Source organism: Crinia signifera, chromosome 9 (genome assembly GCF_055691185.1).
Source record: "Crinia signifera chromosome 9, ASM5569118v1, whole genome shotgun sequence".
Taxonomy (NCBI): domain Eukaryota; kingdom Metazoa; phylum Chordata; class Amphibia; order Anura; family Myobatrachidae; genus Crinia; species Crinia signifera.
In genome coordinates, this window is record NC_139225.1 from 17,290,114 (window position 1) to 17,362,202 (window position 72,089).

General features: G+C 40.9%; 1 protein-coding gene and 1 pseudogene across 5 annotated transcripts; one reads left to right on the plus strand and one right to left on the minus strand.

The window, feature by feature from the left end:
• Positions 1 to 8,186: 8,186 nt before the first annotated feature.
• On the minus strand, positions 8,187 to 37,876 carry LOC146037222 (olfactory receptor 5A2-like). Of its 5 annotated transcripts, none has more exons than XM_083161224.1 (2): positions 37,719 to 37,876; positions 8,187 to 10,438 (listed from the first exon to the last, which is right to left on the minus strand). In XM_083161224.1, exon 2 carries the CDS (start codon positions 10,422 to 10,424, stop codon positions 9,477 to 9,479), a length of 948 nt encoding a protein of 315 aa, XP_083017350.1. In that variant the 5' UTR covers positions 10,425 to 10,438; positions 37,719 to 37,876; the 3' UTR covers positions 8,187 to 9,476. The 5 variants fall into 5 exon arrangements, 3 of the variants coding, with proteins under 3 accessions (XP_083017350.1, XP_083017352.1, XP_083017351.1); XM_083161226.1 differs by lacking the exon at positions 8,187 to 10,438 and adding an exon at positions 20,720 to 22,138 and having other exon boundaries at positions 37,723 to 37,876; XM_083161225.1 differs by lacking the exon at positions 8,187 to 10,438 and adding an exon at positions 20,720 to 22,138.
• LOC146036492 (N-alpha-acetyltransferase 15, NatA auxiliary subunit pseudogene) lies at positions 34,030 to 35,809 on the plus strand (annotated as a pseudogene).
• Positions 37,877 to 72,089: the final 34,213 nt, after the last annotated feature.

The following is a 72,089-nucleotide window of genomic DNA, read 5'->3' on the forward strand; positions in this document are numbered from 1 at the left end:
GTGCTTGATGTTATCGCCCTTTCGACATGGCGGAGTATGCTCGGTTCCACTCACGCCCTCTAACGAGAGATCCTCATCAAGTGGTCAGGGTCTTATACCAATCTTCCGTCCCACCTGATTGCCTTATCATTGGCAGTATGGATCTCCCTGTCCTGTGACTTCTGGACCAGAACCTCACAGAGGGGAGACCATTTTGGGTTCACCAGTGGACTCTCCTCACCACGGATGCCAGTCTCTGTGGTTGGGGAATGATGATGTGCCAAAGATCTTTCCAGGGATTGCGGAATGCACAGGAATCCCAGCTGTTGCTCAATGTCCTCGAACTGAGGGCAGTCCAGCGGGCTCACATTGGCCCAGACGTATCTGGTTCTCTGATCCGCAGGCCATCAGTGGCCCCTCTGATCAATCTACCTCTACGGCCAGACCTGCTCATTCAAGGTCTGTGTATACATCCGAACCTGCAGCGTCTGGTTTTGATGGGGTGGCTGTTGAGACCTCTTTAAGAGCTAAAGGCTTTAACTCAATGGTCATAACAACTATGCTCAAGGCCCACAAGCCTTCCTCGTCTGGTGCTTACCATTGCATCTGGCGGGCTTACTTTTCCTGGTGTCACACTCGCCATTTCAATCCCAGGATTTACCGTTTGGCCAGGATTCTGTTGTTCTTGCAGAAGGGTTTAGAGGCTGGATTGCGCTTGTCTTCTTTAAAAGTAAAAGTTTTGGTTCTATCCATCCTTTTTCCGCAGGAGGTTGGCATTATTGCAGGTTGTCCTGCGTATCCAACCTCTCTTTGCTCCCCCCTGGTTGCTCCATGGAATCTTTCACTGGTCCTTGGGTCTCTTCAGGGTGCCCCACTTGAACTGTTAAGGTCAGTGGACGTTTGATCGCTTACCTGGAAAACCGTTTTCCTGTTGGCAATTGCTTCAGGCCGGAGAGCGTCTGACCTGTTGGCCCTGTCCTGTCAGTCACCTTTCCTGATCTTCCATCCTGACGGGCATTTCTTCGAACCGTTCCTTCAAGCCTTTCGGCGACCGATGCCTCTCCTGAGCATTCTTCCCTAGATCTGGTCCGTGCTTTCCACATCTATGTGCATCCGCACTAAGGCTCTTTGGAAATCGGACTCTCTCTTTGTCCTATATAGATTTTAGAAGAGGGGTTGGCCTGCTACTAAGCAGACTATTGCCTGCTGGCTGACATCTGTCATCAAACAGGCTCCCATCCCAGTTCCTGCGGGGGTCCGGGCTCATTCCATGAGGTCTGTGGGTCCGTCTTGGGGTGTTAGGAGCTGTGCAACAGCAGAGCAACTTTGCAAGGTGCCAATTGGGCGTCTCCTCATACTTTCTTACACTTCTACACGTTTGATACATTTGCCTGCCTCCCAGGACTCGGCTTTTGGCCAGAGTGTATTGGCTGCGGCACAGGTGTGTCCCCACCCTTAGATGGCTGCTTTAGGACATCACAGCGTTAGTCCTGTTGCTTCTGACGTGTCCCAAAAAATAAAACAAGACTTATGTCTTACCTGTTAAATCTCTTTCTTCGAGGACGTTAGGGGCCATGGAGATCCTTCCCTGCCGAGCTTACTTTAGTTGTGTTAAAGTTAATAGTTCCTCCGTTGAGTAAACGTACACATATTAGTTATTGGTTACTCTGTTGAGTACATTTATTTATTTATTTGCAGTTTCTTATATAGCGCAGCAGATTCCGTTGCGCTTTACAATAGTAGACAGTGATAAAACAAACTGGGTAACAGACAGACTTGGAGGTTAGAGGGCCCTGCTGCAAGCTTACAATCTATTAGGTATATAGGAGGGAAACACAAGGACAGGCATCAGTAAAAGCATAGCAGTCCCACCAAGTTACAAGTCCAGAAGAGAAGCTATATAATACATAAGTGCCTCAGAGGGTTATGCGTGTAGATCTTAAATATGATAGGCTTGCCTGAAGAGGTGAGTTTTCAGGGAACGCTTGAAAGTTTGGAGGCTAGCAGAGAGTCTAATTGTGCATGGAAGGGCATTCCATAGGATGGGAGTAGCCCGATGAAAGTCCTGTAATAGTGAATGGGAGCTAGTGATCCGCTCAGATGAGAGACGCAAATCTTGTGCAGAGCGGAGTGGTCGAGATGGGAGATATTTTGTGATAAGTGCAGAGATATATGCTGGTGCAGTATGGTTAATAGCTTTATATGCAAGTAGAAGTGTTTTATATTGAATACGGTAATATACAGGCAACCAATGGAGGGACTGGCAGAGCGGATCAGCAGACGATGAGCATCTTGCAAGGAAGATCAGCCCAGCAGCAGCATGTGTTCAGAATGTGTTGGTGTGGTGTTTCTCTTCCTCCTCTCTTATCTCCTGCCCTGGCTTCTTAAAATACTGAGTTGCCTGGCCTCGAGGTGGGGTAGAGGAGGGGAGGAGCCTAGCTGACTCAGAGTAGCAAGATGTTTAACCTTTCTGGTGCTGGGATGGTCACTCTCCCCAGCGTTAGCCCTCTAGCCCCTGACGTCCTCGAAAGCGATTTAACAGGTATGACATAAATCTCGCTATTTATTTAGTACCTTCTAGAAGAAAATAGATTAAATCTGATTGGTTACCCATAGCAACATCCCATATTGGTAAATAAACCCCTGTGCCATGTTCAGGCGCATTCAAGCAATAAAATATTAACACATTCCACACTATTATGCAACTTCCACCACCCTGCACAATGCCTTGTTGATGACTGGTCTTGATGACCTCCTGGGGTCTGTGCCACTCCTATTCCCTACCATCAGCCCAACACAACTAGAACTGAGACCCCTTGGACCATGCCGCACATTGCCAGTCACCCAGGTGAGGTACTGGGTCTGGTGTGGTAGGGTAAACAGGTGTCTTTTGCTCTCAATGCCCATAGAAGCTGAAGAAGGCTGCACTGACCTACTGGATATGTGCGTGCTACCCCCTGCAGTAATTGTGATATGATGTGAGCCAGTGTCCCTTTGCCATATACATGGGAAATTCTGACCTGATGGTACATCAAGGAATGTCTAATGTCCCTGCACATTTTTAATTGGCATGTGCCATCTGTTTCACTATCGAGCCTCGTTCAATTTCCGATGCCATGAGCTAACAGGTTTTGAGACTGACAAAAGATGTTCGATTACAACTGATTCCGGTCTAGGCAGTTCCAAGATGCCACAACATAAACCCCTCTGCGGCATATGCGGTGTCAGCAAGGCTTCAGAGTGACCTGTTTGTACTGTAGATGCGGTGATAAATTTCATATAGGTAGACATATAATGTTCCAAATGATGTAGAACTCAGGCACTACTTTCAATCAATACATGAAAAAAGATCAAATATAAGTGGTTGTGTTCATACGATTGTTTAAGTACACATCCAGAAACAAAGTCAAGAACTACGACACTTAGCCCTGGGCTTGAGAGGTGGTAGCCTTATTATCTGTTGACCGATTTAGTGGGTCAATGTACAGTTGGAGCCCCTCTCAACTTTGTTCCTTTGGGTCATGGCTCACCATGGTTAGCCATGGCTATCCTGTTGTTCTCAGCAGCAATACAATACATAGAACAATAGAGTAGGGGATTGCGATGCGATTTTTCATTGTAAAGACCCAATTTTTAATTGTATAGTCACCCATGGGTGATTTCATACCCCCACTATCCAACTACGCATGGAGTTGATTTTATATAGTGTGGCGAGCCCGAAGAGTGGAGAGTGGACGCAGAATACATGTAAAGTAATCCGCGTCCCCTCGCGGGGCTCGCCACGCATCGGGCTCGGCGGCTCACTGCGCTAGCCACACTATATAAAATGAACTCCATGCGTAGTTGGATAGTGGGGGTATGAAATCACCCATGGGTGACTATACAATTAAAAATCTGGTCTTTACAATGAAGCATCGCATGCCTTAAGTAGTGGCATGCAATGATAAAATCGGGCGCCCAGATAATACACAAGCACCCTTTATTTTTACACTGCAATATAGATCTCACTTTGAAGTAAAACCCCACCCAAATCTAATTCTCTCTGCATAAGTAACATCTGCCCCACCTGCAGTGCACATGGTTTTGTCCATCTAAGAAGGAATTTGCCAGAAGGAGTGAACTAGAATAAGGCCCTAAATGAGGAGGGCTCCGTCTGTTATATTATAGGATGGGATCTTAACTGCGCAAAGTGCTGCCTACAGAGGTTTGGAAGGTAAATAGAATGCACCACTTCTCCAAATGTGAGAAAAATAAAGGAACCTTTCACCTTCATAAAGCGCTCGAAAATGAACAAAAATACTTCCCTGAGGGGTACCGGAATCAACACAGTTCCTCCTGGTGGTGCTTTTCGTTTGTTATGTAACTAAACAAAAGAGACACCAATGGTCCTAGTGTAATATGGTTAGGTGACACTATTAAATTTCATTTCAAATTAGAACCAATTATCATAGGTTTAGTTAATGGGGATGAGCCCTTTCCCAGCTACTCACACAATATACTTTTATATCAGGCGCATCAAAGTGGTATCTTAAGAGGAATTTCCCCCCTGGTCCAGATAAAACAGATGACCGCTGAAGTGAAATAAAATCCACTTTATTGACATGTAAGTTTGTATATTCTCCCCGTACTCTGGTTTCCTCCCACAATCCAAAAATATACTGGTAGGTTAATTGGCTCCCAACAAATTAACCCTAGAATGCAAGGGCGTAACTACCATAGGTGCAAGGGGTGCAACTGCTATGGGGCCCAGAGCTGAAGGGGGCCCATCTTTGCTGTCTAAGTAATATGATTTACATACATTTGTCACAATCAGTTGCTAAATAGGGGGCCCTTACAAACTTTTGCTATGGGGCCTACGGATGTCTAGTTACGCCACTGCTAGAATGTCTTTGTGTGCGTGTACATCTGGTAGGGAATATAGATTGTAAGCTCCACATTGGCAGGGACTGATGTGAATGTTCAAATATCCTCTGTAAAGCACTGCGGAATATGTATGCGCTATATAAGAAACTGTAGTACACAATAAAAATAAAGGAGCTGGGGTACTCCTCTTAGATGTTCCAGGAGTTCTGAGTGGGTCGATGTTCTATCCCAAAGAGACGGGGCCCATCGCTCTCAGGTACTCCTTGATTCCAGTGATGAGATCCCACACTCCAGTAGTAAGTCAGCTCCAACGCGTTTCGATCTATACCTAGATCTTTTTCAAGGTGTCACCTGAAAAAGATCTAGGTATGGAAGATATAGATCTTTGTTTTAACAAGGTGCAGGTGGGAGACACTCTTCACAGGAAGAGGAGCAACAGAACACGAGGACATGCACTGACACTAGAGGGAGGAAGATTCAGGGGAAATCTGAGGAAGGATTACTTCACAGAAAGAGTAGTAGATAAGTGGAATAGCCTCCCATCAGAGGTGGTAGAGGCAAATACAGTAGTACAATTTAAACATGCTTGGGATAGGCATATTGATATCCTTACAAAAAAATAAGGATTAAATATGGTTTGAGGTAACATGTTTAAAAAGGGGCAGACTAGATGGGCCAAGTGGTTCTTATCTGCCGTCAAATTCTAGGTTTCTATATCAAGATCTTGCTCAGACAAGTTCAAAATGTTCCTTAAGACCTGAATTATTCATGATTGTTACTTGTATTATTTTTGTCATTAAGCCCTGCACAACCTAAGATCAGAGTGCACAAAGATTATTAAGGGACTATTACAGGGATACCTTGAAATGAATTCCCCCCCCCCCCCCCCCCCCCACCCCATGAGCTGCGCCCACGTAGTCCATACTTACTCAGCGCTGCAATGATCCTGGTGAGTTCGGACCTGGAGCTGAACGGGATCCATCTGCATATTTCTCGACACTCCCAGAAACTGCCAGGTGCCACCCCCAAATTCAGTCTGGCTGTCAATCATCTTGTGAACGGCAAGCGATGAAAAGCTGTTGCTGGCTTTGTTCGCAGGATGGCCTTGCACATGCGTACTACTACATTTTGTGAGGGAGAGTTTTCATAATAGCAGGAGCTGAGCCAGTAGAAGCACCGGGACCGGTCATCGCAGAGAAGTAGATGTGCGTGTCCCGGTTAGAGGCGGCGGCGGCAAGCGGCACCTGTGATAAGGCTGGAGCAGAACAATAGCCCCGCAGACCCCCGGCACCCACACTTTACTCAGCGCCTCTCCGCCGCTGCAGGGTCTGCGGGGCTATTGTTACGCCACTGCATCTGAAGTAGTCCATATATAATCAAATGGCACTTCGCAAGCAGATAGCTGAGACAGCAGGGTCTAAGTTTTCAATGGTGCAGGTGCTGGTCCGGAACAAAGATGAGAGTGCTGGAGTGCTTATGAGCCAGAGACTTCATTGGACAGGATGCTGTAGAACCTGCTCAGGCCTGGCGGAGGTTGGGTCACTCATTATACACTTACTGGAAATCGCCTTGTTCCTGGATATCCTTCTAAGGGCAGGATGTACCACTCATGGCACCACAGAAACGACATTCCTCGCATTCATCCGGTCCATGTCAGCGTTAATACCGCCAGCATGCAACCGACAAGAGCTGTCTATTGAGGTCCTTGTTCTTTTGGGTTCAATACTCAGAAGTCCCTCTGAGCATATTGGAAAGGGGGTGCTTAGAGGGATCTGATTGGATCGTAAAGAAGTCCATAGGCTTCTATTGGGTAGACCAAACTCCGCAAAGTATGATATTACGGATATTTGGTCCATATGGAAATGGGGGCAAAACTTTTTTTTGGGGTTGAAACAATATTGCAGATCTCCCTGCAGCAGTGAATCTATGGCGATGATCGGTGTATGTTGCTTTTCAGCCTTAGAACAGCAGATGAACCTGTTACGATGTTTACAAATCTAACAATCAATTGGGAATTTAAATGATTTTTGTGTGTTTTGCCTGCACTCCGCCTATTGTAATAGAATCTAAATTATTAGGGTGATTCTGATTGACTCACTAAGCAGCGTAAATTTACTGTTTAGCGAGCCTTCTAACATTGCCCGTGTGAATACCCCCCCCCCCCGCACTCCACCGTCTGCAAATCCCCGCTGCTTTGTGAATGAATGATTTGCTTATACATCCATTGAATGATTTTTACCCTGTTCGCAAATCTAAGGCTGGACTGATGTAGACTTGTGGCGTCCTAGGATGGGAAGGGGGCAGCTGACATCCAGTGACATCAGCCATCCACTCCTGCAAGGCAGGTGTCCGTCTGCACACGTATGGGGATGCACAGCGTTTTCCAGAGCGCACCCACCGATTTTTGTGGGTACACAGAGGAAGCGCCCCTGGGCCGCCTCCAATCCCCCCCCCCCATGTGCGAATGCAACGGCAACTATGCAAGTGGCCGGAGGCGCCCGCACAGAAGCCCTGCAGTGCGTAAACTTCGGTCCCCATTACGAATCCGCTTTGGAGTAAAGCAACCAGAATGAGGGTCTATGTTCTGATGTAGTAATTTTATTTCTCAGCACATTTAAGTGTCAAATCGACCCACTGGTATACACTGAACGATAACATTCAGTGACGTCACCAGGCTCCCAGCCAAACATGCAGTCACAATATCGCCAGGCTGGACTGCATGTTCAGATGATCGGGCTTATCCTTAATGAAGCCCATTCCCTCGATATAGTGGGTTCACACTGAACGATATGCACGATGACGTCATTATTATGCATATCGTTCATACAAATCGTATAGTGTGTACCAGTTTATCTTTACTTGCAACATGGCACCGCGCACCGGCATTGCATGCTGTATAAACCAAGCACTAATATGCACTAGCTTTTCTTACAATTTTGACTATATAGTCCAATTCTAAATCACAAATCGCACCGTGTGTATGCACCATAATTCCATGCAGGGCTGTCTCCATGGGAGATTTAATAAAGAGACCCGGTGGTACGTTAGTTAGCTGCTGTCAAACTTAACCCTAATTAATCCCTGTGCGTTTTTTTTCTTAAATGTTTAAATATATCATTAATAATACTTTCAAAAGTTTATTACAATTTTTTTTTAAACACAATTTCTAGCAGTTATTTTGTAAAAAAAAAAAAAAAAATCAGGTAAGTGGTTAAAGATAGGTATCAAGCTTCCAAATATATAAAGTGGAGAGTGATAAAGAGCCAGCCAATCAGCCATGTCACTGAATGGATTTGAAAAATGACAGTTCGTAGCTGATTGGCTGGTTATCTATAACTCTCCACTTTATCACCTTTTGAAGCTTGACACGTCTGACCTAAAACCAGCTGTGTTAACAACCAAAATTGTGGGCGCCACATTGTTTTATAGCAGCGCAACAAATGCTCTTGTGCTACACCTGAAGTGTCCTGACGAAGCTCTTGCGAAGCATGCACCGACCGCACTCCAGTGTGTCCCCTGATACCCCCCTCCCCACTTACAATTGCATTTTGATTAATGTACAAGTTGCGCTAAATGGGTCTCCGCTGTACACAGAACCCCACAGCAGGTTCAGGGTCTGATGGCCGTCACCCAACCCCAACATCAGCCTTTTCTCCCTGAGGCCGTGCTTGGCACATACCTCAGGCGTTCTCTGTTTGTACGGGACCAGGCAGCAATCTTAGGCACGGCAGCAGTGACCACGATACGGGCAGGTGACGGAGGCACTTTTCCGCACCCAGTGCCACGGGTTACACACTGCATGCTAAAACCAGCCTTGAGCCTCCCTACACTACAGATTATATTATAATCTTAATCTCTAACCCGGTCTCATGGTAGATCCAACGTATGGGTTATATACAGTACAAGCCGCAACCTATCTATCTTACAATAGTAGATAGCAATCACTAAGTGGGTTCCTTCTAGGTCTACAGACACACCAGGAGATTTACATGATATTCAACCAATATTAAGCAAATATATTTCGGGGGCACACTGCATAAGGATTAATTCCTTTTTTAAATCACCAGTCGTGTGTATATGTATGTTTGTGTGTTTTTATTTTCGCAACCTTTTTAGACATTCTCAATAAAAGTTATATTTTATTGTACATTTACTCTCTAGGTGCACCAACCCAGACATTCTGTGCTTTCTCTATCCTTTTTGTTCTCAAGTTTAATGTCTTATGGTAGCACACCCTTACTGGTTTAAATGTGAATCCCACACAATAACCAAAGATACAAGGGTCCACCGAAACACTATTGATACTGTACTTTCCTGTGTGACTGGTACAAACCCTTGCTCCGTCTACACCTGAAGTGACAGAAGTCAGTGCTCTTCAGCCAAGACTTTGTAAGGGATCTACATAAATACACTCTGCATAAATGAGTTGAAGACTGACACAATGCACATGAATATATGCTCGGATACTGATGCATAATGGAGAGTCAAATATTTACATGTCAACTTCAAAGTCGACACAACAATTGGGGGGTGGGGGAACAAAAGGTCCACCGATGTGTTCATTGGAAGCTTATACAGATTTACTGCTCTTCAATACCTTCAATGCATTCGCAATATAGTCGTGCTGATAAACATTAATTTAATCCCTTGATCCCCAAAGTCTTCTTTAATGCCTGTTTTACGTCCCTGTTTCTCAGGCTGTAAATGATGGGGTTCAACATGGGGGTCATGATAGTGTACAGTACAGCCACCACTTTTACATCTTTGTCCATGGTGTACGTGGAGGATGGCCAGATGTAGCTGAAGATCCCACTGCCGTAATAGAGGGCCACTACCGTGAAATGAGACGCGCACGTAGAGAAGGTCTTGGAACGCCCTTGACTGGAGCTAATCTTGGTTACAGCAGCAATTATCCGACCGTAGGTTACTAGGATAAATGTCAGCGGGCCCATCCCAGCATCAACTACCACTAGAATAAACACGGCCTCCGCAACCCGGGTGTCTGAACAAGACAACTTGAAGAGAGGAGTGACGTCGCAGAAGAAATGGTCCACTCTGTTGGGACCACAGAAGTCAAGGTTGGAGATAGAAATAGCTTGGACTACTGAGTTCACTAGACCACAAGCCCAGCAAGCTATGACCATCCTCAACCTGATTCCTCTACTCATAACAAGTGTATAGTTGAGTGGGAAGCAGATAGCCACATATCTATCATAAGCCATCACTGCCAGAAGGTAGCATTCGGCCACCACAAAGAACTGGAAAAATGAGAGTTGGGTGACACATTCGGAGTAGAGGACTGTCTTCTGGGCAGTGAGTAGGATGAAGAGAAGCTTGGGGACAGTTACAGAAGAAAATATAATATCGATGATGGAGAGGTTGGCCAAGAAGAAGTACATGGGTGTGTGTAGCCGCCGGTCCAATGAAATCACTGTTAGAATCACTATGTTACCAATCACGGTGGTCAGGTAAATACAGAGGAAGAGGAAGAAGAGGAGAATCTGAGGTTGTTCAGATTCAGATAATCCAACGACCAGGAATACAGACACTGAGGACTTGTTTTCCCGGCCATCTACTGCCATTGGAATACTGTTGTCTGAAAGACAGAAAGAAGTGTTATAAGAATATTATGGGGCCCATTTATCTTTGCATATTTATGTCTATTAAACAACAAATAGGAAGTATCCCCCAAATGTATGAAGGAGGGATCGCAGCAGGTATCAGAGGGTGCGATCCCTCCATTCCTGCCCGCAGCTGCCTTTTTTAGGCGGCTGTGGATAAAACAGAGCAAAGTAAGAATGCATTAAAAAAATATCAGTTAACAAAATGCAAAGTGAATGAACAGAGGAGAAATCTAAAACAAATATTTGTTGAGTCCACCCTTTGCCTTCTGCATCAGTCTTTCTTGGTACACTTGCACAAAGTCAGGGAGTTATAGGATTATAGTCAGGCGAATGATTAATAAATCATACCAAACAGGTGATAATGATCATCAATTTTAAACGTGAGCTGAAATACAGTCATTAACTGAAACAGATACAGCTGTGCAGGAGTCTTAAAACTGGGCGAGGAACAGCTGAACTGCTACAAAAAGGGAGGTTGTGGAAGAAAATCTTATGGCACAGGTTGTACACCATGGCGAGACATAAGTTAGTTATGCTGCCTCAGCAAGGTCCCCTCGCATGACTTTCTGCGCTCACCATGCTTCGGATCTCCCAATGCTGCACTCGGCACACCGGCACACTTTACCATTCCCAATACTAGTCCATGTGGATAGTAAAGTATGACAAATTAAAAAAATAAAAATTGTAGACCATGGGGATTTTGACCTTTTTCTTGTGTTGACCTATTGTCCATGATGATCTAATGCGTGTCTACCAATAGTGGTCGACCTATTCACTATTGACCTAATGCATGTCTGAATCACATCAATACACAAACGCACAAACCAATAACACACAGTTCATACTTACCTACTTTTCAATTCATTCTTCTCTGCGGGTGAAGCGGATGTCATCAAGTCCCGCCCTTACCTTGGGAAAATGCTGTAATTTGCTGGACTGTTGGAAGGGGTGGGGCTAGGGGTGGTGGGGTGATACCACAAAATTCTGGAACTTCCGGGAAAGTAGGCAAGTATGATACAGTTTTATCTACTGCAGTTACTGCAATCCATCATCTTCAACTGCACATTTATTAAAAGTATTGCATAAAGTTTTCTTCAGGCTTAGACTCCAGGCAGTTGGGACCCTGGCCCATTTTCAGGCCGCTTGCCAATTTATCAGCAGGCGGGATTCAATGTCCCGTCTGCTGTTCGGCGAAATGGGGGCGTGTCTGCGAAAACGGCTGTGGATGGCCGAGATCCGGATGTGATCTCGACAGTCCACGGCTGTTTTTGTCAGAATGGGCCAGACAGCTTTTGAAGTCGGGCCTGTTCTGTCGATCGAAGCACTTGCTTGCTGGATACACAGGAGGACACATGCACCATTACCTGGAATTTGGAATAGATTTTCATTCAATCTCATATATACTCTGAAGAGGGTGGATAATAGATGACCTGGACATTGTCGCCGACGAAGCATCCGGCCACCTACGCCCCACTTCCGCCTGTCTTCCTGCACTTGCTTCCACTACTAATCTATCTCAGCTGCACTAACAATAAGTCTACTTGCTTTCTGCTTGCAATAAAAAGCTCACTGACCTGACAAACTGCTAATAGAACAACCAGTTAACCCCTATCCTGCCAGACCAGAGCCAAAAGGACAGTTACACCAGGTTGACTCTGCTTTATCTTTTCAATGCAAATTGATATCTATTAAATACATCATAGAATATAAAGCTGGGATACCAGCCCATTAACCCTGCAATTGCCATTTAGGGATATATATATATATATATTCATAAATGTGGACGGCTCTCCTTCACCGGTTACACATTTGGCACATTCCTATGTGCCAAAGACATTACTGCTTTATTGATAAAAAAAAAAAATGTATATGTTTTTTTTTATATATATATATATATATTATTACTATTTTGTATTGTTTTTGTATTACTTGATAAAAGCTAATTTATGTAAACTATTTCATGTGTCCTGTGTCTTTGTGAGAGGCGTGATAGACAATTAAGTATATTATCTCCATTTTTCAATTCGCCAACGCAATATATTCCAGTTGTCTGTCATTTCCGTCGATCTGCCTTTTCAATGCTGTCAGGAACGAGAGCAGTGAATAGGCACCTGACACTATTTCCCCCGTCGGTAATAGTGGCTGGAATATAGACTTGAGTTCCATCCTCATGATATTTCATTACTTCATTACAGAAAAGCCAACATACTTCTGGTCCCAGGCATTTTGGGTATGGGAGATGACTTTCCTTCATACAAATTTTTAGGTTTAATAAACCAAATATTTCATAAATGAGACTGAAATAATATTCTAAACTAAGACTAAAATAATTAAATATTTTATTTGTTAAAATTATAAAAATGAACAAGAAATTGTAAAGTAAATATTTAAATAGTAAACGAATAAATAAATGCTTCCTGGCTGACACATTTCATTTATATTTCTTGTAAAAGGGAGATAATGCTGTTATAATAATAATAATAATAATGATTATTATTAATAATCGCTTTTAAAAGATGTCAAGTGGATGATCTGTGCTTTGAAAAAAGTATATAAAAAGCTTATGAATTTAGATGAATTATAAAGGAATTTAAAAAATGCCAAAAACTTCCAAAAATGACAGCCATTTTAAAAGCAATTCTTTTTGGATTAAATAAATGCTTTCACTAAATTTATAATCTGTCGAAAAAGCTGAGTTGGGCATAATTTGATGACATTCATTTTTTTACTACATCCGAAAATGACAATGTACTTATATGCCAAATAACTTATAAATGCCTAATTATTTATTAGGGTGGTCACAAGGAGTATATAGAAAGAAAAATATACGTAACCTCCAATATGACTGAGAGTTAGATTTGGGTGCATTATATTCAGTACTATTATTCTGGAAAAATAGGTCCAGGAACTCCGGGTCTGGGGAAATTGTTACACTGCAATTTAGATATCAGTTTGAACACCCCCCCCCCCCCCAAACCTAACTCTCTTTGCACATGTTACATCTGCCCCACCTGCAGTTCAGCATGATTGTGCCCTTTTGAGAAAAAAATGTGCTTTATGATCAAGTCTGGGCAGAAGGATGTCACAATGTGCTGCGGAGCCTGACATTTCATTTACTCACACAGATTTTTTTAAACATACTATTTGCCTGTGCAGCGCTCACCTTAGTGTTTTTACTTTCTTGAAACAATATTCCCGTACTCTGTGAAGCCTAACCCATAAAGTGCATTTTTATTTTCACATTTTTTCCCCATAAGCCAACAAAGAAGCGAGTAGTGACATTAGCAAATCATCTCTATGGACAACAGAATACAAACCCTGTTCATGCATCTCCTTAAACAGAAACTGTTATCTATCTATCTATCTATCTATATACACTGTATATATATGTCTCCGAAACACTGCCATCTGTTGGCAGCGAGTGAAACTACATCTCTCACACATATGCACAAACACAGAGGCAATCACAAGGTAGCAGACTAGCTTTCGGAGCATTTCCTTCGAGTGGGCTTAATAGTGGTAATATAAAATGAATACAAATTATCCATTGATCACAGAACATAATTATTTGTTAACACATTTACTGACACCAGTGTTTATGAAAAAATCCGGTACTTGTTTCGTTCCACGGCGGCAGATGCGATTGCATGCAATGGGATCGGATGCGATTTGATGCGATTTTGTACCTGTTCCTAACCCCACTATCCACTACGCACGGAGTTGATTTTATATAGTCCCCGAAGCGTGGCGAGCAGACGCGGATTACTTTACATGTATTCCGCGTCCCCTTGCGGGCCTCGCTGCGCTCGGCACGGAATACATGTAAAGTAATCCGCGTCCCCTCTGCCGCCGTGAAACTAAACAAGTACCAAAAATCCTCCAAGATACTGAAACATTACAGACATAGCTCAGAATCGGATGCAGGAACTGGGAATTTTTGGGGGCATTTCTGGGAGATTACAGGGACGGTAAAGTTGATGTGGGTGTGATGTGTAAAAGAGTTGCGTTCAATGATGGATAGCTGGTATTGGATGGATACGATTTATGTACAAAACACAGACGGGGATTTTAAAAATATTCTGCATGAAATGAACTGTTAAAAAGTCAGAGACTGGAATATTTGGAGCAGCTCAGAGCTGTAGATGTAATAGTAGATTCCTGACCCCCATGTGATGTACCTGTGTCATACTCACAGTCTCTCCTGATATCTCCGTCGCTCGTTCTGCACCCTGCTCTTCTATGTACATTCATAAAGCCCTCAAGAGCGGATCCCACGGGGCACCGTGCCCTCTGGTGCCCGTCTGGTAAAATACAACCTCCTAACAATCAGCAAAACGTTTCCACCCAGAGACTTTTCCCATGTAGTATTGGATGTAATTTCCCAGCAAAAACTTTGTGTCGAGTGCGTCCATGTAAAATGGGCAATTTTAGCAAATTTAACAGTTGCAACTTTTTGCAATTTTTATTGTGATTCAAACTTATTGGGTGAAATTTAATAGGATGAGAGATTCAGAAAGTGAGAGATTTGGTGAGAAATCTCCAGGTTTTTTTTTTTAAGCGGCAATCATTTACACCGCAAAACCAGTTTGATTTTGCAGTGTAAATGATTGCCGCTTTAAAAAAAAAACCTGGAGATTTCTTACCAAATCTCTCACTTTCTGAATCTCTCATCCTTTTGATTGTCACGTAGAATTTAGCATATGCCACAGTTTTATTATTATTGTTTTATTTTATATGGCGGGACAAGGATTCCGCAGCGCCTAACAAAGTACATAAACATATAAGAAAAACATGAAAACAGCGACAATGTAGGACAAGCACATGGTGTATAAATGTTGCAGCATCAGCGACACTTAACTAAGCACCAGGGTGACCGACCCCGAGGGTTAGGTGCCAGTGTAGGGAGTATGGAGAAGATGAGGTTAGAGGGCCCTGTTCCTGGTAGCTTACGTTCAAAAAGAGAGGGGCAGACAGATGGGCTGGCACCATCGGGTAGACAGTGAGCATGGAACAGATGGTTAAGATGAGAGGTGGATGGGGTTGAAGTGGGTCTTCAGAACCTGTTTAAAGTTTTGTAGAGCAGTGGAGAGTCTGATGGGGGGGAGAGAATTCCAGAGATAGGGAGGAGCACAGGAAAAATCTTGGAGGCAAGAATGGAAGGAGGTAATCAGATGGCAGGTGCGGAGTGAACAGAGTGGGTGTGGAGGACAAGGATGCAGTGTTGATAGCTTCGTTACCAGGGCCGGCGCCACCACTAGGCAGCTCTAGGCATTTGCCTAGGGCGCCGGCCACTGGAGGGCGGCACTTGGGACGGAGCAGGTCACAGTGCACCCCCCCTTCCCACCCTGGACCCAGGTGAGGTGAGCTGCAGCAGCGCCCGCACCCGCACCACTACCCCACCCCTACCGTACAGCAGGTGAGCGGTGGTTATGACCGGCGGCTTTGTGCAGGAACTCTCCGGGCGGTAATTGACAGCGGAGGCTCAGGAAGCGCTGCTGTGCTATGATGGTGCCATTGGACACACAGCGGGTGGGGACACTGAACTTGCGCTGTCTCACCATCATAGCACAGCAGCGCTTCCTGAGCCCCCACTGTCAATTGCCGCCCAGGAGAATCTCCCCCCCCCCCCCTGGAGTGACCCGGCAGCGGCGGTGGACTCATCACCCCCCCAGCCGGTGAGTGGCGGGTGAGCGGCGGGTGGGGGGCGGGTTAGCGTCGGAGCGCTCCCCCCCGCCTGGGGCGTTGTGGTCACTAGCACCGTCCCTGAATGTTACCCTTAGTGATGATAGCCTTAAGAGAAAGAGGTGGAGAAGCAGAGAGGGACAAATTAAAAGAGAGCAGGTGATGGTCTGAGAGGGGGAATGTTGAGTTGGTAACCAGAAATATCACAACTGTGAGTGAAGACCAGATCAAATGAGTGTCCACTCACATGGGAGGGAAAGGAGGTCCACTGGGCAGGATCAAGCAATGATGTGAGGCTAAGAAGTTTAGAGGAAGAGGATTCGGTGAGGATATCTATTGAGATGTTAAAGTCACCTAAGTTAATGGAGGGAAAGTCTGAAGAGTGGATGTGACGAAGCAAGTTGACAAGGAATTTATTGGAATACCAGGTGGATAGCTACTTGATGTAAACAGTTCGGAAGAGTGGACTAGCATGGACCCTCAAATGTAGAGAATGTAAGGTATTGTTCTGGGTAATATCTTTTCATGCTGACTGTCGAAGAGAACTAGATAGAAAGTTTGTAAGGGAATCATGGTAAAAGTAGTGGTAAGAGGGGGCACACACTGGAGGATTTTGGTTAAGTGAAGGGAACAGTTAAGTGAGGGACAAGGAGAGTTTCTTTGAAAAACGTAGATGCTGAGAGGTTCAGTTAACTACTTTCATAAAATAGCCAATGGGGCTCAAGCCTGGTCCAATGTACAGTATTTGTACATACTTCTTTCCATGCCAGTTGTTTGACATATCAATGAAAGATAGTCTCTGTAGGTTATAAGAGCATAATGGAGACAAAAAGAATGGAAGAACAAAACACTTGTCTTCATCATTGGATCCCTTTCCTCTCTGACTTGGATATATTCAATATCAGTCATTAAGTGATTTCACAGTCCCCAAATAGCTCATAAATGTACTTCAACATTCGTTATTATGGTATTTGTCTCCCAGTTCTGCTAAGTACCTAGAAACTCTGCTCAACTAGCTTGGGTGAAAGTCCAGGCTTCATCCTTGGTGTCAAAGACAAATTTGAAGAAAACCTTTGCGCTTATCGCAGCCTATGAAATTGTACAGTGGTATGAAAACACCAATCATACGAGGACAATATACAAAGAAGAGATACTGACAATTTCCGGGCGCTGACAGAGTTCACTCTTTTCCTTAAACTCTGTACAGAAGGGGCTTATATAAATGTCAGGTTGTCACTAGGCTGTAGCTGGAGTGGATGGAGGCAGAGGTGAATATACATAGGCAGGACTGAGGTCACCCCCTGTACTGGAAGACCGTGGCCACTGACAAGAGGTAGAGGCATTGGTAATACCCCAATAAGACACAGGCAATAAAAGAACCAATAGTTTGAGACTAGAGATAGTGCAGGGGTTAACCATTGTTTCCAGTTCAAGGGTAAATTCTAAGGACAGGTAGTAGTCATGAAGAGACACCAAGGATGAAATACAAAGAAGAGATACTGACAATTTCCGGGCGCTGACAGAGTTCACTCTTTTCATTAAACTCTTGGTTTTACCCAAAAAAAAAAAGGGAAAGAAAAACACACACAATGGTGCAGAACAGTATAAAACACTGGGGTGGTTTATCTGATTCTATCCAGGGTAGATGGAGGCTGGACTCGTACCAGTTAAGATGGTCTACTTTTTTAGGGTAGACAGATCACACATTCTTAAGGGGCGGTGACGTCACCGATGGAATTCCAGTGCTTTCATCCAGATGGTATATGAAAACAAAACCGGAAGTGACGTTTTTGCGTGTCACGGATCCGGACTTCCTGTTTTTGCGTTCCAAAGGTACAACTTGTTTGCGTTTCAGGCGGTAAACCTTTTGCTCATTGGTTGGGAGATCATTGTCAATGGCTCCATTCATTTTATACATAGAATAGGGAATAGATATAAACGGTGTTAAGACATCTTCTTTTAAAAAACTTTAAAAATTGTCTTTTTAATCTCTCTTTTTTTTAAACCCATTATTTTTAATAAGAATATTTTAGATATTGGGTATCAGCGTTTAATTAATTAAAGTATTTTTTTAAAAGAAATGTTTTTTAAAACAAGTTGTACCTTTGGAACGCAAAAACAGGAAGTCCGGATCCGTGACACGCAAAAACGTCACTTCCGGTTCCGGCGGGAACAAAGAAATCATGCAGAACTACAAAGAGAAACAACTACAGACGTCTAAAGAGACGGACCGCGGGGAAGGAAGACGCGCTACTTCCGTTTCCGGCGGGAGCCGGTAAACGGAGTTAATAGAGAACAGCTGTCTACCTTTGGGAGTTTTTAAATACGCGGACTGGATTACATATATGTTATGTTGTGTTTAGCCGGTTAGGTGAACCCATGTCTGGAATTAGGACCACCCCTATTAGGGGTATAAATATAGGGACTATTTGCTTTACCTCCTCATGCCTTGAAAAAGAGACCTATTGGTCTTGAAACGCGTTGGCGAGGAGGAATTTCGAGTGGACCACTTCAGACCTGCATCGAGTGAGCTTTCGGGGACGCCTGGACTTTGTAATATCTGCTCTGTTGTCTGCACTTGTGTTGTGGACCAACATACTCGGTGAGAGTCTGCTGTGCTATACTCTGAATGTTATGTTTTATGTACAATAAAAAACGGTATTATACTATACCAGTTTTTTTTCTTCTATATATTGATTGGATGCGTTTTGAGCTTCTACGGTGTCATTGCCGCCCAATAAGGATGCTTGATATGTCTACCCTGAGAAAGTAGACCACCTTAAAGGGTACGAGTCTAGTCAATATTATCCTGGAAAAAGTGTATCTGGTGTCAAATACTGTGCTGCACTATTTTGTGTATCTTTTGTTTTCATATACCATCTGGATGAAAGCACTGGAATTCCATCGGTGACGTCACCGCCCCTTAAGAATGTGTGATCTGTCTACCCTAAAAAAGTAGACCATCTTAACTGGTACGAGTCCAGCCTCCATCTACCCTGGATAGAATCAGATAAACCACCCCAGTGTTTTATACTGTTCTGCACCATTGTGTGTGTTTTTCTTTCCCTTTTTTTTTTTGGGTAAAACCAAGAGTTTAATGAAAAGAGTGAACTCTGTCAGCGCCCGGAAATTGTCAGTATCTCTTCTTTGTATTTCATCCTTGGTGTCTCTTCATGACTACTACCTGTCCTTAGAATTTACCCTTGAACTGGAAACAATGGTTAACCCCTGCACTATCTCTAGTCTCAAACTATTGGTTCTTTTATTGCCTGTGTCTTATTGGGGTATTACCAATGCCTCTACCTCTTGTCAGTGGCCACGGTCTTCCAGTACAGGGGGTGACCTCAGTCCTGCCTATGTATATTCACCTCTGCCTCCATCCACTCCAGCTACAGCCTAGTGACAACCTGACATTTATATAAGCCCCTTCTGTACAGAGTTTAAGACCTGGTGGCATCCTAAGTACAGCTAAGGGAACAAGGGGTGACTGCTACAGAAGTCTTATGTCATTGTTTGGGTGTTGCTTCTCTTTCATGCACTTCAAATTGTTTGTTCACTGCAGAATGAATGTGCATCCTCCTCACTATGCATGTGTCTTGCCTTTTATAATTGAATTGAGTAAGCTTATGATTTGTTTTTTATTAGAACAATTATTCTGTTACTCCCAGTTAATTGAATCTACCCCTGTATGTTTGCTATTACATTTTTCATGTAAAGTAACTTACATCTTAGGTATTAGGGTCTAATGTGTATGCAATAACATTTAAGCTTATCTGCCTACTTTCTATATCTAGGGGTACCACAATGGGGTCTTCTTATCTCCCTTGGCAAAACAGCAATGGTATTTTATTGTGGATGGATGCCTCTAATGAATCCATGCCCCTAACTTTCTAACCTAGATTATAGCAATGCATAATTATAAAGCCAATTTTAATGAAGCCAATCAATATACTCGTAGGATATAAAAATGTGAATCTTTATAATATTCTGCTGTAAATATAACCTTATCAGTAAAAAATATATTTTTCCAACTAACCAAAGATGTCATATTCTCTTGCAAAGAATATATGGGTCTCAATTCAATTACCACACAAACTATTCAGCTACATGCTGCCCTAAGGGTAACTCTGGGCTCACAGATTTTTTTTGAGCCACATAGGGCCTCTGTAGGAGTGCATTCCGCTGCTGTTGCTGATGTATCTATGCTGTTGCAATGGCAACTCACCAAATACGCTCCTAATTGAATTGAGCCCATGGAATAAATTTAAGGAGAATGCAAAGCACTTGCCTTTTTATACTTTCCTTTCAAGGTAGTGCCATATCCCAAGCCCATGACCTAGGCCCTTATTCTGATTGGTGCGGCCGGATCCGAATATGCGGCCAGGACCGTGCGTGCGAAACCCCGCCTTCCATACGGATCGCCAACTCCGTCCGTATGCGGTAAGAAGCTGGCCGAACGGACCGCACGTGTATTTTTCACAGAATATGCCTCCTCCATCTCAGGGAACCTCCCCCATCATTCGATGGTCGCAGACCATCGAATGCAGGACCGAGTGGTCCACCAGCTCCCGCAACCTCAGACCACACGGACATTTTTCCGTGCAAAAGCAGGGATCTGGGCGGGCAGCTGACATCCGGCGATGTCATATGCCCGCCCCCTACACGTGCGTCACGGCCGCATTACCTTACGTACGCCCAGCGTTTGCATGGGAACGCCCATGAAACGCGGGGCGTATGCATATGGTAATGAGCCCAAATAGCCCTTCACGCCCCTCTCCACCCCCTGTTCAGAGTGTTCACATATCATGCGGGATTTGGCCGTACGCCCCGCTCGCACATGCGCAGAGACGCCTCTGCACATGCGCAGACACAAAACATCGGCGGCACGAACGCACGCGGATATTACCGCACCAACCAGAATAAGGGCCCAAGTACCAACACACAGACACACATTAAAGGTTGGCAAACAGACATTTAATGACTAACATACTGTATATTGCAATTTGTAACTTCCTATAAGATATATTATGTACAAATATTGTAATCACTTTATTCCCAGCACCTTCCTTAATGCCTGTACAACTTCTCTGTTTCTCATGCTATAAATAATGGGGTTTAACATGGGGGTCATGATAGTATACAGTACAGCCACCACTTTGACATCTTTGTCCATGGCATAAGTGGATAACGGCCAGATGTAGCTGAAGAGCCCACTGCCGTAATATAAGGCCACAACTGAGAAATGAGAGGCGCAGGTGGAAAAGGTCTTAAAGCGTCCTCGGTTGGAGGTAATCTTTGTAATCTCAGTGATGATCCGGCCATAACTCACCAGGATAAATGTCAGTGGCCCCATACCAGTAATAAGTACAACTATGAAAAAAATTGTTTCAGGAAACTGTTTGTCAGAACAAGACAACTTAAAGAGGGGAGTTACATCACAGAAGAAATGGTCCACTGTATTGGGACCACAGAAATTGAGAAGGGAGATGGAAAAAGCTTGGACAAATAAGTTCCCAAGACCACAAGCCCAGCAAGCTATGACCATCCTTGATCTGACTGCTCTACTCATGATTAGTGTGTAGTTGAGTGGGAAGCAGATAGCCACATATCTATCATAAGCCATCGCTGCCAGAAGGTAGCACTCGGTCACCACAACGAATTGGAAGAACAAGAGTTGGGTGATGCATTCAGAGTAGAGGATGGACTTCTGGGCAGTAAGCAGGATGAACAGGAGCTTGGGGACAGTAATAGAGGAGAGGATGATGTCAATGGTGGAGAGGTTGACCAAGAAGAAGTACATTGGGGTGTGTAGCCGCCGGTCTGAGGAAAACAGAGCTATAATGATTATGTTCCCAACCACAGTGGTCAGGTAGATGCAGAGGAAGAGGAGGAAGAGGAGAAGTTGAGGGTCTTCAGATTCAGATAATCCAACAACCAGGAATACGGACACAGATGATTTGTTTTCCCGACCAACTACTGCCATTGGATCCCTGTTGATTTGAGAAAAGGGAAAGAAGTGTTATAAGAGTATTTTCTCTTTACTAAAAGTAAATGATTCAATTATATAAAGCCTGCAAGTTCCATAACAATAAGTTCTGCTTTTATTATATCTTTATTTACAGTTTCTTATATAGCGAAGCATATTCCGTTGCGCGGTACAATTGGAAACAACTGTGATTAAAGAAACTGGGTAGATACAAACCAACATGGAGGTAGGAGGACCCTGCTCGCAAGCTTACAATCTATAGGGATAATAGGAGGGATACATGAGGATAGAATTCCATAGCATGGCAGTCCCATCAGGTTACAAGACAGTCTTTATGGGATGCAATTATATATGAATGCTACTGGAGGTTGGGTGGGGTTCCTGAATATGATAAACTTGCCTGAAGAGGTGTGTTTTCAGGGAACACTTGAAAGTTTGGAGGCTAGAGAAGAGTCTTAGTGTGCGTGGAAGGGCATTCCATAAGGTGGGTGCTGCCCGACAAAAATCCAGCAAGTGTAAGTGGGTAATGGGTGTGGATGGGAGACGCAGATCTTGTGCAGAGCGAAGCGGTCGTTTTGGGATATATTTTGAGATAAATGAAGAGATATAAGTTGTGTAGTCAGAGTAATGGCTTTGTATGTAAGTAGAAGTATTTTATATTGAATGCGGTAAGATACAGGCAACCAATGGAAGGACTGACAGAGCGGATCAGCAGACGATGAACATCTAGCCAGGAAGATCAGCCTCGCAGCTGCATTCAAAATGCATTGTAGCAGTGAGAGTCTTTTTATAGGAAGACCGGTAAGGAGGCCATTGCAATAATCAATGCGTTATATAATGAGTGCATGGATTCGATTTTTCGAATAGTTTCACAATTACGTTACAATTTTTACCTTGTCAGAATATTTCCACTGATCATCTAGTACAGTGGTTTCCAACCCTGGTCCTCAAGAACCCCCAACAGTGCATGTTTCCCAGGACACCCAGGAGTTGCACAGGTGCACTTATTTTTCAAACACATTTTAAAAGTTATACAGGTGCTGGAGACCTGGAAAACGTGCACTGTTGCGGGAACCAGAATTGGCAACCACTGATCTAGTCAATGCATTCATTTATATCTCGATTATATAATGTGGTTTAGATGGCGAGCTTAATGGGGGGAGGTGATTGTGCCTCCTCATGTTTGTTTGATCCTTTGAATGAATTTCAAATTGCACACTTGTATGTTATATAACATTTCTGTAATATGATCAACAATGCTGGTGCTCAGATCAGATCAGTGACACACATTATGGAAGTTGCTTAAATTAATTTCTTAAAAACAGAGTGTAAGCTGCTCAATCTAATTAGTAATGCTCCAAAGGGCATTAGTAATAAGATTTAAAAAAACAACAACAACAACAACATAATAAAAGGTAATTCAGAGATCTTAGTTACATATATTTTGCAAAAAATATGTTTTATTTGTTAACAGTTTCTTATATAACACACACACATATTTCACAGCGCTTTGCAGAGAATATATGAACAGTCACATCAGTCCCTGCCCCAGTGGAGCGTGCACTCTATATTCTCTACCACATGTACATGCACACACATTCACACTTGGGTTAATATTGTTGGGAGACAATTAACCTACCAGTATATGTTTGGATTGTGGGAGGAAACTGGAGTGCCTGGAGGAAACCCACGCAAGTACTGGGAGAATATACAAACTCCACACAGTTAGGGCCATGGTGGGAATCTAACCCATGACCTCACTGCGGTGAGGCAATAATGCTAACCATTACACCATCTGTTCTCCCCCCCAAAAAATATGATAAGTCTCTGGGCTTTGACAAGGCTTCTCTGGAAGACCCTATACTGCATGATAACAGCATTAATTAATCAATTAAATTATTGCCTTATTAAAGGTGACAATAAGGGAGGGCTTACTCTAGTCAATACCAAAATTCCTTCTGAACTGTCTGAATACACCAGCAAATGTGACATAATGTAAATACAGAGATCTCAGTTACTTAAATGTACAAACATATGGTATGGCATAAAATCGAGCTTCTTAGCATAATTTTAGTGAAAAATACAGGCCCATCTGGTTGAAGTAGGTGGGTCCATATAATGGTATCATATTATGGGCAAATTTGCTAAGTATCTAATTTTTACTCCATATTAAATTGCAGTTTATTATAATTGTTCAGATTCGCAGCATCCTTTGCACTTAGAACGTGCACCTGCTTTGACTAATTTTTTTGTGGTACTACAAGACTAAGCATGGTTACACCTCTTATTATTATATATTATTATCTTTCTTTGTAAGATAAGATCAGATCACTGCTGCCAGATTCCTTTCACAATTACAGGGACCTATGAGCGGGGTTGGGGGAAGCATAGAGAAAGATAGAGGCTGCATCTGCTATCATCTTCCAACTAAATTTATCACCATGCTCAAGTCCCTGAAGTTTGAGGTCATGGTGGCAGAGGTGGGGGATGTGGTGCCATTAATTATTTCATAGCAGCCCTTACCTCCACAGTACAAGTCCACAATTTGCACCAGTAGAACAACGTAATGGCTGGATAGACATGAAGTGAATTAAACATGCAAAGCTGGGTGTGTACCTTGGGCAGCATGTGACTCAGGGAGCCTATAAGGACATTAGGAATGGCTTGTTAGCTTGGATACTAGGGCAGGAAAGGGAGGCGTCTTCCTTTCTTTCCTGAAAAGTTTCCCTCCCTTCCCTGTTGGGTGGGTTAGGGTGGTGGTTAATCGCGTTAGCTGATAGGTGGGAAAGAACGGCAAGTTGATAGATTTTAAGGCTTTCATTAAGTTATGTTTGCAGCATATTTGTTTTTTTTTCCGGTGCTCTCCCCTCTCATTGGCTTAGGCCTTCGCTGGATCACCCGCTCGGGGACAGCAACCCCACCCGTATGGGTGGGTGGTCAATGCAGTAGGTGGAGTGGATACCGTTTTTTTGAGTTAGGCTGAATTAAGTATGCTTATTTTGTGGTGGAGCTTAGTCGAATAGCCGTTCTTTCAGGGCCACCATAATTAATAATCAATCAATAAATTAGTTTAAAATGTTTCAAATAAATTCAGCTAACAATTTTTGCCAAACCTATGTCTCCAAGTCATTATTTTAAGTTTAAGTGTGTTAAGAGGTTTAAGATATTATCCTATACATGCTAGAGGTCACACATCTGCTGTAAGAATGTTTATGCATCAGACGCGGACTATGATGTTGGCATTTTGCGTATACATTTAGAGCAGCATGCGTTGGAAATTTTTCCAGAATTAATGAATTTTATTATTAGTGATAGTTCTTCTTCTTCGTCTTTTTTTCATGATGATTATGGCGGTGATGATGATGGTGGTAACTATTATTATTATTATTATTATTAGCAGCAGCATTTTTTTTATATATAACGCCATCATATTTCATTGTGTTTTACAATCGGTAATACAATATATACATTTCAATTCTCATTAATAAATATTTCTTAAATATATATATATATATATATATATATATATATATAACCAAGCAAAGATGCACGTCACTCCGGGTCTGGTGTCAATCACAAAAAAGTTTACTGCGCAATGTCTACGCCGTTTCGGGCTAGGCCCGTCTTCAGGACATGTCCTGAAGACGGCCTAGCCCGAAACGGCGTAGACATTGCGCAGTAAACTTTTTTGTGATTGACACCAGACCCGGAGTGACGTGCATCTTTGCTTGGTTGTACATGTTGGTGATTCTTCGCCCTCAGCACGGGCACCTGGGCAAGTAAAACAGCTGTACCTGTCAGCAGAGGAGTTGCCGGACACTACCCATTGTATATATATATATATATATATATATATATATATATATATATATATATATAAATCACTGTTGGGGGGAACAGCACTCCATGCGTCTTGGTAATAAAGACTCAGTTACACATCCATTGCTGTCCAGCAATGGATGTGTAACTGAGTCTTTATTACCAAGATGCGTAGAGTGCTGTTCACCCCAACCGTGATTTATACTATTTCCTGAAACGGGCACCCAGCGCAGCTGCTTCTGCTACAGGGAGAGCCGGATTCCCCCTGCATATTTTATATATATATATATATATATATATATATATATATATATATATATATATATATATATATATATATATATATATATATATATATATATATATACCAGCAGGTAGGGACCATCAATCGACTCGATGCCCCCAAGCACGGCACTGACAGGACTTTCTTAAAGAGATTCTTTTATTTTCTCAACGTTTCGAGGAACGTATCCCCGTCGTCAGGAGTAGTAGACACACATACAAGTATCACATAGCCTACCTTATATAGCGTCCTCCACGCTGTATCCGCCGCCCACCCGCGCCTTCATCACGAGAATCACTGGCACCTGTGCAACGCGCACCTAGATGACATCACAGCGTCACGTTGCTAGGCAGCCACAGCGTCTCCAGGACGAGAAACACCGGCACCCATGCAACGCGCACCTAGATAACATTGCAGCGTCATGTTGCTAGGCAGCCACAGCGTCTCCAGTGACTACGGCGCGGACAGCGTACGTTAACAGACAGTAGAGTCAGCCACATAGGCATACATACAAAGAAACAATACATTACAAAAGGATACATGGAAATTTATACAAAAGGTATATAAAAAAACATAAATTTAAAAAAGCATAATACAAATGCACAATAAAATAGCAGCAGTCACAGTAGTTATTATAATCATAGTCAATCATAAGACATACATGTCGCATATTAGATGGTTACCAGAAGCATTACATAAGGGTATTCCATGCAATGCGCTCGTTGAGCCCCCTGGGTGCCACAGTATCTAGCCTGTGGATCCAGGCGGCCTCCAAACGAAGCAACTTCTTATTGCGATCCCCACCCCTGATACTCTCAGGGATGTGATCGATTATTTGGTATTTAAGTGAGCATATGGGATGTCCATGAGTTTTAAAGTGCACCGCTACTGGCTGATCATTACTTTTGCCATTTAGTGCCGCATTAATGGCTGAGCGGTGCAAGGCCATGCGCTCTTTAAACTTCCGAGAGGTTTTACCAACATAATAATAGCCACAAGGACAAATAATAATGTACACAACGAAGCGAGATTCACAGGACAAAACGTGTCTGATCTTATATTTAAAAGCACTGTGTGGGTGTTTAAATGTATCACTAGCTATCAGATAGCCACAGGTGACACATTTAGGACACCTATAACAGCCAGGTTTCTTGACTGCCACATTAGGCATACATTTGAATTCGCTGATGTCCGAATGTACAAGTAAATCCCGGAGGTTTTTACCCCTCCGGTAACATGGTAAAGGTCTCAACTTCTGGAAGCAGCTCAAACTCTTATCAGAAGACAGAACTGGCCACAGGGCTCTTGTGGCGATGGGTACGACGGGACTTGAAGTGTCAAAGTTAGTCACTAAAGGAAAAACAGATTCAGTTTCCTTAGTTATAGGTTTCAGAAGATTAACTCTTTCTAAATTCAACACCCTAATCTTGGATAGCTCTAAATCCTTTAGAGCATACCCACGTTCGTGAAATTTATGTATGACCTTATCCAATTCACCTGGCAGAGTGGACCAGTCACTGCAGATTCTGGCCACTCGTACCATTTGCGAAAAGGGAAGCCCTTTCTTGAGAGAGGGGGGATGGTGGCTATTAGCCATGAGCAGGGTGTTCCTGTCTGTACTTTTAGAAAAGATGCTAGTAGAGATATGTCCATTATTCAGTAGTACTAGGACATCTAGATATGCTATTTCGCTGGAACTGCATTTAAAAGTGAATTTAATGGGCGTATCTAGAGCATTAATCTCTTGCATCATCAGCTCAAAGGAGTCTTGACCTCCCTCCCACAACATGAACAGGTCATCTATATACCTACAGAACATCCGGATATGCTTGTTTAGTCTATGTTCAAAGAACATTTTTTGTTCTAAACCAAACATATAAATGTTAGCATAGGACGGCGAAACCGCCGCCCCCATTGCACATCCGGATGTCTGTAGGTATATCTTGTTGTCAAATACAAAGTAGTTACGAGTCAAAATAAGCTCCAAGAGAGTCAGAAATAAATCAATGTCAAATCCAAAGTTCTTAACCTTTTCACACAAGAATTCCCTCATAGCCAACAAGCCACCAGAGTGCGGAATAGAAGTATATAGGCTTGTGACGTCCATTACACAAAGTATAGTGTCAGGAGTCACTTCACCCACAGCTTCTAATTTAGTCAAAAATGTAGTTGTATCTTTAAGATGGGTAGGCTGTACCATAATGTGGTACAGCCTACCCATCTTAAAGATACAACTACATTTTTGACTAAATTAGAAGCTGTACTTCTATTCCGCACTCTGGTGGCTTGTTGGCTATGAGGGAATTCTTGTGTGAAAAGGTTAAGAACTTTGGATTTGACATTGATTTATTTCTGACTCTCTTGGAGCTTATTTTGACTCGTAACTACTTTGTATTTGACAACAAGATATACCTACAGACATCCGGATGTGCAATTGGGGCGGCGGTTTCGCCGTCCTATGCTAACATTTATATGTTTGGTTTAGAACAAAAAATGTTCTTTGAACATAGACTAAACAAGCATATCCGGATGTTCTGTAGGTATATAGATGACCTGTTCATGTTGTGGGAGGGAGGTCAAGACTCCTTTGAGCTGATGATGCAAGAGATTAATGCTCTAGATACGCCCATTAAATTCACTTTTAAATGCAGTTCCAGCGAAATAGCATATCTAGATGTCCTAGTACTACTGAATAATGGACATATCTCTACTAGCATCTTTTCTAAAAGTACAGACAGGAACACCCTGCTCATGGCTAATAGCCACCATCCCCCCTCTCTCAAGAAAGGGCTTCCCTTTTCGCAAATGGTACGAGTGGCCAGAATCTGCAGTGACTGGTCCACTCTGCCAGGTGAATTGGATAAGGTCATACATAAATTTCACGAACGTGGGTATGCTCTAAAGGATTTAGAGCTATCCAAGATTAGGGTGTTGAATTTAGAAAGAGTTAATCTTCTGAAACCTATAACTAAGGAAACTGAATCTGTTTTTCCTTTAGTGACTAACTTTGACACTTCAAGTCCCGTCGTACCCATCGCCACAAGAGCCCTGTGGCCAGTTCTGTCTTCTGATAAGAGTTTGAGCTGCTTCCAGAAGTTGAGACCTTTACCATGTTACCGGAGGGGTAAAAACCTCCGGGATTTACTTGTACATTCGGACATCAGCGAATTCAAATGTATGCCTAATGTGGCAGTCAAGAAACCTGGCTGTTATAGGTGTCCTAAATGTGTCACCTGTGGCTATCTGATAGCTAGTGATACATTTAAACACCCACACAGTGCTTTTAAATATAAGATCAGACACGTTTTGTCCTGTGAATCTCGCTTCGTTGTGTACATTATTATTTGTCCTTGTGGCTATTATTATGTTGGTAAAACCTCTCGGAAGTTTAAAGAGCGCATGGCCTTGCACCGCTCAGCCATTAATGCGGCACTAAATGGCAAAAGTAATGATCAGCCAGTAGCGGTGCACTTTAAAACTCATGGACATCCCATATGCTCACTTAAATACCAAATAATCGATCACATCCCTGAGAGTATCAGGGGTGGGGATCGCAATAAGAAGTTGCTTCGTTTGGAGGCCGCCTGGATCCACAGGCTAGATACTGTGGCACCCAGGGGGCTCAACGAGCGCATTGCATGGAATACCCTTATGTAATGCTTCTGGTAACCATCTAATATGCGACATGTATGTCTTATGATTGACTATGATTATAATAACTACTGTGACTGCTGCTATTTTATTGTGCATTTGTATTATGCTTTTTTAAATTTATGTTTTTTTATATACCTTTTGTATAAATTTCCATGTATCCTTTTGTAATGTATTGTTTCTTTGTATGTATGCCTATGTGGCTGACTCTACTGTCTGTTAACGTACGCTGTCCGCGCCGTAGTCACTGGAGACGCTGTGGCTGCCTAGCAACATGACGCTGCAATGTTATCTAGGTGCGCGTTGCATGGGTGCCGGTGTTTCTCGTCCTGGAGACGCTGTGGCTGCCTAGCAACGTGACGCTGTGATGTCATCTAGGTGCGCGTTGCACAGGTGCCAGTGATTCTCGTGATGAAGGCGCGGGTGGGCGGCGGATACAGCGTGGAGGACGCTATATAAGGTAGGCTATGTGATACTTGTATGTGTGTCTACTACTCCTGACGACGGGGATACGTTCCTCGAAACGTTGAGAAAATAAAAGAATCTCTTTAAGAAAGTCCTGTCAGTGCCGTGCTTGGGGGCATCGAGTCGATTGATGGTCCCTACCTGCTGGTGTACTATTTTCGCAAAGGCACGCAGGCCATTACCTGAGCTGGTGAGAGTGCTGGTCCATCCCGCTGCTATATATATATATATATATATATATATATATATATATATATATATATATATATATATAGTGGATGGGTCCCCAGAGATCCCTGAGAAGTAGACCCCCAAAAAGACCAGGCGGCATTCGGCAGGCTATGGATGATATCCACTTTTTATATAGTTATGGAGTAATCATACAAAGGTGTCAGGTCGACGTTTCAAAGCCGTGTCGGCATTTTCATCAGGACGTACAGCTCACAAACAGTGCATAAGGTGCTGTGAACTGTACGTCCTGATGAAAAAGCAGACGCGGCTTTGAAATGTCGACCTGACACCTTTGTATGATTACTCCATAACTATATAAAAAGTGGATATCATCCATAGCCTGCCGAGTGTCGCCTGGTCTTTTTGGGGGTCTACTTCTCAGGGATCTCCGGGGACCCATCCACCATACATAATTGCGAGGAAGGCACCGGGGCGCTTTACCATTATCGACGAGAGTGCCGACCAACCTCCACTGCTATATATATATATATATATATATATATATATATATATATATATATATATATATATAAAATTATAACAAGAACAGGCGCTCCATAGTGCGGGTATCAGTTTGTAAAATGATTTATTTGGATGCAACAAACACACGGAATGGGTATAGGATCACGTACCGACACAAGCGGTATAGATTACCGCAGACAAGACAGCATAGATCGGTGCCCAGCACCTATAGTTTCCTTGGAGCCGGTTTCACCGTGGACTTCGTTTCAGTGACGTCGCTAGGCCACGCCGTTTTCAAGGTGCAGGAATCGGGGCTAGTCCCCGAAACGTCGGCCTTTTTTGCATGTTTTTTATCACTTGAAATGAATTGAATTTGATACAAGCCTGCGAGTGCCGCACCTGAAACACTGTCAGCTGAACACAATACAATTCACTCCTCTACTCATTAGTCATTAATTACACTCTTTTTATTGCTTCAATTGGAAGCATTGCTGCCTAAATGGGCCATTACTAAATACACAAATATAACCTAAAACACCACTGCATGTTTGCTATTTTACCCACATTAACACTGCAAGCAATGGTCAGAAATTGCTACCAATAATATAATTTTACATGTCACTTTTACATTCAGCAATAACACCACACATTTGGGGGTAAAAATAACATTTATTAAATTGGTGGAAAAAATATGAATTTTCATGCATGTTATTTGGCACATGCCTAAAAAGAAAGGTAACATACAAATAATTACCAAACAAAAACAAAGTGTATCCTCCCTCCTCCAACCCCGGACTCAACCCCACTGGACCCTGCTCTCTTCTTATGCTGCGGCCGTATCCATGGACCACGCTGGGAGGCCTGGCTCCCCTCACTCCTCCAGCTACCGCTCCCCGCTCTCTTCAAGATGACACTGTAGTGGCTGTATATCGGGACCCCGCTGTGAGACCTGGCTCTCCTCCTTCCTCCTGCCACTGCAGCCTGGGACAGCTTTATTCATGATCTGCGTCTGTATCATCCCCTCCGCTGCGCCACACGGCTGTACTCCCTCATCCCGCTGCCAATGCTGCTGGAGCCCTGGTAAGCTTCAAAAGTAAGTAATGATTCAGCCCTATGTCCCCACTGTCACTCTCCCCTCTGTCACTCTCCCCCATCCCCCACTCTCACTATCCCATACTTGCCTACTTTTGAAAAGCAAAATGAGGGAGATTTTAGATGCTAGCAAAATGCACCGAGCGCAGCGTCGCGCACCATTGAAGGGGTGTGTCATATTTCAACCAAAGGGCGTGTCTAGTGACACATATGGGCGTATCTATTTCCACCCAGGGGTGTGTCCTGCAGTGGCTGGTGAAAAAAAATATGAAGAGCCGCATACCACCAGAGCAAGTTTGTATATGGGCAACCTACGAACAGAAGCTGAACAATTGAAACCAGCGATCATGTGTGGTTGCAATGTGTTCAATGGTCATGAAATATTTTCATATAAATAAGTTCATGTTTTCAGTCAGGCTGAAAAATTATAATAGAAAAGCATATGGGCACAGAAAGACATAGCAGCATACCTCCCTAGATTGGCGTAATAGAAGTTGAAATCTGCCGCGCCGAAGGCGCGTCCAACTTGAAAATGGGTGTGGCTCAGATGAAAGGAGCGTGGTCTAAGGACAGGTCCGGGGCCTAGCACCACAACCCTGTTTTGTCACTTTAGGGGCTTTCCCAGCGCTCCCTAAGCAGCCCCTGGCTTTCTCCCTGCACTGGAGATGCAATGAACATGTGCAAGGCATCTCTTCAGCGATCACGGTTGCTCGGTAGGGCATCTGAGATCTTCAGCTCCCCCAACTGCCCCCAGCCCGCTGGACACTGCCACACACAGGAGGAACAGCAGGACAGTCTCCAATTAGTGGGACTGCCCCACAGTAATTAGGACAGTTGGGAGGCATGTAGCATTATTACTACATATTTATTAGCCCAGGACACAGAGGGGGTGAAGCTCTTGACACAACCTGACCCACCATACACTGAGAAGTTGTGTAAATATGGCCGCCAGGGCTTAGAAGGGAGGGACTGTCAGCGCAGCTAGGGAGACTGCAGGCAGGGCTGCCATCAGAAATTGTGGGGCCCGGGACAGACACAATAGGCAGGGCCCCCGGCTCCCCACCAGAATACTCATTAAATATTATACCACGCGCTTTAATGCCTATGACACAGTATGCTACATGCTGTAAATGCCAATTACACATTATGCCACACACCGTAATGCACATTACATATTATACCACACGCTGTAATGCCTATTACACATTATGTCACATGCTGTAAAGCCCATTACACATTAAGCCCCACACTGTACACCTCGGCAACCTACAGAATATCATCCTGCATGTTGGATAAACACATGGGTACAAGGGGTGTACAAGGGGTGAAGTGACAGAGGGTGAGATGAAGGGGTGAGGTGAAGGGGCGAGAGATGTTTAGGTTATGGGGGTGAGGTGATGGGTGGAGTGACAAGCTGAGGTAATGGGGCGAGGGAGTGAGGTGACATGAGGGGGAGGAGGGGAGGTGATGGTGGACGAGAGGGGTTAAGGTGACATGGAGGGAGGAGGTAAGGAGACAAATCAGCAGAAAGTGAGACCCCAGATTTTTCTTTTTAAGTGTGCATTTAAAATTAAAAAAACACAGCAGGATCTCTGCACATATCCATAATTAACTGGAAGTCAATTGTACACAGTGTTCTGTTGCAAAACACCATATCAATGCCAGTATTGTAGCATTGTTTAAAATATCGCCCAGCGTGTACACTACAAATGATACACGGTCCCGCTGGTTTTTTACCGACCACCCGTTGTCATCAGTACACGCAGCTCAATTGACAAGTCATCAATGAATACATGCACACAGCGGAAAACCGATGACATTCGTCAATGATATAGTTCAGTGCATATGCACTACATGGTTGGCCCATTGGCTTATTACAATGGGCAGCTAACATGGAAGAGAGATTGAAGATTTATGAGGACAGTTGAACTAAATATCCTAGGGGCTTAGTGCCAAGGAGGCTGCCTTTAAATTTCTTAACAGGAGAGAAACTGAGAGTGTGTCTGGATAAATATCTGAGAATGAATTTTAGCAAAGGATGCCCTCCTGTTTTCAACACTTTATGATCTTTGTACCATGACAAAGAGAAGGTGGAGATTATTGAAGACCTTGATACATCTTTAAAAAGTTGCCGGCTATTTAACATCAATGACTATGGTAAAGAGCCACCAACTACTTTGTTATGGGTTCAGTACTACTTGGCGCTACACTATGACAATATTGGCCAGCCATCTATAGCTCTGGAATATATAAATGCAGCCATTGACAGCACACCAACTCTGATCGAGTTTTTCCTTGTTAAGGCCAAGATTTACAAGCATGCTGGTAACATCAAATAAGCTGCTCAGTGGATGGATGAAGCACAGGCTCTGGACATGGCAGATAGATTTATCAACTCAAAATGTGCAAAGTACATGTTAAACGCAAACATGATTAAGGAGGCAGAAGAAATGTGCTCAAAGTTTACAAGGAAAGGCAGTGGAGAACCTGGATGAAAAGCAGTGCATGTGGTTCCAGACTGAGTGTGCCCAGGCATATAGGTCCATGAACAAGTTTGGGGAAGCACTTAAGAAATGCCATGAAAATGAAAGACATTTTGTGGAGACCATTGATGATCAGTTTGACTTCCACACCTATTGTATGAGGAAAATTACACTCAGGTCATATGTGGACTTGTTAAAGCTAGAAGATGTGCAGAGACAACATCTGTTTTACTTCAAAGCTGCACGGATTGCTATAGAAATTTATCTGAAGCTCCACGACAACCCTTTAACGGATGAGAATAAAGAGCATGAACCAGACACTGCCAATATGTCTGACGAAGAGCTGAAAAAGCTCCGTAATAAGCAGAGGAGAGCACAGAAGAAAGCGCAGCTAGAGGAGAAGAAGAATGCAGAGAAGGAGAAGCAGCAGCGGAACCAGAAGAAGAAAAGGAGGATGATGACGAAGAAATTGGTGGCACCAAGGAAGAATTTATTCCAGAAAAACTGGCCAAGGTTGACCATCCATTGGAAGTAGCAATTAAATTCTTAACACCGCTTAAGAACTTGGTAAGAACAAAATAGAAACACATCTGAATGCCTTTACAATGTACTTTAGGTAAGAAAAATTCCCTTTGATGTTGCAATCGGTGAAGAGGGCGTTTAATATAGATCCTAATCACCCTTGGCTTCACCAGTGTTTGGTCCATTTCTTTTGTGCAGTATCTGAGAGCAAAGAACTAAATGAATCCATTAGAACAGTGTTAAAGGCAGAAATAACCAGGCTTTTTGGTGAAACAAGTCCTGCAAATTTTAATAACCTCTTCCTGAAAGCAAACATGGACTCCATACCACACAGATCATCAGCTGCCAAAATTATGTACTATCTGGATCCTTCTAGAAACGAACAGTAGAGCTGGCCACAGCCTTGGATGAGTCCCTGAATAACCGAAGCCTCCAACCCTGCACGGAGGTGCTAGAAGCCTTGCGCGAAGGCAGTTTAGGAGACAGCAAAGATGCTGCTGAATCTTACAGAGTCAGCTGCCACAAGCTCTTCCCTTATGCTTTAGCTTTCATGCCGCCTGGATATGAAGAGTACATGAGTATCACAATTAACGGAGATAGTTCCGCAGAACCAGAAGAACTGGCTAATGAAATGTGGATTTCAACAAACAGACATTGGACCATATAATCAATCAAATTTTTTGTCACGCACCTGCTGTATTGCTCTGCAACTTATGTGGAGAATTAAAGTAAAGAAGAGTAAAAGAATAATAATATATATATATATATATATATATATATATATATATATATGTGTGTATGAAGTAGGCAGATGGCACTCTAGAGATTTCATTTTCAGTAATACTGCACGGCGGCAGTTAAACCAGGTATAAAGTCAACCAAACAACAATGAAGTGAGTCAACGTTTCAGGCATTCGCCCTTTATCAAGACCTAAAGATAGTATGAAAAAAAACTTACATTTATAGGCAGTGTGGGGGAAGGGGCACCTTGTGCTACCATCACCAGCACGACAACCGGCGAACAGAGGATGAGGTCAGCCCGACTGTAGTGTCGGGGAACTCAGGGTCACCAGGGGGCGTGTCCAGACCAACCAGTGTGCGGGTAACCTAGGCAACCAGAGACGCCGTGGGGAGCGCTCCTGCTGAAGCGCTGAGTGCTCTGGCGACGTTGTCAAGTGTGGACAGTGTGAGAGGGAACGGAGCCAGGGGGGGAGTTAACCGAGTGTCCCGCTGATGATGCAAGCCGCTCAGGCTGTTGGAGACAAAATAAAAGCATATGAAGTACACAGTACATGAATTACATTGTATCAGCACTGAGCAACTTGCAGTTGAAACAATGTATGGCACAATACACAATAGGGGAGGCATGTCCTGGAGGGAGACTGGAAAGCCCAAGTGAAAGTGCCAGAGTGGAAGATTGCAGACAAGGGGAGAAGTGCACGGACCGTGGAATAAATACAAAACCACACGCAACATGTGAAGTGATTGAACAGTGAAGGAAGGGCAGTGAAGCCCAGAGGGAGCGTGAAAAAGAGACACTGACCTAGGTGCTGAAAGGATGGGTCTTGAATGGCAAGACCTGCTGTGTGTGTGCGGGAGTGAGTAATGGATATGGCAACCGGTGTCAGGCAACCCACAGGCGGGGAAGTGCTTGACAGCGAAAAGGTGATACTGTAGTGATAAAGCGAAGAGGTGATGCAGTTGTGAATATGTATGAATCAGTATCTGACAGGATCAGGAGTGTCGGTGTGAGAAAAGGTGAGGAAGGAAACCATAGGAAGATCAGAATAAAGGGGGAAATGGGGAGCAGTGGAAACCAACAGACATGGGGTGGCTCCCAGGGGTGTGACAGCCTCCAGAGGGGTAGTCTATGAATATAGAGCACATAATGGCAGAGATGGAAATAAACTATAGTTTTACAATAACCAAGCGTCAGAGTTGTGGACTAATGTCAGAAGTAAAAGTCTGAAACATCAGCAGGGAACCTGCAACAAAATCCACTAGGAGCGATGTTGGAGAAGGGTGGACGGGGGCAGCTGAGTTAAAGAAAGCAGGCAAAATGCCGGGACCCTTCCTGCTGCATATAGGACGAATAAAACAAATAAAAAACTGAATAGAAACCGATCCAACACAATCACTGAACACACGCCTTGAAACAGGCACACACATATATATACATACATACATACATACGTATGTATATATATATATATATATATATATATATATATATATATATATATATATATATATATACACACACACACATATATATATATATATATATATATATATATATATATATATATATATATATGTTTTTCTCTATTTATAGTGAGGTGCACGTGGGCTGGGTATACGCACAAAAACATAGGAAGCTCAGTAGTGTACGTTGAGTGAGACACAGCAGGGAGGAGAAGGAGGAGGGACAGAGAGAACAGCCCAGCAGCTTGCGGAGCAGCAATGAGGCTCAGGACCCAGAGAGGAGATGCGGGCACCGGTCTAATCGCTCTCCCACCGTGTGAGAACCACAGGTTTCCCCAGGTGAGTCAGGCTGCTGTATGACAGAGTTATACCTACTGCAGCTGCCGCTCCTGACACTCGTGCTCCCGGCTCACATTCCACAGTTCTCTGCCGCTGTCAAGCTCCCGCCCACGCTCCAGCTGCCGCACAACACATGTTCACCATTCTCCTTCCTAGTTCTTCCCACGGCCAGCGCTGCGCTACCCACACGAACCCGCGGTGGCCGTCATAGTGACGTCACCACGTCGCGCATTCAGGCCCCGCCCCCGCAACATCGCGTTCGCGCATGCGCACTCAAGTTTTCTTGCAAAGGGGACAAAAAAACGGGAGAAACCAAGGGATTTGCGGGAGGCGGGAGAAGGATTGAAAAAACGGGAGACTCCCGCTAAATGCGGGAGGGTAGGCAAGTATGCACTATCCCCGCTTTCACTCCCCCATCTCCCGCTGTCACTTTCCCCACTGTCACTCTCCCCATCCTCTACTGTCACTCTCCCCATCCCCTGCTGTCACTCTCCCCACTATTACACTCCCCCATCCCCCACTGTCACTCTCCCCACATACCCCTCTGTCACTGTCCATAAAAGCTCCTGCCTCACTTAACACTAACCTCACCGCACGTCACTGGTTTCTGAGTACCCAGAACCCCCCCAGGAGTCTAAGGGCCCTAGTCTGAAAGCTGAGGGTCCCCTCTTTCAAAGGGTACAAGAATTTTAAAAATCGGCCTTTGGGAACCGGAGATATCTGACTTCAAAGCAGTGGTCCCCATCCAAGCCTGTTAATTGCTCTTCCCAGTCAGATATTTCAGGTTCTGTCTGACCTAGTATTTCTGAGGGTATATTCCAAAAGCTGGGACTCTCCCCCTTTGATGGACACTAAAAGCTTGTCTCTACTGTTCCCAAAACCAGATATATCAGCCTTCCAGCAGCTGGTTACTGCTCCATGTCCACACACCTGGTATGTGTTGGCAGATTGCTCTGCCTCGTGAACTCTGATCCCCTAGTCCCCAATACCATTTGATAGGTGGGATTCTCTAGTTTTTAATTCCATTAAAATCTAAGAAATTTATTTCCGGGAACTTGAGATATCTGCAGTCAAGCAAGCTGTCCTCCCACCAGAAAAATATGATAATAAGCCCACTCCAATATATGTATACAATATATATATATATATATATAGAGAGTTTGGTGGGGTTGATCCGGCTCTCCCTGTATGTAACTTGTTTGCGCCGGGTGCCCGCTCCAGTGAATTAATAGAAGGCAGGGGGGGGGGGGGGGGGGGGAACAGCAGCACTCCAGGTGTCTTGTCAAACAAACACGATCAGGCCATCCAATTAGGACAACGTTTCATTGCTTTTATTTCAGCAATTTCGTCAGGTTGATGCCATGACCTGACGAAATTGCTGAAATAAAAGCAATGAAACGTTGTCCTAATTGGATGGCTTGATCGTGTTTGTTTGACAAGACGCCTGGAGTGCTGCTGTTTTCCCCCCCTGCCTTCTATATATATATATATATATGTATATATATATATATATATATATATATTTCTCACAAGTGGTCCGGCACTGCCACGTAGTAAAAGCAAATGAACCTGCCCGGGTGCTCGCTCAATTGTCAGCTTGCATAAGCTGACCACATGTAGACTTCCCCAAATAAGAACGTCACTCCAGGTCTTTTTTTGAAATCAAGTGCGGTTTTTACTGCTGTCTACGGCGTTTCGGGCCAAGCCCGTCTTCAGGACATACTCAGTTATACAAACATAAGTGACTGACATTTATACCCGTGTTAAACTTACCCATCCCGGCGCTGCCCGCTCTCTCCTCCGTCCACCGGCGTGTTCTCCGTCCCACTTCCGGGTTGGTCTCCCGGAAATGACGTGTCGCCGTCCAGGGACAGTATGATCGACGGGCAGCACTGCGATGCACTGTGTAGTGTATCTAAAACAATAAAAAACAAATGCAAAACATTATCGATAACTCGCCCCAACGTATTATGTATCTTGTGTGATGAAAACTTGTATGTGATGTGAACATTACAAATGTTGGGTCTTTCTATCTGTGACATTTCTGCATCTGTCATATACACACTATGTGTGATGCTCTATGTGTTATAATATGTGTGATCACTAGATGGCACTGGTGTATTGGTGTACATCATGTGTACCAATATTACATGTGAACAATAAATAATAATAAACATTATTGACAATACATACATTTCCACTCATTAAAATTTAAATAATTAAATAATAAAATGATTAAATAATAAAACAGCCATATATCTTAGCTATTGAAAGAGATTATTAGTGTGCTACTAAATGGTGTGTATCACTCAGGGGGCATGTCACTGGTCCCTGGGTTGGATTTTAGCCGTGTCCACTCAAGGTGGATCGGCCCAATTCCACCGGTTCTCCCCAGTCGGCTACCTCCCTTGTGTCGACACCTACTATTTCTGTCTCACCAAAAAAATCAACAATTCAAAGTGAAAAAAATAACTTAAAAAACTTGTGTCAAAACTCAAATCCAACTCAACTGTGTCAAATTTAATGTGAGATACTAAAATATTAAGATATTAAAGATAATCTGCTAAACAATGTGTGCTCTTTTTATTTTTTAGCACTGTCTGCATGTTTACTCTAGATCAGGCATGTCCAAACTATGGCCCTCCAGCTGTTTTGAAACTACAAGTCCCATCATGCCTCGCCACAGTTTTGCTATTAGGCAATACTTAAACTGTGGCAAAGCATTCTGGGACGTGTAGTTTCACAACAGCTGGAGGGCCACAGTTTGGACATGCCTGCTCTAGATCTTATCTGACTGTCTTCCCAGTTACATTTTATGGCTTATCAAATCTATATTTCTCTCTTTTTTCATGTTTGTGTGGCTTTTATGGTTTTAGGATTAGTCATTAGATTTAGATGGCAAGGTGGTCCCTATTTGTCCGGGCCTAACTGGCATCTAATAGAGAAATCTAGAGATCCTTGTTACAAGAAGCACCCGAGATGATTGGCTTCATTGAGCCCATGTGGGCTAACTGTATTGAGCTTGTGAATCCACTTACTCTCCAAACGTAATAGCTGCTTATCCCTATCGCCACCCCTCAGGGAGGCTGGGATGTGGTCGATCATCCGGTATCTCAATGCCGCGATGTTATGCTTGGCCAAGGCAAAGTGACGAGCCACTGCTTGTTCACTTGTGCCACTAATTAGGGCAGCCCTTATGGCTGTCCTGTGCTGGGCCATCCTCTCCTTGAACTGTGTCACCGTCTTGCCTACATAATGTAGGCCACACGGACACGATATAAGGTACACAACGTACCGTGTGGTACATGTCAAGGCAAACCTGATTTTATATGTTCTACCCGAAAAAGGGTGGCTGAATGTGTCACCCACAACCATGTGGCTGCAGGTGGCACATCCCAGACACCTGTAACATCCTGCTTTCCTGGAGAGAAAATGTGTGGGTCTATTCGTCCCTCTCCCCGTTATGTCAGTTTTTACCAGGATGTCCTTCAAGTTCGGGCCCCTGATGTAGCTGGGGACTAAACGTGTCCCGTTTAAACTTTTCAGGTCGGGGTCACTGTTAACAATTGGCCAGATGGATTTAATCTCTTTAACCATTACCGGGCTCTTATTCGTGAAATGGGTCACCCACATGAAAGATTGTTGTTCTTCCCTCTTTTTATCTTTCTTTGTTTGTAGTAGGAGCTCATCTCGGTTAACCCTGCTGGCCTTGTCTCTGGCTTTTATGAGGTCTTTTTTGTAATATCCTCTTGCTAAAAACTTATTTACCATTTCCTCTAATTGTTTGTCCCTGATCTGCACATTGTTGTTAATACGGCAAACACGCAAGAACTGGGAATATGGCAGGCTGAGGGAGGTGTGTTTTGGATGGAAACTTTGTTTGTGTAGAATGGTGTTCCGGTCGGTGGGCTTTGCATACAATTGTGTGATCAATCCACCGTCCTTCACCTCTATCCGTACATCCAAAAAATTAATACTGTCACGACTCATGGTATGCGTCAATTTTACCGGGCTCAGGGAGGTGTTATGGGCCTGCAAAACCTGCTCCAATTCCCCCTCTGTCCCTGTCCAAAAGATAATAATGTCATCTATATACCTGAGATATAGAAATATTTTGGCGCTGACACTAGTATCCTTGAAAAAAAGCTCATTCTCCACCCTATACATAAAAGTATTAGCGTAGACAGGAGCTGCCGGTGACCCCATTGCACACCCGGAGTTTTGATTAAAAAATTGACCATCATGTAAAAAGCAGTTATGGGTTAAAGTGAATTTCAATAATGCAAGAAAAAAATCAATTTGTGGGCCTGTATATAACGGATTGTCCGTAATCAGCTCCTTGGTAGCTTGTAGCCCCTGCACATGCGGAATGCATGTGTATAAGTTCGTCACATCGATACAAGCCATGACCATATTTTCTGGAACAGTCTCTATGTCGGCCAATTTGGCAAGCAGCATGGTTGTGTCCTTTAAATACGTCGTTGTGGCTTGTATGCAGGGTTGGAGGTAATAGTCCACAAATATAGCCAAAGGTTCACACAGAGAATCCCGGGCAGAAATGATAGGTCTGCCCGGGGGTCTCTGTGCATCCTTATGGATCTTGGGGATTGTGTAAAATAGGGCCGTTTTGGGCCTTATCTTGTGCAGTTGTTTGCAATCTTTTGAAATAACCCCGTCTTGTACCGCCTGATCAAGGATTCCTTCCAGTTCTTTAGAATATCCATCTGTCGGATTGCTGGGTAGGAGTTTGTAAACATCTTCATTTGATAATTGGCGGTTGCACTCTGCCCGGTATGCCTCAATCCCCTGGATCACGATAGAACCCCCCTTATCCGCACCACGAATTATTATATCTTCTCTGGCACTTAATGCTTTCAGTGCCAGCTTCTCTTCTTTTGACAGATTAGGTCGTGTGCTGGATGTTGCCTCTGCTGTTTTTATGTCCATCAATCTTGAAAATGTCTTGACGGAGGCATTAAATGTTTGGGGGTCAAACGTGCTAATTTTTCCTAGTTTTTTCTCAATGCTGTGCTCATGTGTTGCGGGTGTCTCTGTGACTTCTCCTTTTCTTTCAAAATGGTCCCTAAGGCGTAATTTCCGTTGTAATTTGTAATTATCCACTTTTAACTGGAAATCGTCCTGTTGGATTGTGGGTACAAATTTGGGTACAAATTTGGGTACAAATGTGAGACCTCGGCTGAGGACCTTAATTTCATCTTTGGTAAGCAGTAAAAACCGCACTTGATTTCAAAAAAAGACCTGGAGTGACGTTCTTATTTGGGGAAGTCTATATATATATATATATATATATATATATATATATATATATATATATATATATATATATATTTATTGTTATTATTATTATTATTTATATACATTTGGTCTATCTATAATCATTTAACTGACCCGGCATATACTGGGTCACCTAAGTGTCCATCTCCGTGCTTTGCTCCGCCCCTCTGTAAACCCCCTTCTGAAAATCCTGCGTTTGCCCCTGTGTGCCTGTAATAAATTACCATGGGACAGTATTTGTAAATAAATAAACATTTTATTATAAATGTAAGAGGAAAAGTATATGATAAAAAAATAATAAAAAATGTGAAAAAAAAATTATAAACAGTATTACGACCACAAGAAATAGATAGGCATAGTATTAAAAAAAGAATTAATGTCTATTCTAGATCGTCTAAGTTGCAATAAAAAAATGAGGGTATTGAAAATAAAATATTTTAAAAGAAATTGCTTATCTTAGGCATAAAACAATATACTTTGAGCGCTGTGGGCTAGTGCTTGGATGCTGTGTGCAAGTGGCTGCCCTCTGGGAGGGGGTTGCCGCCCCAAAAAAGTTAGAAGAAAGAAGAAAAATACCAGTGGGCGCCTTATGCACACAAATACAACAATTTATTGAATGGACATATAGTATGAAAAATTAATAACAAATTAGACACAGAATATACACAGAAGAAAATATAATTAATTATAAGATAAGCATAAAAATGGTTAAAAACATGTGCAATAATAAAGTGCTGATTCAATGCAGTATATAGTTACCAAGTCCCGGTAGGTGTTTCTCATATGCGCATATGAAGCCAGGTACTAGTGTCCCGATTTAAAAGGTAAAAATACCATCGCTCTGTGGGAGTAAATGAATATTGTAGAATCTCCCAACAGGGATTTTGTAATCCACAAAGGATGTTCCTTAGGGGGCTTTGTAGCAGCGAACCAAAATTGCAGAGTCCGTTTGGTCAACCCTTGTTGTGTCGATGAAGACGACAGCCGCTAATCTTACTTGTAGATATGATGTCTTCAGCAGATCCCGATTCGGGTAGATAAATGCGCCAATCCGCCACACGCCTAACAGTGTTGGATGGTAACAGAGCAGCTGCACCGGCCAGCGAGCCAAGTGCAAGCCGCTGAACACTGTGGCGGGCGGAGACTGCCTTGTTTGTGGGTCTCGTGCGCTCTGCTGTGATTGTAGCAGCCGTGTGCCGCAAGAAGGTAAGGCGGCTGTGTGTCGTCTTCAGGGACACTCCGCTGTTGCGCTTATGAGGTAGTGACAAGGACCGAGGTGTACTAAATGTCGTGGAGCTCAAATGAATGAGAAGTTCCTCCAGGTCCACTGTCTCAATAGCGACAACAGGAATTCCTATTCAAGACGCGTTTCGCCGCGCTATGGCAGCTTTTTCAATTGAGGCATATCTTAGGCATAGAGGTGAGGAACAAATGACAGAAGTTTCCCAACATGTTTCATCCATCTGGACTTCATCATGGGTAAGGGACATACTGACCAGAACTACTTTTATACCTGGGAGTCTTGTGCCCACCCACCTCACTACCATCCGCTAATTGGTTGATCCGGAGAGGTGTGAATAAACATTGCTATAGGCTCAGTAATATACAGGTTGAGTATCCCGTATCCGAATATCCTTTATCCGAATTATTCCGAAAACCATAAATTCCCGAAAGTGAAAAAAACTCACTGGGGACATCTGTACCAGCACTACTGAGGACATGATATGTAACTGGCACTACTGGGGACATCTGTACCAGCACTACTGAGGACATGATATGTAACTGGCACTACTGGGGACATCTGTACCAGCACTACTGAGGACATGCTATGTAACTGGCACTACTGGGGACATCTGTACCAGCACTACTGAGGACATGCTATGTAACTGGCACTACTGGGGACATCTGTACCAGCACTACTGAGGACATGATATGTAACTGGCACTACTGGGGACATCTGTACCAGCACTACTGAGGACATGATATGTAACTGGCACTACTGGGGACATCTGTACCAGCACTACTGAGGACATGCTATGTAACTGGCACTACTGGGGACATCTGTACCAGCACTACTGAGGACATGATATGTAACTGGCACTACTGGGGACATCTGTACCAGCACTACTGAGGACATGATATGTAACTGGCACTACTGGGGACATCTGTACCAGCACTACTGAGGACATGATATGTAACTGGCACTACTGGGGACATCTGTACCAGCACTACTGAGGACATGCTATGTAACTGGCACTACTGGGGACATCTGTACCAGCACTACTGAGGACATGATATGTAACTGGCACTACTGGGGACATCTGTACCAGCACTACTGAGGACATGCTATGTAACTGGCACTAGATATGTGCAAGACAATGATTGCTTGGGATTCAAATTCAGTGCCTCACATAGTACAACAAATTTGTTTCATGTTTAGAAAGCTTGTTTTAGGCACAAATAATATATATTTGTGTGTATTTCATGTGTTTGATGTACTTATACGGCATAAATGCAAGATACTTCAAGATACATCATTGAAATATTAAAATATTCCGAAATACGGAATAATCCGTTATCCACAATTCTCCTGGTCCCGAGCATTTTGGATAAGGGATACTCTTGTGCATACAATTGCTAAGTTTATCACATAAATAGAATGCAAAAACGAGTATAGGAAATATAGGAAAAGTCATTATTTGGGGTGAAGTGCGTCATCTCCAGGTTTGCTGATTTAATTGGGTGCAAATTCCATACATACACACTCACTCACAAATACATACATACATATATACCTACACACACATACATACATACATACATACATACATAATTACATACACACTCACAAATACATACATACATATATACATACATACATAATTACATACACACTCACACATAAATACATACATACATACATACATACACACACATACATACATACATACATACATACATACATACATACATAATTACATACACACTCACAAATACATACATACATATATACATACATACACACTCACAAATACATACATACATATATACATACATACATAATTACATACACACTCACACATAAATACAAACATACATACACACACATACATACATACACACACACATACATACATAAATACACACACATACATACATACATACATACACAAACACACACATACATAAATACATAATTACATACACACACATACATACATACATAAATACATAATTACATACACACTCACACATAAATACATACACACACACACACACATACATAATGACATACACACATACATACATATATACATACATACATACATAATTACATACACACTCACACATAAATACATACATACATACATACATACATACACACACATACATATATACATAATTACATACACACACATACATACATAAATACATAGTTACATACACACTCACACATAAATACACACACACACACACACACACACACACACACACATACACATAATGACATACACACACATACATACATATATACATACATACATACATAATTACATACACACTCACACATAAATACATACATACATACATACACACACATACATATATACATACATACATAATTACATACACACTCACACATAAATACATACATACATACATACACACACATACATACATACATACATAATTACATACACACTCACACATAAATACATACATACATACACACACACACACATACATACATACATACATAATTACATACACACTCACACATAAATACATACATACATACATACAAACACACACATACATACTTACATACATACATAATTACATACACACTCACACATAAATACATACATACACACACATAAATACATACATACATAATTACATACACACTCACACATAAATACATACATACATACACACACATACATATATACATACATACATAATTACATACACACTCACACATAAATACATACATACATACATACACACACATACATACATATATACATAATTACATACACACTCACACATAAAAACATAAATAAATGAATGATAAAAGAGCATCCATGGCAGTGCCACGAGCTTGTTATATAATTGCTGCTTAGTTAGTTAATAGATAATGAATTAAAAAGCCCCTCCTCAACATAGAAGCATTGTTATCTGCAAAATTGTAACTGGAATTAATTTGAATTATTATTGCCCCTAATTATAAAAAATATATATCTTTCAATCATTAAGGCTCACCAATATTTGTAATATTTTTGGCAACCCTAAATTGAGTACTAATTAGTGACAATGTAGTTCATATGTTTAAGGCTCATTATACACTATATTCTGTAGGGCAGGTAGTTGATGGAGAACGGAATGTACTAAAAGGAAAATGTGTCCCCCAAATCCCAAAACGTTTTTGGAATTTGTCTGCATTTCCCATATGTTCAAAGCTCTGGAATGCAATACTGCTGGGTAACTCTCCAAGAGAAGTCTATGGGCTTATTTTCACATTGACCCTGGGAGGGATCTAATCAGATCCCTCTCTGCACCTCTGTTGCTATTTGTGTATGCACAGAACGGATATGGGGTCTTAAACCCAGATGTTGTTATATTTCTAGTTATAGAGCCGTTTCTGATGAATTTAGAGATGGTTTCTGTCACATTTACCATTTCTAACCTGCCACAAATCACTGAAATGTGCGGTTATTTGTAATGTTATGAAGCAGTCACCTTCTGTTACATCTGGTGGCTTTGGAGGTATTAACTAAGCCTTGGAGAGTGATAAAGTGAAGATATTTAAAGTACCAGCCAGTCAGCTCCTCTCCGGCTTTGTTTAAAAAAATGTCAAGAGCTGATTGGCTGGTACTTTATCTCTCTAAACTTTATCACTCACCACGGCTTAATACATGACTCCTTTGAATACAAAGTAATCAGAATCTCACCACTATTGCCAGCGGATATTAAACTTGCCTAAAGTTCACCATCCGCCTCCATTCTCTCCTGAAATGTAGCACTTGTTAGTAGGTACATGTTATTCCGAGGATTCCTGGCAGCCTGTGGCTTGGATGTGATCTATCTGGTGCCATACTCACAGTCTCTCCTGCTGTCTGTGGTGTTCGCTCTGTCCCTGACTCTCATATGTACAGTCATAAAGCCCTCCGGAGCAGATCCCACATGGCATCGTAACGCGGGATCTGCAGAAAAACAGCTTTCTCACCCTGAGCAAATCTTTAACACATAGTGTGCCTGATTTATGCAGAAAAGTCAATTTGGTCAATTTTTTTTTCTGACTGCGGTTTCAAAACCATGCACCAGAATCCACTTCTTTCAACTCAGTAATACATTTTGGATGTGTACCTAGAGTTTAAAGCAGAAAAACAGGAACTTTTAGAATTTTCATTTTTTGACCAAAACGACAGGTCCGGTGGTTATAAAAATGTTGATATGAATGTGATTTTTTTTTCTGACTGCGGTTTCAAAACCATGCACCACAATCAACTTCTTTCAACTCAGTAATACATTTTGGATGTGTACCTAGAGTTTAAAGCAGAAAAACAGGAACTTTTAGAATTTTCATTTTTTGACCAAAACGACAGGTCCGGTGGTTATAAAAATGTTGATATGGATGTGATTTTTTTTTCTGACTGCGGTTTCAAAACCATGCACCAAAATCCATTTCTTTCAACTCAGTAATACATTTTGGATGTGTACCTAGAGTTTAAAGCAGAAAAACAGGAACTTTTAGAATTTTCATTTTTTGACCAAAACGACAGGTCCGGGGTTATAAAAATGTTGATATGGATGTGATTTTTTTTTCTGACTGCGGTTTTAAAACCATGCACCAGAATCAACTTCTTTCAAATCAGTAATACATTTTGGATTTGTACCTAGAGTTTAAAGCAGAAAAACAGGAACTTTTAGAATTTTCATTTTTTTACCAAAACGACAGGTCCGGGGGTTATAAAAATGTTGATATGGATGTGTTTTTTTTCTGACTGCGGTTTCAAAACCATGCACCACAATCAACTTCTTTCAACTCAGTAATACATTTTGGATGTGTACCTAGAGTTTAAAGCAGAAAAACAGGAACTTTTAGAATTTTCATTTTTTGACCAAAACGACAGGTCCGGGGGTTATAAAAATGTTGATATGGATGTGTTTTTTTTCTGACTGCGGTTTCAAAACCATGCACCAGAATTAACTTCTTTCGACTCAGTAATACATTTTGGATGTGTACCTAGAGTTTAAAGCAGAAAAACCGGAACTTTTAGAATTTTCTTTTTTTGACCAAAACGACAGGTCCGGGGGTTATAAAAATGTTGATATGGATGTGATTTTTTTTCTGACTGCGGTTTCAAAACCATGCACCACAATCAACTTCTTTCAACTCAGTAATACATTTTGGATGTGTACCTAGAGTTTAAAGCAGAAAAACAGGAATTTTTAGAATTTTCTTTTTTTGACCAAAACGACAGGTCCGGGGTTATAAAAATGTTGATATGGATGTGATTTTTTTTTTGACTGCGGTTTCAAAACCATGCACCACAATCAACTTCTTTCAACTCAGTAATACATTTTGGATGTGTACCTAGAGTTTAAAGCAGAAAAACAGGAACTTTTAGAATTTTCATTTTTTGACCAAAACGACAGGTCCGGTGGTTATAAAAATGTTGATATGGATGTGATTTTTTTTTCTGACTGCGGTTTCAAAACCATGCACCAAAATCCATTTCTTTCAACTCAGTAATACATTTTGGATGTGTACCTAGAGTTTAAAGCAGAAAAACAGGAACTTTTAGAATTTTCATTTTTTGACCAAAACGACAGGTCCGGGGTTATAAAAATGTTAATATGGATGTGATTTTTTTTTCTGACTGCGGTTTTAAAACCATGCACCAGAATCAACTTCTTTCAACTCAGTAATACATTTTGGATGTGTACCTAGAGTTTAAAGCAGAAAAACAGGAACTTTTAGAATTTTCATTTTTTGACCAAAACGACAGGTCCGGGGGTTATAAAAATGTTGATATGGATGTTTTTTTTTCTGACTGCGGTTTCAAAACCATGCACCACAATCAACTTCTTTCAACTCAGTAATACATTTTGGATGTGTACCTAGAGTTTAAAGCAGAAAAACAGGAACTTTTAGAATTTACATTTTTTGACCAAAACAACAGGTTCGGGGGTTATAAAAATGTTGATATGGATGTGATTTTTTTTCTGACTGTGTTTTCAAAACCATGCACCAGAATCAACTTCTTTCAACTCAGTAATACATTTTGAATGTGTACCTAGAGTTTAAAGCAGAAAACCCAGAACGTTTAGAATTTTCATTTTTTGACCAAAATGACAGGTTCGGGGGTTATATAAATGTTGATATGAATGTGATTGTTTTTCTGACTGCGGTTTCAAAACCATGCACCACAATCAACTACTTTCAACTCAGTAATACATTTTGGATGTGTACCTAGAGTTTAAAGCAGAAAAAAAGGGACTTTTAGAATTTTCATTTTTTGACCAAAATGACAGGTCCGGGGGTTATAAAAATGTTCATATGGATGTGATTTTTTTTCTGACTGCGGTTTCAAAACCATGCACCAGAATCCACTTCTTTCAACTCAGTAATACATTTTCGATGTGTACGTAGAGTTTAAAGCAGAAAAACAGGAACTTTTAGAATTTAGATTTTTTTGAGCAAAACGACAGGTTCGGGGGTTATAAAAATGTGGATATGGATGTGATTTTTATTCTGACTGCGGTTTCAAAACCATGCACCAGAATCAACTTCTTTCAACTCAGTAATACATTTTAGATGTGTACCTAGAGTTTAAAGCAGAAAAACAGGAACTTTTAGAATTTTCATTTTTTGACCAAAACGACAGGCCCGGGGGTTATAAAAATGTTGATATGGATGTGATTTTTTTTCTGACTGCAGTTTCAAAACCATGCACTAGAATCAACTTCTTTCAACTCAGTAATACATTTTGAATGTGTACCTAGAGTTTAAAGCAGAAAAAAAGGTACTTTTAGAATTTTCATGTTTGGACCAAAATGACAGGCCCGGGGGTTATAAAAATGTTGATATGGATGTGATTTTTTTTCTGACTGTGGTTTCAAAACCATGCACCACAATCAACTTCTTTCAACTCAGTAATACATTTTGGATGTGTACCTAGAGTTTATAGCAGAAAAAAAGGAACTTTTAGAATTTTCATTTTTTGACCTAAACGACAGGCCCGGGGGTTATAAAAATGTTGATATGGATTTCATTTTTTTTCTGACTGTGGTTTCAAAACCATGCACCAGAATCCACTTCTTTCAACTCAGTAATACATTTTGGATGTGTACCTAGAGTTTAAAGCAGAAAAACAGGAACTTTTAGAATTTTCATTTTTTGACCAAAACGACAGGTCCGGTGGTTATAAAAATGTTGATATGGATGTGATTTTTTTTTCTGACTGCGGTTTCAAAACCATGCACCACAATCAACTTCTTTCAACTCAGTAATACATTTTGGATGTGTACCTAGAGTTTATAGCAGAAAAACAGGAACTTTTCGAATTTTCATTTTTTTTAACAAAACGACAGGTCCGGGGGTTATAAAAATGTTGATATGGATGTGATTTTTTTTTTGACTGCGGTTTCAAAACCATGCACCACAATCAACTTCTTTCAACTCAGTAATACATTTTCGATGTGTACGTAGAGTTTAAAGCAGAAAAACAGGAACTTTTAGAATTTAGATTTTTTGAGCAAAACGACAGGTTCGGGGGTTATAAAAATGTGGATATGGATGTGATTTTTATTCTGACTGCGGTTTCAAAACCATGCACCAGAATCAACTTCTTTCAACTCAGTAATACATTTTCGATGTGTACGTAGAGTTTAAAGCAGAAAAACAGGAACTTTTAGAATTTAGATTTTTTGAGCAAAACGACAGGTTCGGGGGTTATAAAAATGTGGATATGGATGTGATTTTTTTTCTGACTGTGGTTTCAAAACCATGCACCAGAATCAACTTCTTTCAACTCAGTAATACATTTTGGATGTGTACCTAGAGTTTAAAGCAGAAAAACAGGAACTTTTAGAATTTTCATTTTTTGACCAAAACGACAGGTTCGGGGGTTATAAAAATGTTGATATGGATGTGTTTTTTTTCTGACTGCGGTTTCAAAACCATGCACCAGAATTAACTTCTTTCGACTCAGTAATACATTTTGGATGTGTACCTAGAGTTTAAAGCAGAAAAACCGGAACTTTTAGAATTTTCTTTTTTTGACCAAAACGACAGGTCCGGGGTTATATAAATGTTGATATGGATGTGTTTTTTTTCTGACTGCGGTTTCAAAACCATGCACCAGAACTAACTTCTTTCGACTCAGAAATACATTTTGGATTTTGGATGTGTACCTAGAGTTTAAAGCAGAAAAACAGGAACTTTTAGAATTTACATTTTTTGACCAAAACAACAGGTTCGGGGGTTATAAAAATGTTGATATGGATGTGATTTTTTTTCTGACTGTGTTTTCAAAACCATGCACCAGAATCAACTTCTTTCAACTCAGTAATACATTTTGAATGTGTACCTAGAGTTTAAAGCAGAAAACCCAGAACGTTTGGAATTTTCATTTTTTGACCAAAATGACAGGTTCGGGGGTTATATAAATGTTGATATGAATGTGATTTTTTTTCTGACTGCGGTTTCAAAACCATGCACCACAATCAACTTCTTTCAACTCAGTAATACATTTTCGATGTGTACGTAGAGTTTAAAGCAGAAAAACAGGAACTTTTAGAATTTTGATTTTTTGAGCAAAACGACAGGTTCGGGGGTTATAAAAATGTGGATATGGATGTGATTTTTATTCTGACTGCGGTTTCAAAACCATGCACCAGAATCAACTTCTTTCAACTCAGTAATACATTTTCGATGTGTACGTAGAGTTTAAAGCAGAAAAACAGGAACTTTTAGAATTTAGATTTTTTGACCAAAACGACAGGTTCGGGGGTTATAAAAATGTGGATATGGATGTGATTTTTTTTCTGACTGTGGTTTCAAAACCATGCACCAGAATCAACTTCTTTCAACTCAGTAATACATTTTGGATGTGTACCTAGAGTTTAAAGCAGAAAAACCGGAACTTTTAGAATTTTCTTTTTTTGACCAAAACGACAGGTCCGGGGGTTATAAAAATGTTGATATGGATGTGATTTTTTTTCTGACTGCGGTTTCAAAGCCATGCACCACAATCAACTTCTTTCAACTCAGTAATACATTTTGGATGTGTACCTAGAGTTTAAAGCAGAAAAAAAGGAACTTTCAGAATTTTCATTATTTGACCAAAACGATAGGTCCGGGGTTATATAAATGTTGATATGGATGTGATTCTTTTTCTGACTGCGGTTTCAAAACCATGCACCACAATCAACTTCTTTCAACTCAGTAATACATTTTGGATGTGTACCTAGAGTTTAAAGCAGAAAAACAGGAACTTTTAGAATTTACATTTTTTGACCAAAACAACAGGTTCGGGGGTTATAAAAATGTTGATATGGATGTGATTTTTTTTCTGACTGCGTTTTCAAAACCATGCACCAGAATCAACTTCTTTCAACTCAGTAATACATTTTGAATGTGTACCTAGAGTTTAAAGCAGAAAACCCAGAACGTTTAGAATTTTCATTTTTTTACCAAAATGACAGGTTCGGGGGTTATATAAATGTTGATATGAATGTGATTTTTTTTCTGACTGCGGTTTCAAAACCATGCACCACAATCAACTTCTTTCAACTCAGTAATACATTTTGGATGTGTACCTAGAGTTTAAAGCAGAAAAAAAGGGACTTTTAGAATTTTCATTTTTTGACCAAAACGACAGGTCCGGGGGTTATAAAAATGTTCATATGGATGTGATTTTTTTTCTGACTGCGGTTTCAAAACCATGCACCAGAATCCACTTCTTTCAACTCAGTTATTCATTTTGGATGTGTACCTAGAGTTTAAAGCAGAAAAACAGGAACTTTTAGAATTTTCATTTTTTGACCAAAACGACAGGTTCGGGGGTTATAAAAATGTTGATATGGATGTGATTTTTTTTCTGACTGCGGTTTCAAAACCATGCACCAAAATCCATTTCTTTCAACTCAGTAATACATTTTGGATGTGTACCTAGAGTTTAAAGCAGAAAAACAGGAACTTTTAGAATTTTCATTTTTTGACCAAAACGACAGGTTTGGGGGTTATATTAATGTTGATATGGATGTGATTCTTTTTCTGACTGTGGTTTCAAAACCATGCACCACAATCAACTTCTTTCAACTCAGTAATACATTTTGGATGTGTACCTAGAGTTTAAAGCAGAAAAACAGGAACTTTTAGAATTTTCATTTTTTGACCAAAACGACAGGCCCGGGGGTTATAAAAATGTTGATATGGATGTGATTTTTTTTCTGACTGCGGTTTCAAAACCATGCACCAGAATCAACTTCTTTCAACTCAGTAATACATTTTAGATGTGTACCTAGAGTTTAAAGCAGAAAAACAGGAACTTTTAGAATTTTCATTTTTTGACCAAAACGACAGGCCCGGGGGTTATAAAAATGTTGATATGGATGTGATGTTTTTTCTGACTGCGGTTTCAAAACCATGCACCAGAATCAACTTCTTTCAACTCAGTAATACATTTTGGATGTGTACCTAGAGTTTAAAGCAGAAAAAAAAGGTACTTTTAGAATTTTCATGTTTGGACCAAAATGACAGGCCCGGGGGTTATAAAAATGTTGATATGGATGTGATTTTTTTTCTGACTGTGGTTTCAAAACCATGCACCACAATCAACTTCTTCCAACTCAGTAATACATTTTGGATGTGTACCTAGAGTTTATAGCAGAAAAACCAGAACTTTTAGAATTTTCATTTTTTTACCAAAACGATAGGCCCGGGGGTTATAAAAATGTTGATATGGATGTGATTTTTTTTCTGACTGCGGTTTCAAAACCATGCACCAGAATCAACTTCTTTCAACTCAGTAATACATTTTAGATGTGTACCTAGAGTTTAAAGCAGAAAAACAGGAACTTTTAGAATTTTCATTTTTTGACCAAAACGACAGGCCCGGGGGTTATAAAAATGTTGATATGGATGTGATTTTTTTTCTGACTGCGGTTTCAAAACCATGCACCAGAATCAACTTCTTTCAACTCAGTAATACATTTTGAATGTGTACCTAGAGTTTAAAGCAGAAAAAAAGGAACTTTTAGAATTTAGATTTTTTGAGCAAAACGACAGGTTCGGGGGTTATAAAAATGTGGATATGGATGTGATTTTTTTTCTGACTGTGGTTTCAAAACCATGCACCAGAATCAACTTCTTTCAACTCAGTAATACATGTTGGATGTGTACCTAGAGTTTAAAGCAGAAAAACCGGAACTTTTAGAATTTTCTTTTTTTGACCAAAACGACAGGTCCGGGGGTTATAAAAATGTTGATATGGATGTGATTTTTTTTCTGACTGCGGTTTCAAAGCCATGCACCACAATCAACTTCTTTCAACTCAGTAATACATTTTGGATGTGTACCTAGAGTTTAAAGCAGAAAAACAGGAACTTTTAGAATTTACATTTTTTGACCAAAACAACAGGTTCGGGGGTTATAAAAATGTTGATATGGATGTGATTTTTTTTCTGACTGTGTTTTCAAAACCATGCACCAGAATCAACTTCTTTCAACTCAGTAATACATTTTGAATGTGTACCTAGAGTTTAAAGCAGAAAACCCAGAACGTTTAGAATTTTCATTTTTTTACCAAAATGACAGGTTCGGGGGTTATATAAATGTTGATATGAATGTGATTTTTTTTCTGACTGCGGTTTCAAAACCATGCACCACAATCAACTTCTTTCAACTCAGTAATACATTTTGGATGTGTACCTAGAGTTTAAAGCAGAAAAAAAGGGACTTTTAGAATTTTCATTTTTTGACCAAAATGACAGGTCCGGGGGTTATAAAAATGTTCATATGGATGTGATTTTTTTTCTGACTGCGGTTTCAAAACCATGCACCAGAATCCACTTCTTTCAACTCAGTAATACATTTTGGATGTGTACCTAGAGTTTAAAGCAGAAAAACAGGAACTTTTAGAATTTTCATTTTTTGACCAAAACGACAGGTTCGGGGGTTATAAAAATGTTGATATGGATGTGATTTTTTTTCTGACTGCGGTTTCAAAACCATGCACCAAAATCCATTTCTTTCAACTCAGTAATACATTTTGGATGTGTACCTAGAGTTTAAAGCAGAAAAACAGGAACTTTTAGAATTTTCATTTTTTGACCAAAACGACAGGTTTGGGGGTTATATTAATGTTGATATGGATGTGATTCTTTTTCTGACTGTGGTTTCAAAACCATGCACCACAATCAACTTCTTTCAACTCAGTAATACATTTTGGATGTGTACCTAGAGTTTAAAGCAGAAAAACAGGAACTTTTAGAATTTTCATTTTTTGACCAAAACGACAGGCCCGGGGGTTATAAAAATGTTGATATGGATGTGATTTTTTTTCTGACTGCGGTTTCAAAACCATGCACCAGAATCAACTTCTTTCAACTCAGTAATACATTTTAGATGTGTACCTAGAGTTTAAAGCAGAAAAACAGGAACTTTTAGAATTTTCATTTTTTGACCAAAACGACAGGCCCGGGGGTTATAAAAATGTTGATATGGATGTGATTTTTTTTCTGACTGCGGTTTCAAAACCATGCACCAGAATCAACTTCTTTCAACTCAGTAATACATTTTAGATGTGTACCTAGAGTTTAAAGCAGAAAAACAGGAACTTTTAGAATTTTCATTTTTTGACCAAAACGACAGGCCCGGGGGTTATAAAAATGTTGAAATGGATGTGATGTTTTTTCTGACTGCGGTTTCAAAACCATGCACCAGAATCAACTTCTTTCAACTCAGTAATACATTTTGGATGTGTACCTAGAGTTTAAAGCAGAAAAAAAAGGTACTTTTAGAATTTTCATGTTTGGACCAAAATGACAGGCCCGGGGGTTATAAAAATGTTGATATGGATGTGATTTTTTTTCTGACTGTGGTTTCAAAACCATGCACCACAATCAACTTCTTCCAACTCAGTAATACATTTTGGATGTGTACCTAGAGTTTATAGCAGAAAAACCAGAACTTTTAGAATTTTCATTTTTTTACCAAAACGATAGGCCCGGGGGTTATAAAAATGTTGATATGGATGTGATTTTTTTTCTGACTGCGGTTTCAAAACCATGCACCAGAATCAACTTCTTTCAACTCAGTAATACATTTTAGATGTGTACCTAGAGTTTAAAGCAGAAAAACAGGAACTTTTAGAATTTTCATTTTTTGACCAAAACGACAGGCCCGGGGGTTATAAAAATGTTGATATGGATGTGATTTTTTTTCTGACTGCGGTTTCAAAACCATGCACCAGAATCAACTTCTTTCAACTCAGTAATACATTTTGGATGTGTACCTAGAGTTTAAAGCAGAAAAAAAGGAACTTTTAGAATTTTCATTTTTTGACCAAAACGACAGGCCCGGGGGTTATAAAAATGTTGATATGGATGTGATTTTTTTTTCTGACTGCGGTTTCAAAACCATGCACCACAATCAACTTCTTCCAACTCAGTAATACATTTTGGATGTGTACCTAGAGTTTATAGCAGAAAAACCAGAACTTTTAGAATTTTCATTTTTTGACCAAAATGATAGGCCCGGGGTTATAAAAATGTTGATATGGATGTGATTTTTTTTCTGACTGCGGTTTCAAAACCATGCACCAGAATCAACTTCTTTCAACTCAGTAATACATTTTAGATGTGTACCTAGAGTTTAAAGCAGAAAAACAGGAACTTTTAGAATTTTCATTTTTTGACCAAAACGACAGGCCCGGGGGTTATAAAAATGTTGATATGGATGTGATTTTTTTTTCTGACTGCGGTTTCAAAACCATGCACCAGAATCAACTTCTTTCAACTCAATAATACATTTTGGATGTGTACCTAGAGTTTAAAGCAGAAAAAAAGGTACTTTTAGAATTTTCATGTTTGGACCAAAATGACAGGCCCGGGGGTTATAAAAATGTTGATATGGATGTGATTTTTTTTCTGACTGTGGTTTCAAAACCATGCACCACAATCAACTTCTTTCAACTCAGTAATACATTTTGGATGTGTACCTAGAGTTTATAGCAGAAAAAAAGGAACTTTTAGAATTTTCATTTTTTGACCAAAACGACAGGCCCGGGGGTTATAAAAATGTTGATATGGATTTGATTTTATTTCTGACTGCGGTTTCAAAACCATGCACCAGAATCAACTTCTTTCAACTCAGTAATACATTTTGGATGTGTACCTAGAGTTTAAAGCAGAAAAAAAGGAACTTTTAGAATTTTCATTTTTTGACCAAAACGACAGGCCCGGGGGTTATAAAAATGTTGATATGGATGTGATTTTTTTTTCTGACTGCGGTTTCAAAACCATGCACCACAATCAACTTCTTCCAACTCAGTAATACATTTTGGATGTGTACCTAGAGTTTATAGCAGAAAAACCAGAACTTTTAGAATTTTCATTTTTTGACCAAAATGATAGGCCCGGGGTTATAAAAATGTTGATATGGATGTGATTTTTTTTCTGACTGCGGTTTCAAAACCATGCACCAGAATCAACTTCTTTCAACTCAGTAATACATTTTAGATGTGTACCTAGAGTTTAAAGCAGAAAAACAGGAACTTTTAGAATTTTCATTTTTTGACCAAAACGACAGGCCCGGGGGTTATAAAAATGTTGATATGGATGTGATTTTTTTTTCTGACTGCGGTTTTTAAAACCATGCACCAGAATCAACTTCTTTCAACTCAATAATACATTTTGGATGTGTACCTAGAGTTTAAAGCAGAAAAAAAGGTACTTTTAGAATTTTCATGTTTGGACCAAAATGACAGGCCCGGGGGTTATAAAAATGTTGATATGGATGTGATTTTTTTTCTGACTGTGGTTTCAAAACCATGCACCACAATCAACTTCTTTCAACTCAGTAATACATTTTGGATGTGTACCTAGAGTTTATAGCAGAAAAAAAGGAACTTTTAGAATTTTCATTTTTTGACCAAAACGACAGGCCCGGGGGTTATAAAAATGTTGATATGGATTTGATTTTTTTTCTGACTGCGGTTTCAAAACCATGCACCAGAATCAACTTCTTTCAACTCAGTAATACATTTTGGATGTGTACCTAGAGTTTAAAGCAGAAAAACAGGAACTTTTAGAATTTTCATTTTTTGACCAAAACGACAGGCCCGGGAGTTATAAAAATGTTGATATGGATGTGATTTTTTTTCTGACTGCGGTTTCAAAACCATGCACCACAATCAACTTCTTTCAACTCAGTAATACATTTTGGATGTGTACCTAGAGTTTATAGCAGAAAAACAGGAACTTTTAGAATTTTCATTTTTTGACCAAAACGACAGGTTCGGGGGTTATAAAAATGTTGATATGGATGTGATTTTTTTTCTGACTGCGGTTTCAAAACCATGCACCAAAATCCATTTCTTTCAACTCAGTAATACATTTTGGATGTGTACCTAGAGTTTAAAGCAGAAAAACAGGAACTTTTAGAATTTTCATTTTTTGACCAAAACGACAGGTTTGGGGGTTATATTAATGTTGATATGGATGTGATTCTTTTTCTGACTGTGGTTTCAAAACCATGCACCACAATCAACTTCTTTCAACTCAGTAATACATTTTGGATGTGTACCTAGAGTTTAAAGCAGAAAAACAGGAACTTTTAGAATTTTCATTTTTTGACCAAAACGACAGGCCCGGGGGTTATAAAAATGTTGATATGGATGTGATTTTTTTTCTGACTGCGGTTTCAAAACCATGCACCAGAATCAACTTCTTTCAACTCAGTAATACATTTTAGATGTGTACCTAGAGTTTAAAGCAGAAAAACAGGAACTTTTAGAATTTTCATTTTTTGACCAAAACGACAGGCCCGGGGGTTATAAAAATGTTGATATGGATGTGATTTTTTTTCTGACTGCGGTTTCAAAACCATGCACCAGAATCAACTTCTTTCAACTCAGTAATACATTTTAGATGTGTACCTAGAGTTTAAAGCAGAAAAACAGGAACTTTTAGAATTTTCATTTTTTGACCAAAACGACAGGCCCGGGGGTTATAAAAATGTTGAAATGGATGTGATGTTTTTTCTGACTGCGGTTTCAAAACCATGCACCAGAATCAACTTCTTTCAACTCAGTAATACATTTTGGATGTGTACCTAGAGTTTAAAGCAGAAAAAAAAGGTACTTTTAGAATTTTCATGTTTGGACCAAAATGACAGGCCCGGGGGTTATAAAAATGTTGATATGGATGTGATTTTTTTTCTGACTGTGGTTTCAAAACCATGCACCACAATCAACTTCTTCCAACTCAGTAATACATTTTGGATGTGTACCTAGAGTTTATAGCAGAAAAACCAGAACTTTTAGAATTTTCATTTTTTTACCAAAACGATAGGCCCGGGGGTTATAAAAATGTTGATATGGATGTGATTTTTTTTCTGACTGCGGTTTCAAAACCATGCACCAGAATCAACTTCTTTCAACTCAGTAATACATTTTAGATGTGTACCTAGAGTTTAAAGCAGAAAAACAGGAACTTTTAGAATTTTCATTTTTTGACCAAAACGACAGGCCCGGGGGTTATAAAAATGTTGATATGGATGTGATTTTTTTTCTGACTGCGGTTTCAAAACCATGCACCAGAATCAACTTCTTTCAACTCAGTAATACATTTTGGATGTGTACCTAGAGTTTAAAGCAGAAAAAAAGGAACTTTTAGAATTTTCATTTTTTGACCAAAACGACAGGCCCGGGGGTTATAAAAATGTTGATATGGATGTGATTTTTTTTTCTGACTGCGGTTTCAAAACCATGCACCACAATCAACTTCTTCCAACTCAGTAATACATTTTGGATGTGTACCTAGAGTTTATAGCAGAAAAACCAGAACTTTTAGAATTTTCATTTTTTGACCAAAATGATAGGCCCGGGGTTATAAAAATGTTGATATGGATGTGATTTTTTTTCTGACTGCGGTTTCAAAACCATGCACCAGAATCAACTTCTTTCAACTCAGTAATACATTTTAGATGTGTACCTAGAGTTTAAAGCAGAAAAACAGGAACTTTTAGAATTTTCATTTTTTGACCAAAACGACAGGCCCGGGGGTTATAAAAATGTTGATATGGATGTGATTTTTTTTTCTGACTGCGGTTTCAAAACCATGCACCAGAATCAACTTCTTTCAACTCAATAATACATTTTGGATGTGTACCTAGAGTTTAAAGCAGAAAAAAAGGTACTTTTAGAATTTTCATGTTTGGACCAAAATGACAGGCCCGGGGGTTATAAAAATGTTGATATGGATGTGATTTTTTTTCTGACTGTGGTTTCAAAACCATGCACCACAATCAACTTCTTTCAACTCAGTAATACATTTTGGATGTGTACCTAGAGTTTATAGCAGAAAAAAAGGAACTTTTAGAATTTTCATTTTTTGACCAAAACGACAGGCCCGGGGGTTATAAAAATGTTGATATGGATTTGATTTTATTTCTGACTGCGGTTTCAAAACCATGCACCAGAATCAACTTCTTTCAACTCAGTAATACATTTTGGATGTGTACCTAGAGTTTAAAGCAGAAAAAAAGGAACTTTTAGAATTTTCATTTTTTGACCAAAACGACAGGCCCGGGGGTTATAAAAATGTTGATATGGATGTGATTTTTTTTTCTGACTGCGGTTTCAAAACCATGCACCACAATCAACTTCTTCCAACTCAGTAATACATTTTGGATGTGTACCTAGAGTTTATAGCAGAAAAACCAGAACTTTTAGAATTTTCATTTTTTGACCAAAATGATAGGCCCGGGGTTATAAAAATGTTGATATGGATGTGATTTTTTTTCTGACTGCGGTTTCAAAACCATGCACCAGAATCAACTTCTTTCAACTCAGTAATACATTTTAGATGTGTACCTAGAGTTTAAAGCAGAAAAACAGGAACTTTTAGAATATTCATTTTTTGACCAAAACGACAGGCCCGGGGGTTATAAAAATGTTGATATGGATGTGATTTTTTTTTCTGACTGCGGTTTTTAAAACCATGCACCAGAATCAACTTCTTTCAACTCAATAATACATTTTGGATGTGTACCTAGAGTTTAAAGCAGAAAAAAAGGTACTTTTAGAATTTTCATGTTTGGACCAAAATGACAGGCCCGGGGGTTATAAAAATGTTGATATGGATGTGATTTTTTTTCTGACTGTGGTTTCAAAACCATGCACCACAATCAACTTCTTTCAACTCAGTAATACATTTTGGATGTGTACCTAGAGTTTATAGCAGAAAAAAAGGAACTTTTAGAATTTTCATTTTTTGACCAAAACGACAGGCCCGGGGGTTATAAAAATGTTGATATGGATTTGATTTTTTTTCTGACTGCGGTTTCAAAACCATGCACCAGAATCAACTTCTTTCAACTCAGTAATACATTTTGGATGTGTACCTAGAGTTTAAAGCAGAAAAACAGGAACTTTTAGAATTTTCATTTTTTGACCAAAACGACAGGCCCGGGAGTTATAAAAATGTTGATATGGATGTGATTTTTTTTCTGACTGCGGTTTCAAAACCATGCACCACAATCAACTTCTTTCAACTCAGTAATACATTTTGGATGTGTACCTAGAGTTTATAGCAGAAAAACAGGAACTTTTAGAATTTTCATTTTTTGACCAAAACGACAGGCCCGGGGGTTATAAAAATGTTGATATGGATGTGATGTTTTTTCTGACTGCGGTTTCAAAACCATGCACCAGAATCAACTTCTTTCAACTCAGTAATACATTTTGGATGTGTACCTAGAGTTTAAAGCAGAAAAACAGGAACTTTTAGAATTTTCATTTTTTGACCAAAACGACAGGCCCGGGGGTTATAAAAATGTTGATATGGATGTGATTTTTTTTCTGACTGCGGTTTCAAAACCATGCACCAGAATCAACTTCTTTCAACTTAGTAATACATTTTGGATGTGTACCTAGAGTTTAAAGCAGAAAAAAAGGAACTTTTAGAATTTTAATTTTTTGACCAAAACGACAGGCCCGGGGGTTATAAAAATGTTGATATGGATGTGATGTTTTTTCTGACTGCGGTTTCAAAACCATGCACCAGAATCAACTTCTTTCAACTTAGTAATACATTTTGGATGTGTACCTAGAGTTTAAAGCAGAAAAACAGGAACTTTTAAAACAGGAATTTTTGGACCAAAACGACAGGCCCGGGGGTTATAAAAATGTTGATATGGATTTGATTTTTTTTCTGACTGCGGTTTCAAAACCATGCACCAGAATCAACTTCTTTCAACTCAGTAATACATTTTGGATGTGTACCTAGAGTTTAAAGCAGAAAAACAGGAACTTTTAGAATTTTCATTTTTTGACCAAAACGACAGGCCCGGGGGTTATAAAAATGTTGATATGGATGTGATTTTTTTTCTGACTGCGGTTTCAAAACCATGCACCAGAATCAACTTCTTTCAACTCAGTAAAACATTTTGGATGTGTACCTAGAGTTTAAAGCAGAAAAACCCGAACTTTTAGAATTTTCATTTTTTGACCAAAACGACAGGTCCGGGGCTTATAAAAATGTTGATATGGATGTGATTTTTTTTCTGACTGCGGTTTCAAAACCATGCACCAGAATCAACTTCTTTCAACTCAGTAATACATTTTGGATGTGTACCTAGAATTTAAAGCAGAAAAACAGGAACTTTTAGAATTTTCATTTTTTGACCAAAACGACAGGTCCGGGGGCTTATACAATTTTTTATATGGATGTGATTTTTTTTCTGACTGCGGTATCAAAACCATGCATCAGAATCAACTTCTTTCAACTCAGTAATACATTTTAAATGTGTACCTAGAGTTTAAAGCAGAAAAACCCAAACTTTTAGAATTTTCATTTTTAGACCAAAACGACAGGTCCGGGGCTTATAAAAATGTTGATATGGATGTGATTTTTTTTCTGACTGCGGTTTCAAAACCATGCACCAGAATCAACTTCTTTCAACTCAGTAATGCATTTTGGATTTGTACCTAGAGTTTAAAGCAGAAAAACCCGAACTTTTAGAATTTTCATTTTTTGACCAAAACGACAGGTCCGGGGCTTATAAAAATTTTGATATGGATGTGATTTTTTTCTGACTGCGGTTTCAAAACCATGCACCAGAATCAACTTCTTTCAACTCAGTAATGCATTTTGGATGTGTACCAAGAGTTTAAAGCAGAAAAACAGGAACTTTTAGAATTTTCATTTTTTGACCAAAACGACAGGTCCGGGGCTTATAAAAATGTTGATATGGATGTGATTTTTTTTCTGACTGCGGTTTCAAAACCATGCACCAGAATCAACTTCTTTCAACTCAGTAATACATTTTGGATGTGTACCTAGAGTTTAAAGCAGAAAAACCCGAACTTTTAGAATTTTCATTTTTTGACCAAAACGACAGGTCCGGGGCTTATAAAAATGTTGATATGGATGTGATTTTTTTTCTGACTGCGGTTTCAAAACCATGCACCAGAATCAACTTCTTTCAACTCAGTAATGCATTTTGGATTTGTACCTAGAGTTTAAAGCAGAAAAACCCGAACTTTTAGAATTTTCATTTTTTGACCAAAACGACAGGTCCGGGGCTTATAAAAATTTTGATATGGATGTGATTTTTTTCTGACTGCGGTTTCAAAACCATGCACCAGAATCAACTTCTTTCAACTCAGTAATGCATTTTGGATGTGTACCAAGAGTTTAAAGCAGAAAAACAGGAACTTTTAGAATTTTCATTTTTTGACCAAAACGACAGGTCCGGGGCTTATAAAAATGTTGATATGGATGTGATTTTTTTTCTGACTGCGGTTTCAAAACCATGCACCAGAATCAACTTCTTTCAACTCAGTAATGCATTTTGGATGTGTACCAAGAGTTTAAAGCAGAAAAACAGGAACTTTTAGAATTTTCATTTTTTGACCAAAATGACAGGTCCGGGGCTTATAAAAATGTTGATATGGATGTGATTTTTTTTCTGACTGCGGTTTCAAAACCATGCACCAGAATCAACTTCTTTCAACTCAGTAATGCATTTTGGATTTGTACCTAGAGTTTAAAGCAGAAAAACCCAAACTTTTAGAATTTTCATTTTTTGACCAAAATGACAGGTCTGGGGCTTATAAAAATGTTGATATGGATGTGATTTTTTTCTGACTGCGGTTTCAAAACCATGCACCAGAATCAACTTCTTTCAACTCAGTAATGCATTTTGGATTTGTACCTAGAGTTTAAAGCAGAAAAACAGGAACTTTTAGAATTTTCATTTTTTGACCAAAACGACAGGTCCGGGGCTTATAAAAATGTTGATATGGATGTGATTTTTTTTCTGACTGCGGTTTCAAAACCATGCACCAGAATCAACTTCTTTCAACTCAGTAATGCATTTTGGATGTGTACCAAGAGTTTAAAGCAGAAAAACAGGAACTTTTAGAATTTTCATTTTTTGACCAAAATGACAGGTCCGGGGCTTATAAAAATGTTGATATGGATGTGATTTTTTTTCTGACTGCGGTTTCAAAACCATGCACCAGAATCAACTTCTTTCAACTCAGTAATGCATTTTGGATTTGTACCTAGAGTTTAAAGCAGAAAAACCCGAACTTTTAGAATTTTCATTTTTAGACCAAAACGACAGGTCCGGGGCTTATAAAAATGTTGATATGGATGTGATTTTTTTTCTGACTGCGGTTTCAAAACCATGCACCAGAATCAACTTCTTTCAACTCAGTAATGCATTTTGGATGTGTACCAAGAGTTTAAAGCAGAAAAACAGGAACTTTTAGAATTTTCTTTTTTTGACCAAAACGACAGGTCCGGTGCTTATGAAAATGTTCATATGGATGTGATTATTTTTCTGACTGCGGTTTCAAAACAATGCACCAGAATCAACTTCTTTCAACTCAGTAATACATTTTGGATGTGTACCTAGAGTTGAAAGCAGAAAAACAGGAATTTTCCTTTTAGAATTTTCATTTTTTGAAAATTGTAAGGTATAATTGCAGGCACAGAATTTGAGAATTGAGCTACCATCCAAGGAATTAATTTTCTGCACAGAAAAACAAGTCTGCTTGTGTGAATCAGAGAGTGCAGAGAGTGAGTGCCAGTCAAAGATATGCCGAAGTAGGCATTGACTGAAGATAACCGTCGATACGCCGAAGTAGGCATCGGTTATGCAAGTCCAGATCTTGGGAGTTGTTGACGATTTAAACTAAAAACTGCAAATTTGCCAGTTCTGTTTAAACAGAATGTCACTGGGGGCATATTCACTAACACCTCAGCTATTAGGTAGGTAAAGATTCACTGAAGTAGGCATTAACTAGGCTGAGGTGCTCTGGTGGGTCCCTCCCGGAGTGTGGATAGCAAATTGCCCGCTCCAAGTGGTAATAATTTTGTGGGGGAACTCAGAAACCCAACGGTCGCTTGACAGAAGAGGTAGCTATTTTCTGAACAGTAGGGGCTGTCTTGAGATTAGGTCCAACCGGCATCGCAGTCGGAGCCCCGGTTGGAATTGATCATAGTACCATAAGTATCCAGAAGAAACTCAGCAATGGGGAACAAAAGATCTCAGAGGTGTCACGCTAGCATTGGCACCAGCTGGAGTGTAATGGAGGCTAGGTGCCTTGATGTAAGGTTTTTGCATAACCGACAGAAGGGAGTGATGCAATTGGATAAAAGAAAACCAGTTTTAATAAAGATACTGTAATACAGGAGATGAATAGTGGCACAAAGGTAACACTGAAGATATGTGATAACCAAACTCAATGATATATAAAAGTTATTGTAAAGTTCGTAGTGGGTGGAGCACCAGGTTGATATCTGAAGATGGCTTGAAGTGTAGATTGGATAATAAATGTAAACTTGAATAATTGAACTGAAGAATATACTTGGAAAGATGATTGGATTGATGATTGAAGAATTGAATGAAAGATTGGATGATTGGACAATGGGATGATTGGACGATTGGACGATTGGGTGATTGGACGATTGGATTGTTGGATGATTGGACGATTGGGCGGTTGGATGATTGGAAGTTGGAATCCGGAAGGAATAATAGCAGGCCTGAATAGCTGTGACCAGGAGGGTTGCAGGTGAAGTGACCGTCATGTGAGGAAAAGGGTGATCCCCTTTGGAGAGCTAACCTTGTCCAGACCGTAGAGGCGGCAGCAGGGTCCTGCAGGTGGATGGTCGAGTACAGCAGGCAAGCAGAAGGATTCCTCTTGGAGATACCTGGCAGGCAGCAGCGCTGTCAGCAGGAGGGAGTCAGATGTCTAGGGAAGAACATCATTGTACTAACTGACTCCTAGACTTAGTCAGTCAGTATTTATCAGGAGGGCTGCACTGCAATTGGTTGGAGCTGATTGGCAGTGCAGTCACATTGGAGAAAGCAGATGGCCACCGCCTAGGGGCGGTGACAGTTCCCAGCCTGCAGGAAGCATGTGCAGCACACTCCAGGCTGTGTGTCCAGCAAGGCCCAAACAGAGGCACAGAGCATCATGGAGCCTCAGGCCCCACGCCGAGCAGTACCCGCATGTCACCAGCGCGCACGTCATCACTGTCACCAGCAGGTACACAGCCTAGCAACCTGGGGACTGCCAGCGGAGGTAAGCACCAGAGCATGTACTGCCCTATTAGGGACCCCAGGGGTAACCATAGTATGGGAGGCATGGGTAGCAGCCATGGTGGTCGTGACAGCACCCCCTCCTTTATGAGTGGCCCCAGGACACTCCTTAGGCTTAGCTGGATATTTCCTGTGAAATTTTTTTACAAGATTGGGTGCGTGTACCTCTGTGGCGTTGGTCCATGATCTCTCCTCCGGGCCATAGCCTTTCCAATCGATCAGGTACTGGAGTCTCTTGTACCTTATACGAGAGTCCAGGATGCAAGCTACTTCATATTCCACGCCCCTGTGAGTAAAGACTTTAGGAGATTTGGAGAGACGTGCATTGTATTTGTTTAGAATCAATGGTTTAAGTAAAGAGACATGAAAAGAGTTGGGATCCCTTAAATAATGCGGTACTTTTAACTTGTAGGCAACCGGGTTGATGATCTGCAGAACTGGGAAAGGACCGATGAACCGCGGTGCAAACTTCATTGAAGGAACCCGAAGGCGAAGATTCCGTGTGGACAGCCATACTTTATCACCTACTTTTAAATCTGGTACTGCTCTTCTTCTTCTGTCTGCAAATTTTTTATACCTTTGAGAGGCGCTGACCAAGGATTTCCTGACCAGTTGTTGGAGGGTCAAAGTTACCGCTGGCACAGATGTTGCAGGGAGCCGCTGGAAATCAGGAACCTTAGGATGGAAGCCATAGTTAATAAAGAAGGGAGTAGAAGATGCAGACGAGTGATACTGATTGTTGTGGCCAAACTCGGCCAAAGGCAACAACTCAACCCAATCATCTTGAGAAGAGGACACATGTAAACGCAGGAATGTTTCTACATCGGGATTGACTCTTTCTGTTTGGCCATTAGATTGTGGATGATAGGCTGTACTAAAGATATGTCCAATCTTGAGGACTTTACACAATGCTCTCCAGAATTTAGCCACAAACTGAACCCCTCGATCGGACACAATCTCTTCGGGTAGTCCATGGACTCTGAAGATCTCTTTAATAAACAAATCAGCAAGTTTGGAGCTGAAGGTAACTCCTTTAGATGTATGAAATGAGCCATTTTTGAGAAACGATCGATAACCACCCATATGGTACTATAACCATCTGAGGATGGCAGATCTGTAATAAAGTCCATCGACAAATGAGTCCCCAGTCCCTGTGGGATCGAGAGTGGTATCAATGGACCTATTGGCACTAAATTAGATGACTTATGTTGGGCACAATGAGGACAGGATGCAATATACTCTTGCACATCCTTTTTTAGAGCAGGCTACCAATATTTTCGGGACAATAATTCATAAGTCTTTTGAACCCCTGGGTGCCCGGAGAATTTTGAATCATGGGCCCACTGCAAGACTTGACTCCTTGAATTAGGTCTGACAAACATTTTACCTGGAGGCAGTGCACTGATACTTGCACTGTGGTAGCAGCAAAGGCACTTGGATCCAGAATTGGACTCCCTTCAAAGGATCTGGACTCCTCCTCTGTTTCCCATGACCTAGAAAGCGCATCTGCTTTGCGGTTCTTGGAGAAAAGAAAGACAACTTATAATTAAATCTGGCAAAGAATAATGCCCATCTGGCCTGCCGGGGACTAAGACATTGTGCATTTTTCAAATAAAGCAAATTTTTATGATCAGTGACAACATTAATGACATGGACTGCCCCCTCCAATAAATAACGCCACTCTTCTAGTGCCATTTTGATGGCCAATAATTCCTGATCCCCTATGGCATAATTTTGCTCAGCCAATGAGAATCTTTTAGAGAAAAACCCACAAGGATGTAACTGTCCGTCACTTTTTGCCTGAGAGAGCACAGCTCCTACACCTATGGAAGAGGCGTCAACCTCCAATGTAAAAGGTAACGTGACATCTGGTTGGGCCAGCACTGGTGCTGTGATGAATTTTCTTTTGAGAGTGATAAAGGCTTTGGAAGCTTCAGGATTCCAGTTGGAGGGTTTGGCACCTTTACGAGTGAGCGCAGTGATGGGGGCAATAATTGTAGAAAATCCCTTAATGCATTTTCTGTAGTAGTTCGCAAATTCGATGAACCTTTGGACCCCTCGGAGAGTATGAGGTTGAGGCCATGACTGGATTGCTTCTACTTTGGCTGAGTCCATTTCTAGACCAGAATCTGACACGCTATATCCCAGGAAGGGTATGGAAGGCACCTCGAAAATACATTTCTCCAATTTGCAGAAGAGAAGATTTTTTCTAAGGCTTGACACTACCTCTCTGACGAGTTCTTGATGCTCTTGACGACTGCTGGAAAATATAAGAATATCGTTGAGATAAACCACAACATGTTTGTACAGAAGATCTCTGAATAACTCATTCATATAGGATTGAAAAACTGCGGGAGCATTACTCAACCCAAAAGGCATAACGAGATACTCATAATGTCCATCTCTAGTATTAAAGGCAGTTTTCCATTCATCTCCATCTCGGATGCGAATAAGATTATAAGCTCCGCGTAGATCTAGCTTGGTAAATGGACTCAGCCAAAGTAGAAGCAATCCAGTCAAATCCCTTAATGCATTTTCTGTAGTAGTTCGCAAATTCGATGAACCTTTGGACCCCTCGGAGAGTATGAGGTTGAGGCCATGACTGGATTGCTTCTACTTTGGCTGAGTCCATTTCTAGACCAGAATCTGACACGCTATATCCCAGGAAGGGTATGGAAGGCACCTCGAAAATACATTTCTCCAATTTGCAGAAGAGAAGATTTTTTCTAAGGCTTGACACTACCTCTCTGACGAGTTCTTGATGCTCTTGACGACTGCTGGAAAATATAAGAATATCGTTGAGATAAACCACAACATGTTTGTACAGAAGATCTCTGAATAACTCATTCATATAGGATTGAAAAACTGCGGGAGCATTACTCAACCCAAAAGGCATAACGAGATACTCATAATGTCCATCTCTAGTATTAAAGGCAGTTTTCCATTCATCTCCATCTCGGATGCGAATAAGATTATAAGCTCCGCGTAGATCTAGCTTGGTAAATATACTGGCTCCCTTAATACGATCAAACAACTCTGTGATAAGTGGCAGTGGGTAACGATTTTGGATGGTGATTTCATTCAGGCCATGATAATCGATACAAGGCCATAACCTTCCATCCTTTTCTTAACGAAGAAAAACCCAGCCCCAGCAGGAGAGGATGAAGGATGAATGAACCCTTTGGCAAGATTTTCTTTATGTACTCTGACATTGCCTGAGTCTCTGGCAAGGACAAGGGGTACGTACGGCCTTGTAGAGGCTTTTTACCTGGTAGTAGGTAGATGGGACAATCCCATGAACGATGAGGAGGTAATTGGTCAGTAGCCTTTTTGCAGAATACGTCAGCAAAGTCTCTATGGGGTTTATTCTAGTTCATTCTTTCTGACAAAATACTTCTTAGATGGACAAAACCATGTGCACTGCAGGGGGGCAGATGTAACATGTGCAGAGATAATTAGATTTGGGTGAGTTATTTTGTTTCTGTGCAGGGAAAATACTGACTGCATGATTTTACACTTCAATATAGATCTCACTTTGAAGAAAAACCCCACCCAAATCTAATTCTCTCTGCACAAGTTACATCTGCCCCACCCGCAGTGCACATGGTTTTGTCCATCTAAGAAGGATTTTGTCAGAAAGAATGGACTAGAATAACCCCCCATATGAGGTAGGTAACCCTTCTGGGATTTGGAGGGTAACTTGTCGGGATGGTGTCACTGTTTTGAGGCAAGACTTGGCTGCTCCAAGTCTTGCCTCAAAACAGTGACACCATCCCACGCCAAGACCTGGGACGAGAGTTATGGGCACATAACCAGGGGAGGCCCAAAACAATTGGGTATGTTGACTTGGGAATGACGAGAAACTGTATTTTTTCTACATGCAGCAGACCGATCTGTAGAATCAAAGGCCGGGTTTGTAAAGTGACAGTCTCACCTAATATACGGCTCCCATCCACAGCTGTTAGGTATACTGGACGCTGAAGGGGAACGGTTGGTTATTGCCAACGTTTGACGACATCAGCTGTGATGAAACTTTCTGCCGCTCCTGACACCAGGAGTGCTGGTAAATGTCGGAGCTGTTGTTTGATTTGTAGGGATACTTGAAAAATACAGTCTTTAGTATTTGGAGAGGTGGTAACAACCCCTAACCTGCCCTCTCTCTTACAGGTTAGGTTCTGGCATTTCCCGGTCTCTTGGGACAAGAATCCACGGAATGCTGGGGATCAGCACAATAAAGACATAGGTGTTCATCATGCCG

Bases quoted from the DNA above. Each gene is read 5' to 3' on its own strand.
- LOC146037222 (XM_083161224.1), bottom strand. From the start codon at position 10,424: ATGGCAGTAGATGGCCGGGAAAACAAGTCCTCAGTGTCTGTATTCCTG.